The 72,089-nt window shown below is 36.9% G+C and overlaps 1 protein-coding gene across 1 annotated transcript; it reads left to right on the top strand.

Moving 5' to 3' along the window:
• The first annotated feature begins 24,273 nt into the window (after positions 1 to 24,273).
• On the top strand, positions 24,274 to 67,687 carry LOC131158928 (uncharacterized). Its single transcript, XM_058113851.1, has 4 exons — positions 24,274 to 24,364; positions 26,101 to 26,210; positions 27,898 to 28,177; positions 67,490 to 67,687. The coding sequence occupies exons 1-4, from the start codon at positions 24,274 to 24,276 to the stop codon at positions 67,513 to 67,515; spliced, it is 507 nt and encodes a 168-aa protein (XP_057969834.1). The 3' UTR covers positions 67,516 to 67,687.
• The last annotated feature ends 4,402 nt before the right edge of the window (positions 67,688 to 72,089 follow it).

Genomic DNA, 72,089 nt, shown 5'->3' with positions numbered 1-72,089 from the left:
ATGATAATCAAGTCTAGGAACCAAAGTTCAAACTTTGTTCCTCTCAAATTGGTTTAATTCTTCCTGCATAGATAGCATCCAAGATTCATCCTCAATGGGCTCATTTACATTTTTAGGCTCCTCTTGTAATAAGAATGCAAAGTGGCTAACCATATTTCTAAGTGATGATCGGGTAGCTATTTCGTGTGATGGTTCACCTATAATTTGATTTATGGGGTGATTTCTTACAAATTTCCATTCCCTAGGTAGTTCATATAATGACCCAGAGGAATTATATTACTTAAATAATAAAGAGGGAGAAAAGGAAATTAAAAAGGGGGCAAAGCAGGTCGCGTTCGTCGATAACGTGACATATTGGGCTCGTCGACAAGGGTGTGCTTCATCGATGAGAAAATACCGAGAGGGGGTTTTGGGTGATTCTAAATTTTGTTGATGAGGAGAGAGTTCATCGACAAACTGTCTTCTTGACCCCGTCGACGAGGTGACGTAGCTCGTCGACAAAGGTCTATGTATTAATAGGCCAAAATCTTCATTTTTGGCAGAAAACTCATGCACAACCTTCATTTTCTCTTTCCTTTTTGGTTTCCCATCCTTCTCTCTTAGTTTCTGGGTCTGTTCCGCTGGATCGACAATCCAAAGCCACCACGACACTCCTGGGAAAGTTCTCTGCATATCTGTTAGAGTGGATAGTCGGTGGGATGAGTTTGAAATTTATCCCAAATCTAGGGTAAGACTTTCTACTCAATTTTTGATTTTACGATAGTTGTAGAAAGCATAGTACGCGTAGAAATACTGAAGTTTAGTTATGGGAAATATCATTTTGAAAGTATTAAACGGGGAACCCTGCGGGTGTTGGACTGCTTATTTTAGGGACATTTCAGGAATCAGGTAAGGGGATAAACTAAGTTAGTTGTTCTCTGAAATTTATAAGTAAAATTGTATAGCATTTGATTTCAGGATATATATATATATATATATATGAGTATTATGTTGGGAAATATTGCTGAAAATGATGATATGTTCTAAATATACATAATACCCATCTTGTGTGGCATGAGTAGAATATATGATGAATTACTGTTTTCTAGGAATATGATAATGATATGAATTTTTTTTTTTAAATAATGAAAAATTGGCGTACAGACCGAGAGTTTTATATGTTTTGCCGGCGTACGGGCCGAGCTATGGATATGTTTTGCAGGCGTATGGGCCAAGCTATGAATATGATTTATCGGCGTACGGGCTGAGCTATGGTAAAATATGAAATGCCGGCGTACGGACCAATGATTTTCATGATGTATATATACACAAAATGATGTGATGATATTAACTTGGCAAATATTAGTATGAAATACCCATGTATCACAGTTTGATTATATGTTATATGTTATCAGAACCTGGTTGGCTAGGCCTAGGCTATCACTTGTACAATACCGCTGCTATGTGTTCATGTCCATGATGATATTATGTTAACGCTGCTGTACGGAGTAGCGTGAGGACGGATAGTCGATGTGGTTTTAAGAAGTGTGGACGCCCCTGGTGTACGGACCAGGTCTGGCAGACCCATCGGACTTACAGACTGTACTTTTGACTTAGCAATGGTCGGCCAACCATTGTTAGGTCCCGCCTTCGGGCCACACAACCCAGTCATGTGGGGGTAATACATGACAACAACCAGCTAACCTACTAGGATTGCTTTCATATTATTATTTTAAGATATGAATTATGCCTGTAGAAATCTAGTATGTTCTACTATACTATGATTATACATGTTTTTCCTAGAAATGATACATATAGTTTTACTGGTTATGTTTATGTATAAGATTATATGTATATCACAGAATTACTCATATTCCTACACACTAGTATTAGTTTATTTTCTTTACTGAGAAGTGTCTCACTCCGAATTATATGAACTTTTAAGGAGCCTCTGATAGGAGAGCGGATAAAGCTCCACTGAGATAGTATAATTGATCTGCCCTTTATGAAGGGTAAGTTTTGTAACGCCCCGGACCCGCCACGTGGGGCTTGGAGTGTTATAAGGATGACACGCGTCTTTGATACCATTCACGCAGAGGAAAATTAATAAAAATAACCTCAAACATAATATACCAAAGTTCTATACTTACACATTAACAAACTTGTATCATATAACCATGTTTACCATATTACAAAACCTGAAAGAAATATAAAGAACTATAAAAACTAATACATATTCGTTCCAGTTTCACTCACAAAACTACCCGCCCTGGAGTTATCTAAGCTTGATCTCCTAGATAACTTGAAAAGATTTAACATATGACGGGGTGAGACACCTCTTAGTAAGGAAGAAATAGTTTATAATAGTGTGTGGCTGAAGTGTTCAGTATACAATAAAAATATCCATCTAAAGTGTCCACACAGTTCACAAGAAGCCCGGATAACATGCCCATAACTATCAATATTTTACTGTTAGTTCCTGAGAATAGGGAAGTCTACCCGCCCATACAAATAGGTTCCCTGTGCTCTAGTGCTAACACCAGGGCACTCACCTTTCTTAATAAGCCATCGGGTTATATATCCAGGTAAAGTCACCGAGAATGAGGAAAATCACCCGCCCATACAAGTGGCTTCCCTCTACTCTAGTATCCACTATCACCAGAGTACTCGCCTTCCTTAGCAAGCTCTCGGGTGGAGTAATCTACTTTACCCAAAATACTTAGTTAATTTAAAATTTGTACACATCCAACACAATCACTTCACAGAATTTCACACATACACCCATTCCATATTCAATCCACACAGCATCAATGTCCACACAGGACTGGTCCACATAGGACTAATCAATCCACACAGTATCAATGTCCACATAGGACTAATCAAATCACGTAAATTACACGGTCCACACAGGACAAACCAAACCACATAGGTTACAAAACAACCACTCCGTTCATAGTAAATAGGTAAGCAACCTCCTCATACCACTACCAATGTTTACCTCCCAATATAAACGTCTATATAAGGACCTCCTCATACCACTGCCAACGTTATATGACGGTTATATCAGGTACGATATAACGACCTCCTCATACCACTGCCAACGTTATACCATAATTTACATGAACCACAACACAAGTTAGCCTCAAACCAATCATGCCACACATCCACAAATTTACCATAGTATACACAACATCAGTATCCGCAATCAATCAATATATTCAACCAGGAAGACTTCACAGCCAAACAATATTCGCAGCCTCAATAATTCCTCTTTTCACATTAATCAAAATCATTTAATTATCAAAAATGGTTTCAACCACACAATTTTTCCCAATATAATTTATCTACTTAAAAACATTATTTATAATACTGGCAAGGTTTAGAAAATTATACCTGTATGTATATAAAAATTCATACTTGAAACTAGCTTAAATTATGAAAAAGCCATTATAAAATATTTCCCCTTACCCACTCCTCGAAATTCGACCCAAAATCAACAATACAAGACCCTGAAATCCAAAAATTCCAAGTTCCTCAAATCTTAGTATAATACTCCTATAGTACTTCCTAAGCTCCAAAGGACAATATTTGTTAAAGAAATTCCAAAATAATTCACTTACCTTGGTTTTGGGATATTTCCCAAACTACTCAAATCAAAGACCCACTCCGCCTATATTGTAGAGAATCTTCCCAGGAGTCTCATGGTAGCCTCTAATCATCGAACAGAGCTAAATTCGACCCGGAATCAAAGAGAGAAGGTGGGAGGGCCGAAATTTCTAGAGAGAGAGAGGAGACATGCAGAAAATTGCGTTGAAATGAAAAGAATTCTACTTTTATACGTAGGGATTCGTTGACGAGATACGTGGATTCGTCGACGAGTCTTGTACATAGTTTGTCAAAGAGACAGCCAACTCGTCGATGAATTTCAGTCATGCAAAGAACCCTCTCGGTAATTCCTCGTCGACGAGATATGTACCCTCGTCGCCAAGCTAAGAAGAACATTCGTTGATGAGACCAATCTGTTCATCGATGAATTCTTGTTGCCACCCTTTTCGAATTTAATCCTTCTTTCCTTCTATCTTCCTTATATTTAAAATTTCTCGGGTTGTTACAAGTTTTGGTAGGGTCAGTTGGATTTTATGGGAAATGACCCTAGGACTCTTTTGGGTTATATATGTATAAATACAATGGATGTAGAACTCTGGTATTGAGATGGATGGTTTTGCATTTATGATATTATGATTTTATGTTTCCTGTTGCTTAGGCCTCCGTATGTGTTCTGTTATATCCCTAGTACCCATGGGTTCAGGTTGATCATGATCTGTTGGATTTATTATACTAATTTGTATTATTTAAGGATATATATATATATGGAGAATTAAGCAGGTCCAACAGTTTGGTATCAGAGCCTAGGTTGCTAGGTTCTGTAGACTTTAGAATATATGGAGAATTAAGCAGGTCCTAACAGTTTGGTATCAGAGCCTAGGTTGCTAGGTTCTGTAGACTTTAGAATGTAGCTGAAATGATACCAGAGTATAGGAAAATTATTTAAGGTTTTGTTCTATAGTCTAGAGGCAGGACTTCCATGGTGGTTTCTATGTTTTTCCTGGGGTGACGATTTCAGGAAAACCATAGTAAACTATTGTCGGGTTATGTTCTTAGAATGTAGGACTAGGGTTAGAAATAACCTGAGAGTATTAAGATAAGAGGCTAAGTTAAGGGGGTAAATTATAAGGATAGGATTATTGGGTTGCATTTGTTATTTTTTAGGATGGATTCAGGAGGAGGTAGTGCCTATGCGAGCGGCAGTGATAGGGCAGGGCCCTTAGGTGCAGGTGGGACTAACTCTGACGCAATATTACGTAGCATAACTCAGCAAGTTATGGCTGAGATAGCTAGGAGTTCCAGGGAGCGGGGAGGTTTATGAACAGGCCATAGGTGCACTATATAAAAGTTTACTAGGATGAATCCTCTAGCATTTTCAAGAGGGGTTGATCCTGTAGCTGCTGAGAATTGGATACAGGAGACTGAGAAAGTCTTGGCGATGCTACAGTGTACGGAGGAACAAAGAGTTCTTTTCGCCACCTATAAACTGGAAGGGGAGGCCGAGAGGTGGTGGACTGTTGTGAGACTTCTGGAGCAGCACAGGACTACATTGATAGCCATAACTTGGTATCGGTTTAAGGAATTGTTCTTAGATAGACATTTTCTAGCTACTGTCAGGGAGGGTAAAGTGGAAGAGTTCCTGAGTCTGAGGTTAGGACAGTGATTAGTCCAACAGTATACAGCGCATTTTATTAAGCTTTCTCGCTTTGTTTCGTATATTGTCCCTGATAAGGTGAAGAAAGTGAGGCAGTTTGAAAAAGGCTTGATACGAAGCATATTTAAGTAGGTGGTAGTGCTACGGATCCAAGATTTTGCTGAGCTAATCAATAGAGCAGCCTTGGCAGAGGTTGGTGAGCATTTGAATGTAGAGGAGCAGCAACAGAGAAAGAGATCTGCATCTTTGGGCTACCAGTTGGGTCCTAGACAGAATCAGTGGAGAAGAGGAAACCATGGCAGAGGGCGGAGGAAGGAGACTAGAGGTCGCGAGGTTCAGGCAGTGCAGGGTCCTCCAGTCTGTCAGACTTGTGGTAGGAGACACTGAGGAGAGTGTCGAGCAAGTGGAGTTGTTTGCTATCACTACGGTAGACCGAGGCACAAGGTGCGAGACCACCCTACATGACCAGATGCAGCTCCTGCTCCCTGACCATACCGGGGAGGTTATCAGGCGCCACATGGGGGCCAGCAGAGAAATATGGCTCCAGTTAGAGTGTTCTCTTTGACGCCGGGTGATGCTGAGACAGCCAGTGACGTGGTGATAGATATGGTTAGTATGCTTTCTTTTAAAGTTATCGTATTGTTTGATTCTGGAGCCACACACTCGTTTGTGTTCTTGGGGTGCACTAGACTATGTGGGGCAGAAACACAGTTGTTAGAGATACTAAATTGTTGGTATCTACACCGACTGAGTCAGTAGTAGGGTACTTCGGGGTTATTCATATGATATTCAGGGGAAAATCTTGTCTTTCGATTTAATAGTGCTGGATATGCATGAATTCGATGTAAAATTTGGAATGGATTGACTAGCAGCTAATTTTGTGATGACCCGAAAATATATATATGATTAAAGCACAATAATAATAAAATAATAAAAATGGTCATTGAGTTAATATCAATACAGAAGTGTTTTTTTATAGGATCCTTGATTCCATATTTGATGCCTAAGAAAGACTTTGTCTAAGCGAGTGCTCAAAGACCATTGTAGCTCAGTCGCTCCCTGGAGGTCAGCCTGGTCAAAATGGAATTTCATAGGATAAACAGAATAGACACTATTTGTACACATAAATAAGTACATAAAATAATGTTTTGACTAACATAATTTGTAGAAATATATGATAAAATAAAAATAATATAGGTATCCTATGCAGGGCCCACAAGACTATGTGGGGCCCACATGAGTCCCGAAGCCGTATGGAGGTTTACACGAGTTTCGAAACTATGTAGGGCTCATAAAATCGTATGAGGATTATTGGAGTTACGTACCATCCATTTGGGTCTCGAAGTTGTGTGGGGCCCACAAGACTACGTGGGGCCCACATGAGTTTTCAAAATTTAAATTTAATTCTTATTCAAAAATAAATAATAAAATAAATAAATACTAAAAGTAGTTTAAAATTTATAACAATGATAATAATAATGATAATAATGATTAGAAAAAATAATAATAAAATAATAAAATAATTAATTAAGTAATTGATTAATTAATTAGGTAAGTAATTAATTAAAAAATTATTTAGTGGGAATGGTGACAAGCACTCCCACATGGCCTCCATCCCTATGCCATACTCAACCCATACCTTGCCCATTCTTTAATTTTTAAAAAAATTATAATTTCACCCATCTCCCCACACTTTTATAAATTTCATTTCTTCTCCAAAATTTTCCTATAAATAGGGAGCTCTCAACCTTCATTTTTCACAATAATTTTCCAAGAAAGAGAAGAATTAGTGAGTGAAAGAAATTGTGATGGAGAGAGAATTTTTGAGTAAGTTCTCAATCACCCACTCTTTCCGATCTCATTTCTTAGAGATAGTTACAGTGTTCGTAAGGAATAAGGTAAGTAAATTTTGATTATGTTAGTTTTTTTTATTTAAAATTCATACCCGAGTTTACTTTATAAGTAAATTTCAATTATGTCAATTAGTTCCACAAAATTTTCATGAGTTTATTTTTACGCGTATTTAATTATACCAGTTCTATCTTTAATATACTTGCATCTATTTTTGGGTTAAGAAATGTTCTAATCCCCTCGGGTAAATTTTCAGCATTTATTTCTATTCAAAAAAATTATATATATTTTTAACACAAAAATTGTGTGGCATGAGTTTATTTCTATGTTACATTTTTTAATGAAAATATGAGTAAAGATGAGATTTTCACGATATTATTTTAAATTGCATAAATTATAATAAGATGATTTTAAAACCCCTTATGGCAACGAAAGTTCAAAGTTACAGATGTTCGGTACTGCAGCTTAAAGTTTATACGGATCAAAGTGCACCCACACTATTTACAGAGTGGTTATTTATGTTAGTGGATTTCTCCTGAGTGCACACCTGGTTCCGGACCAGGACTTAATAAGGAAAATCTCACTTAAAGTTTACGTACGTTGATTCAGTTTGGTTGGCCAGCCAGCTAAGTCCAGTTTTCGGACCGCACAACCCAGTCATGGGGGTAAACATGACTTACGGCAAACAGGCCTAAGGGTGGTTTTTACAATATATGTTTATACATATTTAATTACGTGTACAAAGTTACTGATGATTTGAAGGAAAAGTATAAGTTTACATGAAAATGATCATTTTAGTGCTTAAATGACGATCTAAAGAAAACGTATAAGGAAAAGTATATGTATATTTATCGTTAAATATTTATATAGTTTTAAAGTTAAAAATTTAATTTAACAGTTATAGTATATGATTATAAAATTTTACTGTTATAGATGATGGTAAAAGTTTTATGTAGAAATTTTTAAATTTATATTTATTCTAGAGACAGTTTTGAAGTTATAATGTTAAATATTGTTTTACGAAATTTTTAAAAAGCTCATTTTTGCCACACACTAATAATAATCTTATTTACTTACTGAGCGTCGTCTCACTCCAATCATATTTTTTATTTCAAATAACTCTGAAGAGCATGTTGGAAATCAGGCTTTGCAAGCATGCGGGTGGGGATAGAAAAATAAAGATTTATTAGAAATATTAGTATGATTTCAGATATTTATGTTTGTGTAATTTTCTTCTTCTGAAATAAGTGATTGTAATATGGATAATTAGCGCTCTGGTTTAATAAAAAAAAATAATTGAGTTTATTTTGCTTCCGCTGTAAATTAGTAGTAAAAAGTTAATATCCCAGGTCCCTCGGGGTCGGGGTGTTACAAATTTAGCCAACGTAGATTGCCATGCACAAGAAGTGACATTCAAACCTCCAGGAAGAGAGGAATTCAGGTTCGTAGGGTCACAAGTACAATCCCCGCCTCAGCTAGTTTCAGTTATTCAGGCGAAGAGACTACTACTGAGTGGTTGTCAAGGATTTGTGGCATTTGTGAAGGAGATGTCAGAGAATGAATTGAAACTTGTTAGTACACTTATAGTAAAGGAGTTTATAGATGTTTTCCCAGATGAGTTGTCAGGCTTGCCACCTAATCGGGAGGTAGATTTTCCTATTAATCTACTTCCAGGTATAGTACGATTTCTAAAGTACCTTACCGAATGGCGCCAGCGGAGTTGGAAAAATTGAAGAATCAGCTGCAAGATTTGTTGGATAATTGCTTTATATGACTTAGTGTATCTCCATGGGGAGCTTCAATACTATTTGTGAAGAATAAAGATGACTCTATGAGGATGTGTATAGATTATAGGGAGATTAATAAAGTGACAATCAAGAACAAATATCCTTTACCCCGTATAGATGATCTGTTTTACCAGCTCTAGGGTACACGGGTCTTCTCAAAGATTGACCTCAGATCTGGCTATAATCAGGTAAAATTGAAGGCAGAAGATGTCTTGAAGACGGCCTTCAGAACCATGTATGGGCATTACAAATTTCTTGTTATGTCGTTTGGTTTGACGAATGCTCTTGCGGTATTTATAGACTTGATGAATAGAGTTTTCCACTAATACGTAGACCAGTTCGTTGTTGTTTTTATTGATGATGTACTGGTCTATTCGAAGAGCTATGAGGAGCATAAGATGCACTTGAGGCAGGTTCTGTTGACACTATGGGAAAAGAAGTTGTACGCCAAGTTTAGTAAATGTGATTTCTGGCTTGAGAAGGTCGTGTTTTGGGGTATGTTATTTTCTAGAGATGGTATTTCCATGGATCCTTGTAAGATTGAGGCGGTAGTAAATTAGGCTAGACTGAGGAATGTCTAGGAGATCAGGAGTTTCTTAGGGCTAGCTGGGTATTATCGTTGTTTCATTGAGGGATTTTCAGCATTATCAGGACATCTGACACGACTGACTAGAAAGAATGTCAGATTTGAGTGGGACGACAGCTGTGAGCAGAGTTTCTAGGAATTGAAGCAGAGGTTAGTCACAGTACCAGTGTTGATCATCCCGTCAGGGGGTGAGGGTTATGTCATTTTCAGTGATGCGCCCTTGAAAGGACTTGGTTGTGTATTGATGCAGCATGGCAGGGTGGTGGCGTATGCTTCCAGACAGTTGAAAGAATATGAAAAGAATTACCCTACCCATGATCTTGAATTGGCTGCAGTAGTACACACATTGAAGATTTGGAGGCATTATCTGTATGGCGAGCGGTGTGAGATCTTTTCAGACCACAAGAGTTTAAAGTAATTTTTCACTCAAAGGGAACTAAATATGAGGCAAAGAAGGTGCTTGGAGCTTATTAAGGATTTTAACTGCACTATCAGTTACCACCTAGGGAAGACTAACATGGTAGCTGATGCGTTGAGCAAGAAATCTAGGGAATCAGTGTTGGCGGTTATGGAGATCCAGTATGCGATTATGATGGATTTGGAGAGACTCGACATCAAATTAGTTGAGGGTGTTTCTAGAATATGTATCGCACCCGGACCCCAAAGGAAATCGGAAGATATACCTATCTATACATACATGACAACTATGCAACGGAAATCATGATTTATTCAACCTTATATACAATATAAGAGTGTTACCATAACCAAAATACACAAATCCATCCCAAAAAGGACCATAAATACCCTAGGGTCATACCCTAAAAAATCCATCCTGATTTCAACCCAACTACTTACCCTTTAGTTAGGGTAGCACAATCAGCCTCCCCTACCTCGAAACTCCATCCCCTCGTCTATCGAGGTTTCCTAAAATTTTTGTATTGCTGGGGTGAAACACCTCTCAGTAAGGGAGACAAACTAATATCAGTGTGTGGCAACATGAGTATTATTGTGTTATATATATATACTGTACATGATAAACTGTATCTAATAAGTAAAGAAAATTTATACATAGTTTAACCGCAATTGACAAGTCAGGTAAAACTGTTCTGTATAAATAAATCGTAAATCAACATAACATACTGTATCATACTAAATTTCTATATGCACGTAAATCATTTGTTATATCTATATATTACTGAAATTATACCCTAGATGGATAACTGTATATCATGAATTAATTCCGCATGATTCGGGTTGTACAGCCAGTATGTTGGACTTAACTCTGGTCGGCCTACCAGGTTAAGTCAAACATGAAATAACTACGCAAGATTGCCCACCCAACCTGGTCCACCCATCCTACTCTCCGCAACACTTCTCGGGTCAGCACACAAGGTTACACTGTCTAATCTGGCTAACTAGCTACGGTAATGTGCTTTGAACAAACCTAGTTCATCAGGGATTATGGTATTATATAGTACATTTCATATAATATATAACTGAAACATATCTCATTTCATATTGCTGCATAAAATCTATCATATCATAATTTCTGAATAAACTATTATATATATATATATATAAATCTATTCACGACATCTGGGCCGATTGAATAATCACGGCATCTGGGTCGGCTGAATAATCATGGCATCTGGGTCGGCTAAATAATCACGACATCTACATTGGCTGGATAATCACAACATCCATGCCGATTGAATAATCACGGCATCTGAGCCGATTAAATAATCACAACATCTGTGTCGACTAAATTATCATGGCATCTGCGCTGGCTGAATATCATAATATACTAAAAATATAATTTCTGTACTGTTTATAATTTTTTTTTATAAAAACTGTAGTCAAATCATGCTTGTACTGTGAATTCATAAAATATTCTGACATACCATTATTTACAGTAAAATTTATACTTATACCACACACAAGTGAGTACTAGTTTGTAATAAATTATCTGCCCTGGGAAAACATATTTTGCTGAAAAAATAATATTAAATTTGTTTTCAAAGTTTTCTCAGTTCAACATCAGTATTCCCAAAATCTATACTAAATCATATATAAATTTATGAATCAAATATTGCATATTCAATAATAAATTTTCTGAAAATACCTGACTTAATCTATCCTCTTACTTGTTTCCTGAGAAGCTTGCTGAAAACCCTAAACCACGCTCGTGGCGTTCGAAGCTCAAAACCCTGAAATTACATTTTTCCCAAATTAATCAACTAAACCCCCCTGAATATTTGTCATTTAGCATTTCCTAGGCCCCATATACTCCAAACTAACAATTAAACCTTAAAACATCCTACTTAACCTGGTTTTGGAGTGGTGCCCTGGAATCCTAAATTGCGATTCTGCTCCGATTAAGTTGAAGGGAATCCTCCCTAAATCCTCATGGTGGTTCCTGATCGTCGAATCAAACTTAAACGGAGCCAAAATCGAAGAGAGAAGGGAGGGGGTTCTGCAGGAGAGAGAAGGATAGAGACAAATTTGGTTTTGATTTAACAAAAATGGCTCATTGGTTCTTCTTTAATTTCAGCACTACAGAGAAAATCATCGATGGTTTTCAGCACCCCTCACAAAACCATCGACAATTTGGATTTTTAACCTGCCCTTTTTATCGTTTTACCTGTAATCGGCCCGCAGTAAATAGAAAACCATCGACGGTTTTCTACACCTCTTACCAAACCGAATTTCCTCCTTTTCCTTATTTTTCTTATTATTTAAATTTTTTGGATCTTTACATTCTCCCCTCCTTATATAAATTTTGTCCTCAAAATTTTCTATTTATCTCATGTATCAATCTCTGAGGACAAACCCACTGTACTTTTATTAATTACGCTCACTTATGGTTGATGAATACTTTGGTTACATATACGGTTCTGGGAGATTACAATAACTAAACCAAAACTCTCCCAAAACACAAAACTATTACTGCAGTAATTCGAATAATTATAGGAATTAAATAATAAATAAAGAAGAGAGAAAAGGAAATTTCAAAAGAGACTCATGAGGGTCTCATCAACGAATACAAAGCGTTTGTCGAAAAATTGTCTTCTTGGGCTCGTCGACGTGGACACATGTCTCATCGACGAGAACCTACTGAGAGGGCGAATTTCAGAGCCTGAAACTCGTTGACAAGGGTTAGGTGTTCATCAAAGAACCCCCTTTTTGGACCCATCAATGAGGTGTTGTGGCTCGTCGACGAGGCCACGTGGCAAGCGATTTGTAAATAGCTGAAAACGACGTTTCAGTGTGAAAAATTCATTTTCTCTCAATTTTTCTCTCTCATGCTCGGTTTCTCCCCCCCCCCCCCCCTTATCCCTTGATTTTTTGCCTCGTTACTCCCCGGTTCGATGATCAGAAGCCACCACGTTGATCCCAGGGAATTTCTCTACAAGTCTGCTGGAATAGATTGTTGATTGGGGCAATTTTGGCACCATCCCAAAATCAGGGTAAGTAGATTATTTAGGTAATTTCTATTTTATCAAGCTTATTTAAGTTTAGATTTTGAGTTATATGGGAATATACTGGAGTTTTATGAGATAAAACTAGGGTGTTATATTTTTAGGGTTGGGGTGTTGTGGGACCTTGTAGTCATGGCTTGAGGACCCCAGCGAATATCTTTCCAGGAATCCAGGTATATTATAATTTAGGAAATTATGAATTGGCAGGTTCAGGAAATATGGGTATGATGATTTTTTGGGGAAATTCAGTGTTTTATTGGGGAATATGTTTATATGCATTATTGCAGGATTTTGGGAATGGTACATTATGAACGTGAGAATATATATGCCAGATAAATTAGAATTTTTACTAGTAAAGATAATATGAGATTATTGGTATTTTTAGAATAGATATTATTGAGATATGCAAATTATATTTAATGAGCTATTAATTGTTATGTGGCATAAGTAATATGAATACAATACTGAATTTATACAAATGTTACAGAATTATGAATGGGTATACAGTTTTATAGAATTAAGATATACAGGAGATACAGTTATTTACAAAGCAGATTATAAAGTATTTATTCTAAAGCTATGACTATCTAGTATTTTACAGAATTATGTATTTAATACAGTTCAATAGAAAGTATAGCATACAATTTTACAGTGAGCATGTTATATACAGTTTACAGAAATCAGTTATATAGTTTTTAGAATACCATGATATACAGATCTAAGAGCCATAACAAACAGATATAAAGTTATACAGATAAGTTATTATAGTATATATTCAGAACAGACAGTACAACTTATATAGAATAATTATTTCAGTGTTATGGCTATTACAGCAAAAACAGAACCATAGTAAATAGTAAAATACATGTATATACTAGAGTATTATATACATAGTATCAGACTCCGATGGACCATTACAGATCAGATACAGAGCATGGTACCGTAGCTATACAGTGGAGAGAGTGCAACCACACATCTTAGATAGAGTGTGGTATTTTATGGTCGATTGTGTCATTGGAGAGATTGCAGACTCCTTCGTAATCTGATCCAAGTGGAGGGGAGCGATTGCAATGCTCCTTGGATAGACCCAAGTTGAGAGGCCAATCGTACCTCAGTGGAGTTTCTGTTGACTTATTCTGGAGGGCCAACCAGGACCAAGTCCCGCCTACGAGTCGCATAACCATGTCATAGGCGGATTTGAATCATGAGATATAGTTATCCATCCATGGAAGCTTCACAGCTATTAAATATGTATAGAAATCAACAAAAATATTTATAGTTATTAAAAGTATGTTCAAATAGCAAAGTTTAGTAACAAATGTATTTTAAGAAACACAGATGTGAGTTATATTGTATATCCTTGTTACATACTATTTTAGATTCAGTTGTTTACAGTATATGTATACTTTGCAGAAACTCTTATGCCACACACTAGTAATAGCATGTTTCGTCTTACTGAGCGTTGTCTCATCCTAGTGTTTTAATATTTTTTCAGGTGATCCTGCTAGACAAGCAGAACAAGCTCGTAGATAGAGGAGTTATTAGTATTGCCCAGTCTATAGGGTAAGTTATTTTGGGAGATATGTATGTTGTATAGATCTTAAAGGATTTGGTATCTAAAACTAGAGTGATGTGTATAAGTACTGAGAAATTCTGGTATTGTGTTTTTGGTTGTACACTTTATGTTTTTCTACTGCTTAGGAATATAAATACGTTGCAGGGTATCAGACGACAGGTTTCTTACCAGTCAGCATTATTATTAAGGAAAAAAAGGCATGAAAAATGAGGTCATTACAATTTGGTATTAGAGCCAAGGTTGCTAGGTCCTGTAGACTTTAGAATGCAACAGAAACAATACCAGAGTATAGGAAAAAGTATTTGAGGTTTTATTCTATAGTCTTGGTATAGAATTTCCGTGGTGGTTTTTATGTCTTTCCTAAGGTGACGATTTCTGGAAAGTCATAGTAAACTATTGTCAGGTTGTGTGTTTAGGTTGTAGGATTGAATCTTGAATTAAGATCAGAGCAGGCAAGTTAATTGGAAATATGGGATTTCAATTAGATTTCATATATTAGATATGTATGGGGATAGGATCCCTAAGTTATGTTTATTGTCTTCTTATAATGGACCCTGGAGGAAGTAGCACCCACGCTAGTGGAGATGATGGAGTAGGGCCTTCGGGCACAGGAGGCGGGGATTCAGATGCTGTATTACGCAATGTAGCTCAACAGGTCATGGCTGAGATTTCTCGGAGCTCCAGGGAGTAGGGTGGTCCATTTACGGTGCAGGGCTATACGATAGAAAAATTTAAGAAGATGAACTCTCTAGCATTTTCAGGGGCACCTGATCCTGTAGTTGCTGAGAACTGGATACAGGCGATAGAGAAAATAGTGACGGTGCTCCAGTGCACCGATGAGCTGAGGGTCTTTTATGCCTCGTATAAGCTAACAAACGAGGCTAAGAGATAGTGGGTAGCTACGAAGTTGGAGGAACAGAGGCCTACGCTCGTGGATATGACTTGGAGTACATTCAGGGAGATATTCTTTGATAGATATTTTCTTGTCACTATTAGAGAGGCACAGGTACAGGAATTTCTGAGCTTGTCCCAGGGATCGATGACAATCCAGCAGTACGCAACGAAATTCATTGAGTTGCCACGCTTTTGCCCTTATATTATCCCGGATGAAGCTAAGAAGGTCGGGATGTTCGAGGGGAATTTGAGGCGGGACATTTATAAACAGGTGACAGTTCTTAAGGTGCAGGACTTCTCAGAGTTAGTGAATAGGGCCACAATAGTTGAGGAAAGCAATTAGGGAGATGCAGGAACATAAAGCCAGAAGAAGAGGTCTGTTCCCTTAGGTTTTCAGACTGGGTCTAGTCGGGGCCCATGGAGAGGAGGCAGATTCAATGGGGGATAGAGGCAGATGATAGGACATAGTGGATTTCAAGGTGGGCAGACTTATCCCACCTGCCCTAAGTGTGGTCGGAGGCATCCGAGTGAGTGTCGGCTGGGTGAGAATGTTTGCTACCGATGTGGTAGACCCGACCACATGGCTCGATCATGTCAAGGACTGCCGACTTATGCATAAGCTCCTAGACTGTATCATAGTGGATATCAAGTGCCCCATAGAGACTAGTAGAGGAACACGGCGCCGGTGAGGGTCTATGCATTGACATCGGGAGACTCCGAGACGGTTGGAGACATTGTCATAGGTACACTTACTATATTATCATATAAAGTTATTGTTTTATTTGACACAGGTGCCACCTATTCTTTTGTATCGTTGGGGTATGTTAAAGTAGCTGGGGTAGAGGCATAGTTGTTAGATGTTGAGTTATCTGTAGTCACGTCGACTAGATCTATTATGTGGTGTAGGAAGGTACTTAGGAATTTTCCAGTGGGCATTCAGGCGAAAGTACTACCAGCTAATCTCGTGATATTAGATATGCAAGGGTTTGATGTAATATTAGGTATGGATTGGCTAGCAGCAAATCATGCCAGCATAGATTGTCATTAGAGAGAAGTGATTTTTAGAACCCCCCTAGGTGAGCAAGAATACAGATTTGTGGGGTCACATGTGCGTGCCTCGCCATGGCTAGTTTCAACTATTCAGGCAAGGAAACTGATTCAGGGTGGATGTCAGGGATATGTAGCTTACATAAAAGAGTTACCAAAGGAAGAATTGAAATAGGATGATATTTTAGTGGTCAGAGAATTTCCAGATATTTTTATAAAGGAATTACTTGGTTTACCACCAGATCGAGAGATCGAATTCATAGTGGATCTGTTACTAGGGTCGGTACTAATATCTAAAGCGTCATACAAGATGGCTCCTAGAGAACTAAAGGAATTGAAAGATCAGTTGCAGGAGTTGTTGGGTAAAGGGTTTATCAGGCCCAGTGTGTCACCTTGGGGAGCCCCAATTCTGTTTGTGAAAAACAAAGATGGGACCATGAGGATGTGCATAGATTATAGAGAAATAAATAAACTAACAGCAAAGAATAAATATCCTCTTCCTAGAATTGACGATTTATTTGATCAACTCTAGGGGACCCAGGTCTACTCCAAAATTGACCTTTGGTTAGGTTGTCACTAGGTAAAAGTTAAGGCAGAGGACGTATCAAAGGCATCATTCTGAACCAGATACGGGCACTACGAGTTCCTGGTAATGCCACTCAGATTGATAAACACACCAGCGATGTTCATGGATTTAATGAATTGGGTATTCCATCGATACCTAGACCAGTTTGTTGTAGTATTCATTGATGATATACTGGTTTACTCGAAGAGTCTTAAGGAGCACGAGGGTCATTTCAGACTGGTTCTACTGGTGTTGAGAGAAAAGAAATTGTATGATAAATTCAAGAAATGTGAATTCTAGTTGAAGCAGGTAACTTTCCTTGGCCATGTGATCTCTAGGGACGGTATATCAGTTGATCTGAGTAAAATAGAGGCAGTAGTGAGTTGGAGGAAACCAGTGAATGTTCAGGAGGTCAAAAGCTTCCTAGGTATGGCAAGGTACTACCGACGTTTCGTAGATGGCTTCTCCAGATTATCAGGTCCACTGACATGAATCATGATAAAGAACGTGAAATTTGATTGGACGGATGAGTGTGAGCAGAGCTTCTAGGAGTTGAAGTGGCAGCTAGTCACTGCATCGGTATTGTCTATCCCATCAAGGGAAGATGGGTTTATGATATATAGTGACGTGTCCCAGAAGGGACTTGGGTGCATGTTGATATAGCATGGGAGGGTCATCGTGTAACGACTCGAAAAATTTTAACTATTTAAAATAATAAGAAACATAATAAAAGGAAAATGGGAAAAAGAAGAAAGGGAAAAGAAATTTTAAAAACGGTGATGAGTAGGCACTCGTCAACGAACTGGATTTTCTCGTCGAAGAGCAATCTTCTGAGCCTCGTTGCTGAGTATGCAAGTCTCGTCGATGAGGATTTACCGAGAGGGGTTCTCATATATCTAAATTTCATCGACGAACTCCCAATTTCGTCCACGAGCTTGGGCTCGTTGACAAGTTCAGATGTCTCGTCGATGAGGTCACGTGGCAAGTTGCATATAAATAGGAAAAAATCATATTTTCAGCGGAGGATTTTATTTTTATTCAGCTTCCCTCTTTAAAAATGGCCCACTGCCTTCTCTTTTCAAATCCAGCCTGGGCCTAACCTGATTCAACGATTGGAAGCTACCATGAGACTCTTGGGAAGATTCTCTGCAACATAGGTGGACTAGAATTTCGATTTGAGAGGTTTGGGAAACATCCCAAAATCAAGGTAAGTGAGTTATTTTGTAATTTTCTTAATAAATATAGTTATTTGGAATTTATGAAGTATTAAATGGGTATTTTTCTAAGATTTGAGAAAATTGGGATTTTTGGAATACAGGGTCTCGTTTTGTTCTTTTTAGGCAGGTTTCCCGAGGAACAAGTAAGGGGAAATACTTAAAAAAAAATTTTACTAATTTTTAACTAGATAATTTTTGGGTATCCAATTTTATATATTTAGGTAAATTATACTGAATGATGCAGGAAATGAAAATATGGTTTTGATTATATATTATATTAGGAAAAACCGTGTGGCATGAAACCAACTTTGCTAATTAAATGGTTGTGAGTACTGTGGAATGAAAATTCATTGTGATTGCGAATATTGTTGGGTTGCGAATTCTGGTTGGTTGAAAATACTAGTTGTTTGTGTATACGGTGGTTATTGTGTGGATGTGTTTGAATGGTCGAATTTGTTATTGATTTGTGTTGTGGTTCATGTAAATTGTGATATAATGTTGGTAGTGGTATGAGGAGGTCCTTATATCATACCTAGTATAATTGTCATATAACGTTGGCAGTGGTATGAGAAGGTCGTTATATGGGCATTTATATTGGGGGGTAAACATTGGCAGTGGTGTGAGGAGTTTGTTTACCTATTTACCATGAACAAGATGGTTTGTGCTGTAATCTATGTGTTGGTTTGTCCTATGTGGACTAGTCTTGTGTGGACATGTTTGTTATATGTTTGACAGTCCTGTGTGGACTAGTCTTGTGTGGACATGTATGCTATATGTTTGATAGTCCTGTGTGGACATTAAATCTTGTGTGGACATTAAATCCTGTGTGGATTGATTGTGTTGGGTATGTACATGTGGAACTTTGTGAAATGATTATTATTGGTTGCGTGTGACTTTAATTACTTAAGTATTTATGGTAAAGTAGGATACTCCGCCCGTGAGCTTGTTGAGGAAGGCGACTACTGTAATAATTATTTGTGGATACTAGAGTAGAGGGAAGCCGCTTGTATGGGCGAGTGGCCTTCCCTATTCTCGGAGACTTTACCTGAATACATAACCCGAGGGCTTACTAAGAAAGGGGAGTACCCTAACGTTAGCACTAGAGTAGAGGGAATCTACTTGTATGGGCGAGTATACTTCCCTATTCTCAAGAATTATCAGTATAAAAAAATAATTATGTATGTGGGCATGTGATTGGGTGACAGAAAAGTTGACCATGGTGTGATATGAACGCATTATCTTGGCTGCTATTGGTGGTGAAATGCGATTGTATGGATATTTGAATTATATATTAAAAACACTTCAGCCACACACTATTGTAAATTATTTCTTCCTTACTGAGAGGTGTTTCACCTCGTTGATTTATCAATCTTTTCAGGTCTTCCAGGTGATCGAGCTTAGATAGCTTCAGGGCGGGGTTAGTTTTTGTGAGTTGGATATCAAAATGGTTATGTATTTAGTTTTATGGTTAGTATATTTTATTCTGGTTTTGTACTATGAAGAATGAGATTGTATTTTATGGATCTGCATGTGTAAATTTAGAACTCTGGTATTATGTTTGAGGTTATTTAAATTATTTCCATTCCATGAATGGTATCAAAGATGTGTGTTGGTCGCATAACACTCCAGGCCCCACGTGGTAGGTCCAGGGCATTATAGTTGGTATCAGAGCATAACGGTCTTGCGAACTTTAATAGCATTAATACCTGAGTATAGGTTAGAGTTGGATAATGGTAGGAATGGGTAGATTAAAGTATTGACGGGAGTTCAAGTTTGTTTCATAGCCTGGAGGTAGAAATCCTTTGACGAAACTTTTGTTATTTCCTAAATTAGTTGATAGTTTTAGAAAACCATGGTAAATCCATCAACGGTGATGTTTCCAAGCGAAGAAACTGAAATTTGGAATTCAAATTTGAATGTTAAGATGATTACGGATGATTGGATATCGGATGTTTAATTAAGGATTTGGATATTAAATTGGTTTCATGTTTTATGATTGTGTCAGATATGTTAAGATATGGAGATTCTAAATTGCCTCTATTGTATATTTCTATTCAGGGATGGATCCTAGAGGCAAAGGCATGGATGAAGGAGGAGGAAGCGAATTGGGAGCTTCCAGCGGGGATGAGGTTGACACCTCTCATTTGTTACGAGGAATAACTCGTTAGGTTAGGGAAGAGATGAGACGAGATGAGACTTCGGGGATCAAGCTACCCACCAGTGCACCAGGGTTGCAAAATTGATCAATTCACCCATCTAAGACCCTCATCTTTTGAGGGTGGCACTAACCCGATTAAGGTTGAGATGTGGATGCAAAAGATGGAAAAGATACTTGTAGTGTTGAACTGTACCGAGGAGCAGAAGGTTCTTTTCGCCACCTTCAAACTGGCCGGAGAAGCTAAACAGTGGTGGCATGCGATGAAGCTATTGGAGGAACAACAAGCGATACCTATAGCGTTGACCTGGGGTCATTTCAAGCAGGTCTTCTATGACCGATACTTTCCCGCCACCACTAGAAATGCCAAGGCGGAGGAATTTTTCAGCTTGACTCAAGGGCGCCTCACTGTTCAACAGTATGCTGCTAAATTTATGGAACTTTCTCGCTTCGCACCTTCCATGGTTCCAGATGAGTACCAAAAGGCGAGGTGGTATGAAAGGGGCCTGAATTAGAGGATTCACGAGCATATGACATGTTTGCAGATTCAGGATTACGTAAAATTGGTGGAGAAAGCTACTGTTGCAGAGTCGAGTCTGTAGAGAAATACAGAGACATCAGAATAAAGGAAAAGGCTTGCGTCTCGTCATTCCCAAGCAAATGTCAGATAAGGGTTGTGGAGTGGAGATAGAGATGCTACAAGTCATGGGTCGAAAAGGAATGATTGGGGACGACAGGGCGATTCGTCACGCCCCCACTACCCTAGATGTAACCAGCGACATTTGGGAGAATGCCGGAGTAGGGGTGTCGTATGTTATAGATGCGGGAAATATGGTCACATAGCCCGGTAATGTCGAGAACCGTCGATCAATGCACCAGCTCTGAATCAAAACTAAAGGAACAACCCGGTGCCTTGTGGCGACGGTGCCCTGGCACGTGTCTATATGTTACACCTGAGGGAGGGCAACACTAAAGGCCCAGGTAATATGTTTATGTTAGCATGTGTATAAATTTTGTTTGATTTTGCATGTTTCGGTGTTGCATATGTTTGATTTAATTGAAATGTATTAATGTGTTTAGTTAGCTTTTTGGTTGTGAAAATAGGTGATTAACGAATGTCAAGGACGAAACTCTTTTAAGGAGGGGAGAATGTAACAACCCGGAAAAAGTTAACTATTTAAAATAATAAGAAACATAATAAAAGGAAAAGAGGAAAAATAAGAAAGGGAAAATAAATTTTAAAAAGGTGATAAGCAGGCACTCATTGACGAATTGGATTTTCTCATCGATGAGCAATCTTCTTAGCCTCGTTGCCTAGTATGCAAGTCTCATTGACGAGGGTTTACCGAGAGAGGTTCTGATATATCTGAATTTCGTCGATGAGCTCCCGGTTTTGTCCACGAGCGGTGTTCTTAGGCTCGTCAACGAGTTCAGATGTCTCGTCGATGAGGCCATGTGGCAAGTTGCTTATAAATAGGCAAACATTAGATTTTCAATGGAGGATTTCATTTTTCTTCATTTTCTCTCTCTAAAAACGACCCTTCTGCCTTCTCTCTTCGAATCCGACCTGAATTTAGCCCGATTCGATGATTAGAAGCTACCACGAGATTCCTGAGAAGATTTTCTACAACATAGGCGGAGCAGAATTTCGATTTGAGAGGTTTGAGAAACATCCCAAAATCAGGGTAAGCTAGTTATTTTGGAATTTTCTTAATAAATATAGTTATTTGGAGCTTAAGAATTATTAAATGGGTATTTTTTTGAGATTTGAGAAAGTTGAGATTTTTGGAATACAAGGTCTCGTTTTGTTCATTTTAGGCAGGAATCCTAAGGAACAGGTAAGGAGAAATATTTTATAACAAATTTTTACTAATTTTTAACTAGATACTTTTTGGGTATAAAATTTTATATATTTAGGTAAATTATACTAAATGATGTAGGAAATGAAAATATGGTTTTAATTATATATTATATTGGGAAAAATCGTGTGGCATGAAACCAACTTTGCTTATTAAATATTTGTGAGTACTGTGGAATGATGAATCATTATGATTGTGAATATTGTTGGGTTGCGAATTCTGGTTGGTTGAAAATACTGGTTGTTTGTGCATACTGTGGTAATTGTGTGGATGTGTTTGAATGGTCAAATTTGTTATTGATTTGTGTTGTGGTTCATGTAAATTGCGATATACCGTTGGTAGTGGTATGAGGAGGTCGTTATATTGTACCCGGTATAACCATTATATAACGTTGGCAGTGGTATAAGGAGGTCGTTATATGAGCATTTATATTGGGGGTAAACATTGGCAGTGGTATAAGGAGTTTGTTTACCTATTTACCATGAACAGGGTGGTTTGTGTTGTAATCTGTGTGTTAGTTTGTCTTGTGTGGACATGTTTGCTAAATGTTTGATAGTCCTGTGTGGATGTAAGACTTGAACCGTGATATATGGATTAATTATGTAAAAGAAGGGTAAATTAGTATTTGAGCAGAGTTTGTAGACGAAGCCAGAGTTAATCAATGAAGTCCCTTCTGTACCCGGTGACGAAGTTTAGGTGCTCATTGATGAAGAGAAGCCGAGAGGTTTCGGGAAAACGGGAATCCCAGGCTCATCGACGAGGTCACCGTCTCGTTGAGGATGTGTCTTCACTGACTCGTCAACGAGGACGACATTTCGTCGACGAGGATGGTCAAGTCAAGAGCTATAAATATCAATTTCCATTACTTCCAAGTTAAGTAATCTCAAAATTCCTCTCTCTCTTTCTCTCTCTCATTCTCTCTAGAACTTGAAGATTGTTCTCTCTTGTTTCGAGCAGTTTTGGGTTTTGGTCCAAAATCGAGGTAAGGCTCGGTTTCCATTTTTGTTTCAAAATATGTGTAGAGTATGAATTGTAAGGAAGTATTGTTCTGCGTTGTTTAGTTTTTGGTGTCTCGATTCGTAGTTTTGGGAGTCATAGTGTAATGCCCCAACCTGGATCTACCAGGGAGCACTGCGTCTCTCCTCCTCTACTTGGACTAGACAACGGGGGGGGGGGGGGGCAGGCCTTATCGGACTAATGACTGACCCCACAGATCAACACGTGTCCTTTTTAGTGTATTTTGTCCTCACTCACACACTTCTTAAGAAAACTTCCCCGAAGGTCACCCATCCCAATATTGCTCCAAGCCAAGCACGCTTAATCGTGGAGTTCTTATGGGAAAGCTCCCAGAAAGAAAGGTGTACCTTGTTGATATGGGTAGTAACATCTAATCTTTTTAAGCCTTTCATCCATGGGGTATCACACGTAGAGTTCATAGTTCGATTTCGAGTTAAGGTAAGAGGATTTTGTTTATATCAGTTTATTTTTGAAATCGAGATCAGTAAACCTATAGGTTACGATCGTATGTATGCTTTAACTACTTATTTGGGAGAATCTATCAAGTAAAAATGCGGGATTTTCGGGTTATAGTTTTCGAGAAAAACGAGATTTTCGGGTATCACCTCTACTTTGTTTGGAAATTGTATGTTGTGTAAACTGTATTATTGAGGTGATTGTATATTTGTATAAAATTGTAAGCTTGAATTGGAAAACGATATGATTTACGGTATATCAAATAAGTGTGGAATGTATGGTTGTATGTAATTGTTCCAGGTATTTTGTAAACAGCTAGTGGCGGCTAATTACCATACGCTAATGAGTATAGAAACATGAGTTCCAAAATGATTCTAGGTTTTGTGAAATCAACTAGTGGCGACTAAAACCCGTATGCTGAAACAGCTATGTGGCAATTAATTACCGTACGCTGTGCCATGTACCAGTTCAATACCGTGGGCGAGAATGTCCGGCTCTATATCCGAGGGTGTAAAATATCACCAGTGTGTTCCAATTGGTCACCGATGGGTGTGAGCTACATCGTATTGGTGACGTACCACTGTGAGGCTTTGGTTATCACAGGGTATCGGTTGCTTGAGGGTGACGACACTAACCGTATGTTTGGTTATCCTATGTACTAGAATGGATTTGAAAAAATACTGGAACTGTATGGAAATGTTTTGAAACTGTATCGTATTGTATGGTGTTATGTTTTACGTAAAATAACACTAGTATGCCACACATTGATATAACCTGCTTTCTTCCTTACTGAGAGTTGTCTCACCCCAAATGTATATACATATGTTTTTAGGTCCTTCGGGTAGCCGAAACTAACATCCTAGCATCCGGAAGCCGGGGTGTCGTTTAGCTACAGTTAGTGCCTGACTAGGTACGAGCTTTATAACCAAGTTGTCGTGATGGTTTTTTTGTAGACACCCAAAATATGTTTTGTAATTATGGGAACGTATATCCTAGTGTTGGATAGGCTCTGGTATGGTATGTTATGTGGATAGAATGAACATTTTCCGCTGCGTATCTTATGAGTATGGATGTGTATGTGTATGTTTTCTTTTAGGGCTTCCGTATACCCCACGGGGTCGTACCCTCTTTCAGTATTGTATCAAGTATGTTTAATTGATACAAAGACAGGTTAGGTTACTATTTTCACACCTGAGACCCATCTGCAGGTTCGAGGCGTGACAGTGGACCAGTCCTATGTGGATATGTATGCTATATGTTTGATAGTCCTGTGTGGACCAGTCCTATGTGGACGTTAAATCCTATGTGGATTGATTATGTTAGGTATGTACATGTGGAACTTTGTGAAATGACTGTTATTGGTTGTGTGTGACTTTAATTACTTAAGTATTTATGGTAAAGTAGGATACTCTGCCCGAGAGCTTGTTGAGGAAGGTGAGTACTCTAGAAATTATTTGTGGTTACCAGGGTAGAGGGAAGCCACTTGTATGGGCGGGTGACCTTCCTTATTCTCGGAGACTTCACCTTAATAGATAACCCGAGGGATTACTAAGAAAGGTGAGTGCCCTGGTATTAGCACTAGAGCAGAGGGAATCTACTTGTATGGGTAGGTAGACTTCCCTATTCTCAAGAATTATTAGTATAAAAAAATAATTTTGTATGTGGGCCTGTGATTGGGTGATAGATGTGATATGAAAGCGTTATCTTGGCTGCAATTGGTGGTGAAATGCGATTGTATGGCTCCAGGGTGGGGTTAGTTTTTGTAAGTTAAATATCAGAACGGTTATGTATTTAGTTTTATGTTTAATATATTATATTTTGGTTTTGTACTATGAAGAATGAGATTGTATTTTATGGATCTACATGTGTAAATTTAGAACTCTAGTACTATGTTTGTGGTTGTTTAAATTATTTCTGTTGCGTGAATGGTATCAGAGATGCGTGTTAGTCGCATAACACTCCGGGCCCCATGTGGCAGTATCAGAGCATAACAGTCTTGCGGACTTTAGGAGGATTAATACCAGAGTATAGGTTAGAGTTGGATAAGGGTAAGAATGGATAGATTAAAGTACTGACAGGAGTTTGTGTTTGTTTCATAGCCTGGAGGCAGAAATCCTTTGACGGACTTCTGTTATTTTCTGAATCAGTCGACAGTTTCAGAAAACCATGGTAAATCCATTGACGGTGATGTTTCCAAGCGAAGAAACTGAAATTTGGAATTCAAATTTGAATGTTAAGATGATTACGGATGATTGGATATCGAATGTTTAATTGAGAATTTGGATATTAAATTGGTTTCATGTTTTATGATTATGTCAGATATATTAAGATGTGGAGATTCTAAATTGCATCTGTTGTATATTTATATTCAGGGATGGATGCTAAAGGCAAAGGCGTGGATGAAGGAGGAGAAAGCGAATTGGGAGCTTCCAGTGGGGATAAGATTGACACCTCTCGTTTGTTACAAGGAATAGCTCGTCAGGTTAGGGAAGAGATGAGACTTTGGGGGATTAAGCTACCCACCAGTGCACTAGGGTTGCAAAATTGATCAATTTACCTGTCTGAGACCCTCATCTTTTGAGGGTGGTACTAACCCGATTAAAGCTAAGATGTGGATGCAAGAGAATGAAAAATTTTGTGTCTATCCTTCCTCTGATAAATCCATTGTTTAGTAGAAAGCCGCTTAATCTCTCATACCAAGCTTTAGGAGCTTGCTTTAAACTGTACAAGGCTTTTGTTAGTCTATAAACGTGATATGAATTCTTATGGTTTTCAAAGCCTGGGGGTTGTTCTACATATACCTTTTCACTTATGTAGCCATTTAAAAACACGCTTTTGACATCCATTTGATATAACTTGAAATCTTTAAAAGTAGCATAGGCTAAAAGCATTCGAATGACTTCCATTCTAGCTACAGGTGTAAAGGTTGCTTCAAAATCTATTTCTACTTCTTGGTTATATCCCTGAGCTACTAGTCTTGCCTTATTTCTAACAACTATCCCATGTTCATCTTTCTTGTTCTTATATATCCATTTTGTTCCAATAATTGTCTTATCCTCAAGTCTAGGAACTAATGTCCATACTTTGTTTCTCTCAAACTATTTTAACTCTTTTTGCATGGACAACACCCATGATTCATCCTCAATTGCTTCACTCACATTCCTAAGTTCTTCTTGAGATAGAAAGACAAAATGACTAATCATATTCCTAAGTGAGGATCGTGTGGCTACTCCATGTAATGGTTCACCTATTATTTGATTAATGAGATGATTCTTTATGTACTTCCATTCTCTAGATGGTTCATTAACCTCATTTTCAATTTGATTAGTTTCAGTGGATGGTCTCTTAACTTTATTTTTCTTTCCTGAATCATCTTTACTGGATAGTTTTTCAAATTCCTTATTTATCTCAATTTCATCTTCATCAGTCCTCTTAGAGAAGGGATTTGATTCATGGAATACTACATGAATGGATTCTATAACGGTTAATGTTCGTTTGTTATATACTATGTAGGCTTTACTATCTAAGGCATACCCTAGGAAGATACTTGCATCTGATTTCACATCAAACTTTCTTAAATGTTCATTGTATCTAAGTACAAAATATTTACAGAAAAAAGACATGAAAATATGATATGTTTGGTTTATGACCATTTCATAATTCGTACGAAATCTTATTAAGAGAAGGTCTAATCAAAACTCTATTTAGAACATAACAGACGATATTTACTGCCTTAGTCCAGAAGTACTTAGGTAGTTTATATTCGTTAAGCATAATTCTGACCAATTCTTTTATAGACCTATTCTTCTAGTCACAATTGCTTATTTGTTAATTTAGTTGATTTGTAGTTTCTAGAATTCCCATTTCACTACAAGGAACAATTTCTTGGGACAAAAAGTTTAGTGACAATGTGAATTGCGTCACCAAAAGCTACCTTTGGCAATGAAATTTAACGCCATCGTCCAAAATTGGAAACTGATATCTTTGGCGACGAATTCTTCACTGTTGTCGCTAAACGTTGGGCGGGAAAGCAATTCTATCTCCGCGGGCTTAGGGCAATTGTTGGCGACGAGTATTATAGTTCTAACGACGAAGGATATGTAAAGAAAGATTCCTAACGTGATGACGTTAAAACGACGTCGATTTGTCTAATTGAAACGAAAGTTGAGAGCATATTCCCTCCCAAATTCCCTGTGCACTGTTCGTTCGTCTTCTATTCTTCTCGCCCCTCCCCAACCGGGGTCTGCGCGACTCCCCTCTCAATAATCCCCACTGTGGCTCCTGAAATCCCTAACCGCCGCCTGCGACAGCCTCCAGTGCAAGCGCCGCCCCATGCGACCGCTGCTCGTGCCTTAGCCACCTGTAGCACCGCCCGGCAACCTCTGCTCGTGCAAGCGCTGCCTGCAATCGCTGCCTGTCCAAGCCCCACCTGGAACCACTGCACCTCCGGTAGCATTTTCACTCCAACAAAATTAAAATTTCACAACTCTTCACTCTTAATTTTAAGAGTAAGATAAGGTCTAAATTCAAAAAATGTTTAGGGGTTTGAGGTGATGATTTTCAACATTATAGCTACATGTCTTTTGGCCTATTTAATTTTCTTTTGCAAGTTTTTTAAGTTGGCACAAGAATTTTTGTCGGCAAGTTTTTATGTTGGCACAAATGTGTTTTTTCTCCAAATGGCTTCATAGATTAGTGATAATTGGCAACTATTTGGTGTGTTTATTGAGATTAGTGCTATTCCTCCACACAGTTGCTTTATGTACTCAAAAGCTAACAGCCTATGGATGCTTGTTTATCAACCACCTGATTTCCTAAAATTCAGTAGAAAGGGAACTCCTATAGGTAGCACTTGAAGTGCAACAATGTACAGACAAAGGGATACCTCGTCCTCAAACCATTCTCAAATCCCGTAAGCATCACTGTCAACCGGTTCATGGTTTTTGATCCTGCATTGATTTGCAGTTTAGAATATATGGATTGGGAATTTCTCAATCGATTCTACCAAACTAGATCAACAGTGAGCTCCATTAGCCTGCTAAGTAGCTAAAAGATAAACTCACAGTGGTAATGATTGGCATTAACTTACTGCTACTTTTACTTAAATTCAAAAAAAGAAAAGAAAAAGAAAGACATAAAACATGATAAAATTTTTTCATGATTCCATGTGTGTGGGGCAAGATGCCATACACGTCTGTGCTTGGCCAGAGTACACTCTCTACTCACCAATAAAAGATAGAAAATAGGGAGTGTATATAAATTAAACAAACTTCTCAATCTAGTTTCTCCTACGCAGGATAATGTAGAACCATAAAACTCTATAGTTGAAGCCAATTTCGATTACACTTAAGTTATATCAAAACCAACAATAATGACTTGTAGTGGTTGGTACACTTTGTTTAGTGGTCAGTTTTTTCATATATCATTTGCAATAACATAAAACATGAATAGCAACAAGAGTAAGAATATTTTATGCTATGTTTGGAAGCACCGAGTTCTACTCTTGAATTTAAAATTGTGTGGATTTGGATATATGCAATATGTATTTTATTTAGTTTTTTTGAATTCTACATAATTCCAAATTTAAAACTTGAACTCTATGCATTGAAATGTAGTGTTACATGGGATTGAAATTTGCGTGTTTTTTTTCTTTGCGAATGAAGGGATTTTTTTTTTTTTTTCCCTTTTGCACTTATCTATATCATTGGTGTGCATTCAAAATGGGACCATGTGGAAGATGGAGTGATTTCTACATGGTAAGGAGACCAAACAGAATGGCCAAATAACATGATTAATTAGACACCCAATTAAGAGATAACCAAGGACTAGACTAATTTAACCTTGCATGAAGGGTATGTTTTGATCAACCAAGGTATAATCATTATCCAAGGTTCGATCATCATCCATTTGACACATCATCAAAACTAGTGAAGTTAGTTTAGAAATAGCTGCAAGTGCATCCTAGGAGTGACAAAGTGTAGTGAAGTGTTTTAATTTAAATTCAAATGAACTAGGGGGTTTGAATTTTGGAAAGAAAGAACAGTTACACACTTTTATTTAACTTCAAAAGAATCATGAAATATAAATCATAGGATAGGCATTGAATTGTTGAGAGAATCTTTGCCCATGACTTTAGAAGCGGAAGTGAGTTTAGGAAGCCTATAAATAGCCTTGTAACAATGAGAAAGAGGCACATACACTATTATCAATACTAATACAATTATCCTGACCTAATGTCATCCTTCCATCTCTTTTTATTCCCTTTTTATCTCTTTCTCTATCTTGATCTATCTCTGCATCTATCTCTATCTTTACCTTTTATCTCTTTCCTTCTCTCTCTCTCTCCCTCCCTCTCCTAATCTATCTCTTTTCACCTTTCACTGCTCACCTTTCTCCTTCAAATCTCTAACTTTCTTTTGATTTTTTTTTTCAAAGGTTTTAACGTATTCTATGATTAATATCATCCTTTCTTGTAAGGTTTAGCTTACTGATAAGATACCTACCCTTTTGAAGTGGGTGGCTTGATAATTTCTGTAGAACTTTTCATTTTCATTGTTCCCAATTTAAAAGGATTTATTTTTTGGTATCTAGGTCCATTGGAGGCTTACTGAGCCTACGCCAAACAACAAGAACAGCCCATCTCCCATCTCATAGCCTTTCTTACCCTTCCTAAGATTCGAACTCGAGACCTCCAAGATGGAAATCCAAGCTGCAACCGTTGGGATAATGTCCCCTGCAGGACTTTGCACTTGTTGAATTATATGCTTTATCTGTACTAAAAAACACTACCATTCTCTGTTTTAGAAAATCTATCCATCCTAAAAAAAGAAGAAAAAATAAATAAAGAAGAACTCAATTTATAAAGAATTATAATTATTTCATGATTTAGAATGAAGAACGAAATTTTCTACTGTCTAAAAATTATTGTTTATGCATTAGCTTTTGGACTTTCATTCCCTCTTCAATATAATCCAATCAATCAATATAAAAATGTAAATAATTAAAGTGAAACAAACAATGTAACCAAAGAAGAAGAATAAGAAGAAGATGATGACGAAGAAAGTGAAATTCCAGTGTATGGACTGCTATATGTACAAATATTTTTGGTTTATTCGTGAAGCATATCCGCATGAACCATTCTCACATTTAACCCCTGAATTGCATGCTTTGTTGCACTTGTCACAGTGAAAAGCATTGAAACGGACATTTGTGCATTTACCCCCACAGCAAAGTTGTCAAAAACCACACTTGTGCCTGCACCTCCCGCAATTGTTCTTGTCTTAAAGGACATTCCGGCAATGGTTCTTATAGATGACTAGTACCATTTTTTCGCCGAAATCCTATTGCATATGTTGCTACTAACATCACAATGTGTATCTTTTTTTATTATACTTGCCAGAAACTGACACCTCAAGGATCTAGTGTTGAAAAATGGAGTATCGATTATGTACTCTTCATAGTCTTCTGCATCATTGGTGATCAAAGAGGCCATGGGTGAGGGTGAGGCTAGTACTATTAGAGATAGGGCGAGGGTGAGAAGGATGGCTTTGAGCTGGATGAGAATCATAGCAATCATTGATGATATATTGATCTCTCAGTTCAGAAAGGGAAGAGCTGTCCAATGCTTGAGTTGAATCCAAGGGAATAGAGTATGTATTTATAGTTTGAAGTTTAGTAATAACTTGAGTATTGTGGGGATAATTAGAAAGGGTCAGAAAGTTCAAGTTCTACTTCCGCCAGTTTGTCAGTAACTGTGGGCGAAGTCGCATGTTTATTTTAAGTTTTTCAATAACTGCAGGCAAGTTGCATGCTGATTTTGGATAGGCCAAGTTGTAAAATAGTTTCTTCCCCAGGTTTCAATTGCTTGCAGGCCAATGGCCAAGTTTTGTTGGGGGTTAGAGAAGAAATCAGATGGGGTTTAGTGGAGGACCAGACTCTGCGAGTCTGATAACACAACTTGGCCTGTAAAACCAGGTGGGTCTAGTTCAATTAAAATCTTAATTTAGTGGTCTTTGAAATACGATGACTTTGGTCTAATTCAATAAGAATCTCTTTAAAATGATAAGATTGAATAAAAGGAATGCTCATGCGCCATGGGTAGCTAGCTAGTACCACTAAAAGTGCAACTAGACCAAGTAGTATGGAAAAGTAGGCCTTGCAGGCAAACTGGACTTTAAAATATTCAAGTTTACATACATTGGTTGAAATGGCAGGCTGCCCAATGCTCTCACATTCATTCAACAATATCATTACACACACATGGTGATGTGAGATTGTGAGGTAAGAATTCAAGCTGCTGGAGATGCTCTCTTTTGGCCAAATTGCAAGGATCAAAGGAATACTGCAAATTGGTCATTCTAAGGGAATATTTTTTTAATTAAACATATTGTGGAATATTTACTCACATGAATTTATCTATAAATAAAGCATGCCAGATATTGCTGCAATATCCTCTTTAATGTTTGTGTGTATAGGTGATCATAGAAAGGAATAAAAGTGACGTACATGTGTAGGTCATAGACCAATCCATGCCAATCTATGCAATGTGGAGATATACCTACTTCACCTCAATTTCCTCGTGATTTTCCATTCAAAATACAACAAAAAAGGAAGAATTTTTTTTTTTAAAAAAAAACAGAAGCTAGTAAGGTTCACAGAACTGCTGAAGCTCCCCCACCAAAAGAAAGCTAAATTTTTTTTCATTTCCAAATTGATCAAGACTATAGCTCTGCCAATCCCCATTCAGTATTCTTGACTAATCCAATGAACACTTGGCCTTAGGGATTGGGACTTGTGGAATTACGACCTCCCAAGAGGGATTAATTTTTTATCACAAAATCTCATGCTTTGTATGCCCCCGCACCATTTCCATTTTCTTTCACCCACCAACTGGCCATTTTTCACTTCCATTGCCTCAGCCTCACTACAACTCAGAACTTTCAGTAGTGAATATGGCTGCCACTCTCATCAAACTCACGACCATCCTTCTCATCCTTACCCTCCCTCTAACATTACTAGCCTCCCCCTCTCCACTGGCCTTTTTGATTACCACCGATATGGAAGAATATGAAGAGTATGTCATTGACACTATATTTCTCAAAACTGGGTCACTTCGGGGTTGATTTTTAGCAAGTATTGTAAAAAGAGGTGCACATTGTGATGTTAGTAGCAACATATGCAATGGGATTTCAGCCAATAACGGTGCGAGCCATCTTTTTTGCTGCAAGAATCATTGCCAGAATGTCTTTCGAGACAAGAACAACTGTGGGAGATGCGGGCATAAATGTGGTTTTGGACAGCTTTGTTGTGCTGGTAAATGCACCAATGTTAGATTTGATGCATTTCATTGCGGCAAGTGCAACAAAGTGTGTGATTCAGGGGTTAAATGCGAGAATGGTTCTTGTGAATATGCTTCCGGAATGAACCAAAAGGATTCTATGTACATACAAAAGAGGCTGTGCATAGTTATAAAAATGATTTTTTGGTAATTGTATTCGGTATTGTATTTGTTTCACTTTAATTGGTTACTTGAATATGTTGATCAATTGGATTATGTTGATTGCATATACTGATGGAAGATATTTCCATTGTTTGAAATAATAAAATGGTCATCGTGGTGTGTAATTTGTGTTCGTCATTCCTTTAGTTTTTTTTTGTTTTTCCTGTCCTAAATAGAATTTATAAATTGAGATTGATGGTGAATCTCATATAATTAGATGTATGTGACTTAATATTTCGCTACCTTGCTTAAATAAGAGGAAATTTAATTTTATTTTGAGTGCTGAACACATATTTAAAGGAAAGAGAATCTATTGGAAACAGCAAAAATACCTCTTTATATTTTGATAATTGGAGTCCCTTAAAAGGCATCCCAATAGTTAGAATCTCACACTTTCATGCTTGTTGGAGGTTCTTTAAAGAAAGTTGAAAAAGGTCTGGGATAAGAGATGGGCAATTTTGTGTTGTGTAACTTGCACCTAGTGATCGACAAAAAGCCTCCAATCTGACCAAAAAATTTGTGTGTATAATTTACATCCAAATTTTCTGCTATTACTCCACTATGACTCAGCTCTAGCTATTGATATTGGTTATCCATTACGTGAAACCGAATCCGAAGATTGTAATCTCTTGTGAAACTAATGAAAGAAAGAAGGCTGTAATTTTAACAAGTAGCAGCACCAACTTTGGCCTAGTGACAAGTAGCATGAATAAGGCTACTTGATGACACAATTAAGCCAAAAATTATCCTTGTCTTATCCTCTTTGGGAGCTAAGAATAAAACTTCTAAACATCATAAAAACCATTTTGCTCTCTCAATTAATTCTAATTCTTTGGGCCTCTCTCTCTCTCTCTCTCTCTGGGCTACTGAAGAGTAAGTTGAGGATACTCTTTTTGCGCACCAAGGAACAAGACACCAATCTCATTTTCGACAACTATTCTTATGCGACAACTATGATTGTGTTAATGGCTAATGTAACAACCATTGATGTTAGGATAATAGAGATGGAGCGAAGAATCACGAAAATCACTAAAATCATTGAAGAAAAAAATATTTAACTTGCAAACCTCATGAATAAGATCTAACATTATAATATGGAGATTTGAGTGAAGTTCCATCTCACTTGCCAAGTTTTACTTCACCTGGAGTAGCTCACTCGAAACACATTTAGTTGAATGTCAACCTAATATCTATTGCCTCTTTACATATCTAGCAACCATTGAACATGATAACGAATGCCACTAGAGCACAATATTGGTGTCCCTCACAATATTGGTGTTCCTCACAATATTGGTGTTGCTAGAGATCATGGAGGTCATTTGAAGGGAGTCATTGGTGGGATAGATGGTGACTGCTACTATTAGTCGTTGAAGTAGAGGGAGGGTGAGAGTGCTTTCAATGGAGGGGTTTTCAATCTTTGTGCATTTTATGTGCTAATTGTTCTATAAAAATTTGAAGAAAACACAATTATGAAAGGTGTATGTGTCACGTGTGAAAGGATAAAAGGTGTACGCCTTAATAATAGGCAAAATCCACAAACGACAAAGCGTATGCATCTTTTAAAAGAATGCCTTAAATGAGTTTTTGTGTCGCCTTGCCTTGAGGCATACCTTGCAAGCGACTTTTAAAACATAGAATCATATTAAAGTCAAGAAGAATCTCTTGATAGTGTTTGGTACACTTTGTTTTGTGCCTACATTTGGAAATATTGAGTCTGATTCTTGGATTCAATTTTTGTTGACTTGGTCATATACATGCAATACAAATTTTTTACTTAATTTTTTCAAATTCCAAGTAATTCCAAATTTAAAGCCCGAATAACTCCGTGCATCACATAGGGTTATTAGAGGTTGAAATTTAAAAGTTCATTTTTTTTTTTGACTAGATCCTTTTCTATTGAGGACCAAAGTTTAATGATCTTATGATTTGAAAGTTTCTATCAAGAGCGTTTTTGACCACTTTTGTAATCGAATTTTTAAAATGTAAGGTTACTGTTGGTTCTTGGAATGTTTATTCCTAAGAATAGAACGGTTATAATCGAGGAATTGGATGGTTTACCCAAAAGATGATAGGCTGCAATGCCATGTTCACGGAGGATGATAATCCCGAAGGTTCCTACAGTTTTTGAGAAAGTTTGAAGATTAACTTAGAGTGTTTGATATATGCTCAAGAATGGAGGGCTCTATTTTCTTTTTCGTAGAATCCAAGACGTTTGAATTCTCAGCTGAGGAGGGTGGTTCTTATTTCATGTTACGCATTTTTGAGCGAAATTGATACTCTCTCCGATCAGTTTGCATGGGCAAAGAGAGTGCAAAACGTTTGCTAGCTATTGTGGAGGAGCTAATGTCCAATGTAATTCTTGGTAATTTTGCACAAACATTTAGAGTTGGTGAGAAAGTATTTATTTTGTAGTTGGTATCCAATGCACATGGTTGTTTTTTAATGATCTTGGAACTTATACATGGCCGTCGGAAAGGATGTCTGGTGGTGCCAGAAGGAAAATTGGGCAGTGGATGGAGAGGGTTTGGATTTCATCTACAGAAAGCCATTGCTCCTGAGATGTTAGCCAGCAAACAGACATCCCAATCTGCACTTAAACTCACAAGGGAGAATTCCAAAACTTTTCTGTTGGCAGCGGTGGAGGGGGGTCGGAGAGATGGTGGTGGTAGCAAGAATGGAAAGCAATTAATGCCATATTCTCAAAATTCAAAATTGAGAAATCTTAGCCACGATGTACGTGATTTGGGTACTGGGAAGGAACAAGCAAAATCAAAGGCTAATGTTTCAGTAGAAATTACTGAGAACGTTAGTGGTAACACAAACTCTTATGTATCTCTGAATATAAGACTTAGATTGCATAGTGGGTCGGATGGAGAATGGGAGGTAATATGGTCCAAAGTTACTCAAGCTCAGGAAGTGGGTTGTACAGAGAGGATCAAGGAAAACAATAAAAGTTTTAAGCCCAAAGCTCCCTTCAAGCCAAAGCCCATACCTAATCCCAAGCCCATCTCAGTCTGGCGGCCCAAACCAACACAAGCCCTTCAAAACAATAAGACCCAGAATCCAAAATCGTCATCTTCAGCCTTGGGGAGTTTAGTGAGAAGGGGCGATGTTGTGGTTCTCAATTTGAAGCAATCTGAAGTTGATCACCAAAGCGCGTCGATGCTAACCTAGTCGATGAAATCTTCCGATGACACCGGGATTGACAGTATCGGCATCGATGAGACCGATACTGAGCTCTTAGGTTTTGGACGAGATCAATACGGAGCAATTAGGCTGTGATGAGGCCGATAAAGAGTGCCTCAACACTAGTGAGTCAGCAAGCACATCCGATGGTGAGGAAAACTGCAGCAAGACATCCAATTGATTCTTCAAGAACATTCCGACAATATTTTCAAGAAGTGAGGAAATTATGAGCAATGGGTGCTTGAGCCGCGAGATGGAAGAAGAGTTGCGGTTCCAATTCAAATTTCTTTGCCACCTGGTGAAGTCACGGATGGTTTGGAAGAGCAAAACAAATTGTCCTTGGTCCCGTTGAAGCCTGTAGATATTTTGGAGGTGTTACCAGCTCAGTTTGGTGGGAATGATGTATTTGTGGACAATTGGGCCTCGGACAACGATACAGAGGTTGCTGAGCTACCTAATGAGAGGGGTTTGTCACCTTTAGCAGTGGAATCACTAGCCTATTCTTTACCCTTGACTTTGGAAGGACAGGAAGTTGTGGATGTGGAGAGTCCAGTGAGGGAAGTACCTTATTCCTAGTGGTTCCAAAGAAGATTTAAAGGGTTTGACAAATTTCTGGTCATGTCCTTACAAGGTTTGGAAAATCAAGTAACCACTTTTTTGCTGACTGTTGAGGTTGAATTACAACGTAGGGCTACTTTGGAAAAAAATGCACGTGACTTGAAGAGAACTGGTGCGAAAGGTTTAAGAGAACTGAAAGGTTTATTTAGTTCAATTAATTATGGTTCTACTTCATCTAGGCGCAGTGGTATTAATAGGGAGCAGGCTCTCTTTGTTTCTAAATGAATCTGAAGATACTTTCATGGAATGTCAGAGGATTGAATGAGGTTGAGAAGAGGCTTCATATTCGTAATTTGTTGCGTACATGGAAACTTGATATTGTATGTTTGCAAGAGACTAAACTTGAATAGATTACTAGAGGAATTGTTCGAAGTATATGGAGTTTTCCATATGTAGACTGGTTGTACTTGGGTTTAGAAGGTGCTTCTAGAGGTATTGTCTTGATGTGGGATTGAAGGCTAGTGGAAAAGGTGGAGGAAGCAGTGGGGTATTTTTTTGTTTCACGCAAATTTAAAAATGTTGGTGATCAATTTGAGTGGGCTTTCACAGGTGTTTATGGGCCAAATTTGAACAAGAGGCGTAGGTAAATGTGGGAGGAGCTGACAGGGCTGATTAGTTGGTGGGATTCGCCATGGTGCCTAGGAGGTGATTTTAATATAATCCGCTTCCCATTAGAAAGACTTGGGGCTGTAAGTTTTACTTGGGCTATGCATGAATTTTTGGATTTTATCTCTTTTCATGGGCTGATGGCTATATCTATGGAAGGAGGCCTTTACACCTGGTCTAACTCTTCCTCTGCTTCTAGAATAGATCGGTTTCTTTTTTCTCCATTCTTGGCGGATCACTTCACTCAATTTTCACAGAGAAGGTTGTCCAAAATACTTTCTGATCACTACCCAATTCTGTTGGAGGGGGGGAGTCATCGGAGAGGTAGAACTCCTTTTCGCTTTGAAAATATGTGGTTGAGGGTGGAGAACTTTGTTGATAAAGTGAAGGAGTGGTGGGCATCCTATTCGTTCCAAGGAAATCCTAGTTTCATACTAGCTAAGAAATTGGCAGCATTGAAGTTGGATTTAAAAAAGTGGAACGAGCCGGAATTTGGGAATGTCACTGTTAAGATGCCGTAACTTTGGAACAAATTGAATGACTTGGATGTTAGAGAGGAAACTCATCCTTTAACAGCTGAGGAAAAGTTAGAACAAGCTACTCTCCGCATCAATATTGAAAAGCTCACTCTTTTAGAAGAGATTAGTTGGAGGTAGAAGTCTATGGTGCTACATTGAAGGAGGGGGATGCAAATACCAAAATTTTCCATAGAATGGCTAATTCTAATAGAAGAAATAATGGTATTGAGAGCCTTGTGGTTGATGGTGCCTTGTCTTCTGATCAAGGTATGATTGCTGATTACATCACTCAATTTTTCATGAATTTATACTTTGAGCAACAAGTTAGTCGATCATTCCCAGAAGTCTTAGTATTTCCAAGAATATCTGGTGATAATGCAGATTGGCTAGATAGACCATTTGAGGAGGCGGAAATTTTTGATGTCATACAAAATTTTAATGGTGATAAATCGCCTGGACCAGGTGGATTTATAATGGCTTTCTTCCAAGCTTGCTGGGGGATTTTCAGACCTGAACTTATGGGTGTGTTCCATAATTTTTTTTTGCTATAAGAAAAGATCCATTTCGGACTCGAAGCTATTTATCTTTACAACTTTGATGGATTGGTTGGCTGCTTTGCGAAACCAATCATTTTCTTTTGTTTTTGATTTACTAGATTCTTGTACTTTCTGTTTTTGATTTGTTTACCCCGTGTACACTCCTTGTGTACTTGGTGTTCATTTTTGATATCAATAAACTTATTACTTATAAAAAAAAGAAAAGGTTTCTATCAGGAAATCTTGTGTGCTTGTTAAATCACACCAATTATATATGCAGTGATAAAGTCACTCTAATCTCAATTTCATAAATTCTATCTTTCTGAAAAAATAAAAAAAAGGAAGATGATGAAAGAAGAACTCAATTTATTCTCAATCAATTATGATTATTTAGAATTAATAATGAAAACATGTTCTATCTAGCAACTAATATTCATGTATAAACATTTGGTCTTATTTTCGTTATGAATACAATCCAAAAAATCAATATATTCATGTTAGCAATTAAAGTGAAACAAAAGCTGTACCCAAAAGGAATTACTAAAGAAAAAACACAGTGCAATCTCTGTTAGTGGGCTTCTTGTCCTTCGAAATCCTTTTCGTGTATTCAGGAAGCATATCCGCATGAACTGTTCTCACATTTAACTCCTGAATTGCATGCTTCGTTGCACTTGCCACAGTGAAGATCATTGAAACCAGCATTAGTGCATTTACCTTCACAGCAAAGTTGTCCAAAACAACACTTATGCCCACGCCTCCCGCAATTGTTCCTGTCTTGAAGGACATTCGACAATGGTTCTTACAGCAAAAAAGATAGCTAGCACCATTGTTCGCAGAAATCCCATTACATATGTTGCTACTAACATCACAATGTGTACCTTTCTTTATAATACTCGCCAGAAACCACCCCCTTAATGATCTGGTGTTGAGGAATGGATTGTCGATTACGTACTCTTCGCAATCTTCAGTGTCGTTGGTGATCAGAGTGGTAGTGGAGGTGGTAAGGCTAGTAAAGTTAAGGGAAGGGTAAGGGTGAGATTGTGAGAAGGATGGTTGTGAGCTGGAAGAGAGTTGCAGCCATAGTCAGTACTGAATTTTTGAGTGCTTGTGAGGCTGACAAGGTGAAGGAGAATGGCTGTCCAGTTGGTGGGTGTAAGTGAATAGAAATGGCTGGGGTATTTAAAGCTTGAGACTTGGTGGTAAAATATTACCTCTTGGGAGGGAAAAGTTGCACTACCATGAATTTCCAATCCTGGGAACAGGTGTTGGTTGGATTAGTCAAAACATACTGAGTGGGGTTTGGCAGAGCTGCAGGAGTCTTGGTCAACTTCAAAAATAAAAAACTTGGACATCAAGTGTTGGCAGCGTAGCTTCTTGTGTTAGCAACACAAGCAGCCTTATGTGCCGGCACCTTGCAATTTGAATATGGTCCATTTTGTTCATTCAAAGTACTGATCAGTGAGGTTTGGCAGAGCTCTAATAGTATACTGCTTAGTTGCTGTCATTCAGAATCCAACATAGCTGACCATTTCCACCCTCTTTCTTCTCTTTTTTTTATCAACTTTCTACATATTTATGTGTGTATTATTTGTACTGTTCTTAATCGGTTTCTTGCTATTGGATTAGCCTTATTGATGTTTTTGTTTGCGGATTAGCCTTGCTAATGCTAATGACCATTTCTTACTTTCTTGAATCAGTTTCTTCCCAAAAAGTGTTGCTCAACATTTTGGGAAGATTAATTGGCTTCAATCATGTGGCACATGTAGGCCAAGTGGGGTAAAAATTATAGTGTAATATTTAGAGTATATAATCTAGGAATTATGGATGATTCATGATTTAGCAAATCCAAGTTGAGTCGAGATGGATTATGCCTAACAATCCTTGGTTTGATATAATTAAAGAGTGTTTAATTTGTTGCCATTGGATCAATGTTATTTTTTAATTGAATACATATTGATGTGTAATTGGTTTTCACTATTGCAGTTATTCTATTATTCTATGGTAGGTAGACTTCTAATTTGGTTCCAACTTTAAAATTTAGAGTTTACATCGTTTGTGCATGTATCTTCTGTTCTTTAGACAGAAAAAAGGGTGTATTAGGCAGACATTAAAAGGGTTAGTGAGGCCTGGAGGGTCTTAATTAGTTAAAAAAATTATTTAATATAGGTACTCTACTTGTAAAATAATATAAAATATGTATTTTTTTTGATCTAGACAGTGCTACATTTTAAACAAATTTTTGGCGTGACCCAAACATTGGTTGGGTTTGTTCAAGTCAAGCCTTCCAGTTCATTATTGTTTTCTTGGTCTCCTAATCATCGGACTAGGGATACTTTGGGTTCATGGCCGCCTAATGCAGGCTCAAGTATCTAATTAGAGTTTCAAAGGAGAATATTCATGCGTTTATGAGAAATTTATGTATTTATAAGATAATTTATCTACTACATGGCCTTTTATTCATTTAGTTTTACTAGTAAGCCTTAAGTTTAATTTTTATTGCACTGGAAAACTATTATTTTTTGTAATTTAAAAAATTTAATATTCTTGTATAACCAATCATTTTACATTCCTTTTAATTTGTTCATAATTTTTAAATTATAATTGCAATTTTTATGTGCACCTTGCCAAAAAAAAGAAAGAAAGAATATGATTGGTATAAATTTAAGGATTAGCGAACATCACTTGCTTATCAAATTGACAGGAATATATTGAAATGAAAGTCCTAAAATGAATATGTAAAAATCAGGTAACAAGTCTGATTCGATTTATTTCATTCGGTTACTAATTGCAAATATGCATTGAGGACCTATAAAATTCATGTTTTATCAAACACAAGTTAATTACTGTTATTTTATGTGATTTTAAAAAATTTAATATTCTTGTATTGCCCAAATATCTTGCATGCCTTTTAATTTGTTCATAACTTTTAAATTATAATTGCAATTTTTACACATTGCAAAAGAAAAAAAAAAGAAGAAAAAGAAAGAGAAAAAGAATATGATTGGTATAAATTGTAAGAATTAGCTAGCATCACTTGCTTATAGAATTGATAGGAATATAACTAAATAAAACTGTAAGAAAAATATGTAAAAATCAGATAACAAATTTGATTCCCTTATATTTTATTCCATTCCATTCTTACATTTCAAATATGCACTGAGACATATAAATTCACATTTTCCTCAAACCCAAGTTAATTAGTTGAATGATGATCCTTCATGTTTGTACCAACGATCCATGTTTTGGTCTAGTAGAAAAAAAAAATTCATGGTTTAGCATAATACTCAATGCTTAGTTTATTATTTTTATTGCAAATTGTTTAGCAGTTGGATTTGTAAGTGATGTTCGTTTTTAGTGCCGTATGCCAAATAGTAGTTCAATGATAGATAGACACTTAAATTGGTTATAGATTCTGGCTTTTATGTCATTACTCAGCTTCTCCTCTCTTTAGACATTATTAGGGTTGATGAGGCCTGCAATTAGGCTCTTAATTAGTTTGAGATTAATGATTGTGGGTATTTAATTTACTTGTACAATAATATAAAATTTTTTTTGGGTCTAGCAGGGTTGCATTTTTAATCAAACTCATGCCTGAGCCTAGATTAATCCTGGTTACCTGAAAAGTTAGCTAATCTATGTTTGTAGTAATTTACTTAAAATATGTTCTTGTGAGAAATTTGCTCATTTGTTGATTGGTTGACTTTTTGTTTCTAGATTTCCATTTTGAAGATCATAGCAGCATCAACATGTCTTTAGGTTTGTTTGAGTTAGCAAGCGTAATAGCAGCCTAGATTAGTGAACAGTAGTTAGATACGCTTGTTGATTTTAATTCTGATTAGTGAACGGTAGTTATTTGATACGCTTGTTGATTTTAATGCTATTTTCAGGAAAAAGGAAAGAGTCATTAATTGGTTTAATGATAATTTTGTCATGTAGGTTGAAACCCTTTAAAAATACTTAACACAATAAAGTCACAAATTCTATCGAGTTGAAATTTTTTTTAAGAAAAAAGGAACTCAATTTATAAATGTTTATGATTATTTCATTGTTCAGAATTAATGATGAAAGTGTCTTCCATCTAACAACTAATGTTGGTGTATATGTTTTTGGTTACAAATTAATATGTTCATGCCAATAATTTAAAAGTGAAACAAATGCTGTCCTCTAAAAACAAATTAGGAAAGAAAAAACATAGTGAAATCTTTATGCACGGAGTACTCTTCCTACATAAAAAATACTTTTGATTTATTGAAGAAAGATATCTACACAAATCATTCTCGTATTTAACCCCAGAAGTACATGCTTAATTTGTTGCACTTGTTAGAATGAAAGGGAATGAAACCAACATTGGTGTATATACCCCCACACCAGAACCGCCGAAACTGTACTTGCAGTTCTTATTTTAAAGGACATTTCGACAATACTTCTATTAATAAAAAACGGCTCGGGCAGCCGCGCCGTTGTTTTTGGAAATTCCAAACATATGTTGTTACGCTGACTAAGTTTGGCTGTGCTATGCTTGCATGTCATGTATTATAAGCCTTTGGGTCCATTTGTTATATTCAAAAAAATGAATGGGGTTTGGCAAAGTTCTATGACAATTAATTAATATGTTTCTTGTAGCTGTCATGCATTCAAAATCCAACTTACCCGACCATTTCCCTACCTTAATTTCTTCCTGTTTTGGGCTGGAGCAAAGGCTACAATATGCTGCACTTTCTTCTCTTCATGAGGGTAGTATCATGCATGCTTGTTGCCCAATTCTTTTTGCCAAGATAGGCTTCTATTCTTCTGGCATATATATATATATACCTAGCCAAACAAAAAAAATGTGGAATTTGTAGGGTAGAAATTGTAAGACTGAGGACCTATTGATTCACATTTTATCAATGTTGATATTGTATTTTGTCCGGATCAAGTTTGCTAAATCATGGATTTTTCTTTCTTATATTCTTGATTAGCTAGGGCCTGGGGCTGATCTTAATTTCTAGGTTTGTTGGTTATTATTTTGTTTTCCTTAAAGGGCAACTAATCTCCAACTTCCCTTCCTTTTCTTATTCTTCTTCATCTTACTTTTTCTTCCCTTTCTAATAAGATTCATCATTATCATTCAAAAAAATATGCATGAAGAAAACAAGACCTTTAGCCACAACTAGAGGAAGAACAAGTAAAATAGGCACTTTCCATTTAGTAGTGCTATGATTAGAGAGTTTTTGTCAATCTTGTGTGCTTGTTAGATCACTCCAATCACATTTGTCTTAAAAGTCACCACTATTCTAAATTTTAGAAGTCATATCTAGCTATAAAAATAAAAAGGAAAGAGAAGAGAAAATAATTCATTGTACAAATAATTATGATTATTTCATGAAAAAATTAAAACTGATAATGAAATCTTTGATCTTGCAAATAATACTGTTTATGCATAATCAATTGGTATTATTTCCCTGATCAATACAATGCAAGTAACTAATACATTCATGTAAGCAATTAATTAAAGTGAAATAATCACAAACTGTACCCAATAAATATACATAAAAAAATGAAATATCTATGCATGGACTAGTTAGTTGTAGGGTAGAAGTCCTTTTGATTTGTTTAAGAAGCATATCCACAAGAACCATTCTCGCATTTAACCCCTGAAGCACATGCTTTGTTGCACTTGCCACAATGAAAGTCATTGGATCCAATGTTGGTGCATTTATCTCCACAGCAAAGTTGTCCAAACTTACACTTATGTCCGCATATCCCGCAATTGTTCTTGTCTCGAAGGACATTCCGGCAATGGCTCTTGCAGCAAAAAAGACGGCTTGCACCGTTGTTTGCTGAAATTCCATTGCATATGTTGCTGCTAACTACGCAGTGTGCACCTTTCTTTATAATACTCGCCAAAAACCTACCTCTTAAGGATCCAGTATTGAGAAATGGAGTGTCAATTACGTACTCTTCATAGTCTTCAGCATCATCGGAGAACAAAGAGGCAATTGGGGATTGGGAGGCTAGTAAAGTTAGGGGAAGGGAAAGAGTGAGAAGGATGGTTGTGAGCCGGATGAGAGTGGCAGCTTCCATATTGAGAATTTAAGTTTTGAAGGATTGTGAGGCTGCCTGAGGAGGAGAGGTGAAATGGTTGTGAACGTCTGAGTTGGTGGGTGAAAGACAATGGGAATGGTTGGGGGGTATATAAAGTATGAGGTTTGGTGATAAAATATTTCCTCTTGGTAGGCAATGGGAAGTTGTAATATCAAGTCCCACAGCATGCAATTGTTCCAATTCCTGAGGCCAAGTATTGTTTGTTGGATTAGTCAAAACGGACCAGTGGGGTTCGGCAGAGCTATAAGTGAGTTGGTCTTTAATCAATATCTTGCAAAATCTATTTTATGGTCTTTAAATTAAATCCAGAAAAATCAACTTTGGTCGAGAATCCAATAAAATCTACTTAACACCACTAGATCCTGCCTGCTTGTGTAATGCTTTTGGTTCTTCAACTTTTTCTTTCATAATACCAATTGGGGTTTGGCAATGCTGTAATATTATATTACTAGTTGCTGTCAGTTTCACAACTTTCACTATTGCCCATTTCTCCCCTTCTCTGTTTTGGGCTGGAGGGAGATTAGCAAATGAAACCGAAAAAAAAAAAAGGAAGGCAAACTGTGGATGTTAACAAAATTATTTTAGTGACGTCAAATACATGAAATAGTGAAAGGTAAGACATTTGTTTTTTTGGAAATAGTAGTTTTCTTGCAAGTCTGCATATTGGGAGTGTCCTGACCACATAGAGAGCCAGTTGTGAAGTCCACACTCGGCCTAGCAGTGACACTATGAAGATATCAATTTCCAAAAAAAAAAACTTGCAAAAAGATATTACACTTACCTTCTACATATTACACTTCACTTAAATGTAGCTTACTTGTCAAAAAACTTAGCAAACAATTAAATTTTATTAACCAAGTAGTAAAGAAGATCAACAGTCCCAAAAACTTTAGAAAAATCAATTCCTTTCTAGAAAATTCATAAATTTTTGAAAAATAAAATTAAGCCATAAATTATGAAATAAAATTACTCATAAATCTCATAAAATTCTAACTTTGTTTCTATAAGAAATGAAATTACTCATAAATGGAAAAATTCAATAAGTAACAAAAGAAAATGTCATTGAACTATTGAAATTGATGAATTTGGTGCTCAAGATGGACCCAAATCTATTTCAAGACTTTTGATGCATATCTTGTCGAGCATATAACTCTACAAATCAAAAGTTATGACTATCTTTAAAATATTACTTTCTACTTGCATAAGACTTCTTACAATCTTTCTGACCTAGGAACACTAATGTGATTTATTTCACATCAGCTCCACTCTACATGAATAAAACTTGAGGATCTGTCTTCTTTCTAACATCTAAAGGAGTGTTGTTCTTTCGTCTCTAATAAAAAGAGGAACAAATTTCCCATTTAAAAAAAGAGGAACAAATTCCAAGAGTTTGAGAGTAAGCTCGATTTCAATCATCGCTTAGATTGAAAATTTTTCCTCTTCATAACCTTTTTGCTCAAAGAATGTAACTGATCTCAAGATCAAATCCATAGCTCTTGGATGACATCTATTTTGGGGATTGGATGGATTTTTTTTTTTTAAATTTCTATCTATGATAAAATTAATCATAGAGAATTATATGCTCTATTTAAATGATCAATATATAATTTTAAATTTTGGCACGCTAGGTAGAACATCGATCTATGTTTCTCATTTTTTCCTCCTATAATGCCAAATCTCATATTTACTCTCTCTAATATTCAATGGCTTCAAAGACAATTGAAATTTCACGTTAGGCAATGAAAGCAAGAAGACAATTATTTCAACAAGTAACAAACACTAACTTTGGCATCGTGACAAGTAGCATGAATATGGCCATCAACATCTAGACTACAAGGGTCCCATGCAAATGCTCCATCATCCAAAACTACAACAACATCCCCTAAGCCAGTGAATGTATTACTACCCTCTCTGAGGGCAAAGAATAACACTTTTAGATCTAGTGTTTGAGTTAATTGTTACAAGTGTACAACACATTCCGTTGGCAACTGCTTGTGTTGGCACAAATGTGTGTTTATTTTCTATCAAATGCTTTTTGGATTAGTGATGTAGCTATTTTGTGTGTTATTGATATTAGTGCTATTCCTTCCTTCACAAAGTTGCTTCATGTTCTCCAAATCATATACAAAGCAAACTGACAGTCTATGGATACTTGTTTATCAACCACCTTGTTGACATCGTATTTTTGCTCAAGGGAAATCCTAATCCTTGGCGTAGTTGGTGCAAAATCAATCTCCAAATATTGTCTTTCTTGACCAATCTCTATAGCCGTTTGCCTAACAAAGATTTGAGTATGAATCTTCTTTATCCCTAAAGCTTACTTCTGGAATACTAAAAGATTGTCCCATTTAACCAAAGGGTACTTAAAAGAGTTTGAATTGCCCTCCATAGAAAGTTCCTTTGAAGCCTTTCCATGCTAGCAACCACCAAAAGTGGGGTTGGAAGAATTGAGTGTAATGGATAGGGGTATTTGTGAGAGTACTTACAATAAGGGTAAGTCTACCTGTCGCTGATAGATATATGATCTCTAGGAAGTCAGTTTCTTTTCTAACCTCTCAATGATCGGGTCCCATATTTTCTTTTTCTTTTAATTGGATCCCATATAAGTAGCAGGAAATTTACCAAGCTTGCAGCAGAGAAGGTTAGCCATTGATTCTCATTGATCCAGGTCTACAGTGGGGAATAAAAAACTTTGAACAGATTGACTTTAATTGCAGAGAAATCTTCAAAACAAAGGAGGATTGCTCTTAGTGAAAAGAAAGGTGGAGAAGGGATCTCCCTGGGGAAGACCTCTGAAGCTATAGGGAAGAAGTCTGTTCTCGTTCCATTGACCAGGACCAAGGAGGCAGATGAAACCCATGCCCTTATCCAATTCCTCCATTTGCAACAATAGCCCATCTTTGCCAATTGATCCGATAAACATTCCCAACCAATAAGCCCTCAGTTTTAATTTTAAATAATTTAATATTAGCTAAGCCATCTTAGTAATAGTAAATCAATATTAAGGATATGAACACAAATTATAACTAACCTTGTAGAAGTATAATTCTTTTTTAAAAAACATTAAGCAAGTACCTTTTTATGAAAACTTGCTAGGGAGGTTTATGTAATTTACCCAATTCATTAAATTTGCTATATTGATCTTGTTGCCCTATAATTGATTTTGATGATATTGAAATTAATAGTGAGGACTAATATGAATTGCGGAGCATGCACGTCTTATTGGGAGAAATCTTAATTGATTTTTGTAAAAGATTAAAATTTTAATTATAGTTTGACAACATGAAACATGCCATGACTAGTCTCTTTAGTTTTATCTTCACCATTCAATGGGATGCCAATTAAAGTCAAAATGAATGATGAAGCCCCTGAACTTATTCATGCTTCTGGTAATTTTGCTAGTTCATGTTCCCTCATGGGGAAATCTGACTACGTTAAAGTCTCTGCAAATACACCAGGGCAGAGAATGAGGACTTTTTGATTTTGTCAATTCTTCCCAAATGGCTTATTTTTTCATTGACTTCTAAATCTATTCCCAACTAGTTGTCTTAGACTACAAGTGCTAGGGTGGTTGAGTAGGATCCTCTGTTAATTCCTTTCTGCAGAAAAAAGATTGGATTTCCACATAATGATCATCCCTCCTGCTGTGCTCACTGATTCTAGGCCTGCCCATTCCAATGATCTCTTTTTCCACAGGATGTTAATAGTGTTCTGACAAAGCTCAGGGGTTTTGGACTCTTGAATACCGATGATGTCTGTTTTCCAAAGGTCCAAAGAATTACTAGTCTGATTTCTTTTCGTGGCCATTTAGGCCCCTAACATTCCAAGACATTATTCTTGGGTTCATTATGGTCTTCTTGAATCAAAAGGAGTAGTAACATGCTTTGAATTATTATAGCCATATTTTTTCGAAAGGAGTAGTAACATGCTTGCAATTATTTGCAAATTCGAGCAATATGCCCACTTTTGCCACAAACATAACAAACATTGTTATTTTGCTTGTTTTAATTGTAAGGGGGTTCTTGGTTCAAATTCTTTTGTGATTAGAGTTGCCCCTATTCATTTTGTGAGGTCTACTATTATTTTCATATTTCTTCTCTTAGGCTTTAATTGAAGGTTTTTAGGAAAAAGACCTTTGGGTAAAGTAATATGTTCAGAAGCAATTAAATTTACCTTTGTGGTATTACCGTTGTCGGTATTATCATTTTCTTGCAGAATTGCATCTTGCCCTCTTGCCTCCTTGATATCATACTTATTATGCAAAACCTTTCAGATTTTCTTTGCGGATGAGTAAGTAGTATCATAATAATCATAAAAATGATTGGCTAGACAATTTAAAATGTAATACCCACATTTATACTCATATTTTTCATATTTTTTCAATTTTTCGTGGTGATTGACCAACTCATCTTCATTCATTTTTACGGTATTAATTTTTTTTTTTTGGATCCTTCTCTGTGAGAATATAAGCAACTTTGTGGAGACAAGGTAGAAGAGTACCTTGCCTTTCTATCTCTTGAAGTGGGCTCCTTTAAATTGAAAATATTTGTTGAGATATTCAACATTTTCATCCGGTTTCTGAACCATAGGCTCCATATTTTGATCTCCTTAAAATTGTTAGGAATAAAATAAAATAAAAACAATAAAATTTAAACACAAATAAGAATACGAATATAAACACGATTTACAAATAGGCTGGGACATGGATATCTTGTTCTCCTTAAGGAGATTCAAGCCCTCTACGGTTTTTGGCTTAGCCCACGAACCGGTGCAGCAGAACTCCTCAAGAGTTGTCTCTCTCAAGATACAGCACCCTGATTTAAATCGTATGACTTTCTTCAATTCTGCACAAATGGAGTAGTCCAAAGCTCCATAAAAAATGATTTTCTTTGCTTGTCAAACTCTCTAGACTTGAAAGAAGGATGACATGATGAAAATGATGTGACAAAATTGGTGTGTAGTGCTAATGCCTTAAGGGTCTATTTATAGGCACAAAATGACCTTTCATTCTCCATACTTAATAAATAAGATGTATATGTATTAAATAGGTGCACACTTAATTTTAAAATGCACTCACATAATTAATCTTATGAATTTATGAGATATATAAATGAATGACCAAATTAAATATAGATACTTAACCCATTCGAAGATACATGCTCTTTTCCAAGATAATAAATAAAATAATAATATTAAAATACACTAACATTTTTTCATAACTAATAACATTTGGGCTCAAAATGAGCTGAGTAATCTCCAAGAGTGAAGTTACATTCTATTAATTTCAGTTGTTAATTCATAGTCATTAAATTAGAATAGATAATAATTTTAATTGAATAAAATTAATTAGTACAAGTCCTTAAATGTACAAAATAAAAGTATAGGGACTATAATAAAATTGAAGTAAAAGTGTAAGGACTAACTTATCATTTTCATCAAAATTAAAATATATATTTTCATGTCTTTTGCATATCAAATTTTATCTCATCCATTCATTATTGTGTTCAGTCCACTAATGAAGGCTCATTAATTAAGTTTGAGCAAATACAATATGTCTAAGTCATCTATTATCTCATAACTCTTTTTTTAGCCTTTCTAAGATTAGAAATCACAATCCTTGAAGCAGAAGTATGAAATTTTAATTATTGATAAGTTTCCATTTGGATTATTTCAAGAAAATGCTAGCAGAACTCACTCTTCTTATGATTAATTGTTGCAGACCATTCTTAATTATGTGCAGTGCTAAATTTAAATGATCAATGCTTTAATTAACTTTATGAATTGGAAAAGAAGCTGAATTAAACACGACGCATAATGGACGTACCAAAACAAAAATGGAACAAAATCAACATTTCCATGCGAAACGTAGGTAGGTCTTAGCTCTGCTGCCAAAGATTTTGACCATAGGGCACTGCCAAACCCCACTCAATATACACTTTGACCAATGCAGAGACAACTTGGCCTCGGGACTTGGAACTTCGTGGGATTACAACTTCCCATTACTTCCCAAGAGGAATTTTTTATTCCCAACCAAAAGCTTTAAATACCCATCACTTCCCTTGGCTTGTACCCACCAACCGGACCTACACAAACATTCCATCTCCTCCATTTCCTCAGCTTCACAACAACTCAAAAACTTTCAGTAGTGAATATGGCTGCCACTCTCGTCCAACTGACAACCATCCTTTTTACCCTTATCCTCCCTCTAACATTACTTGCCTCCCCCACTCCAATGACCTCTTTCATCACCGAGGATGCAGAAGACTATGAAGAGTATGTAATTGACACCCCGTTCCTCAACACTGGATCCTTGAGGGGTCGATTTTTGGCGAGTGTTGTAAAGAAAGGCACACATTGTGAGGTTAGTAGCAACATATGCAATGGGGTTTCTGCGAACAATGGTGCTAGCCGTCTCTTTTGCTGTAAGAGTCATTGCCGGAATGTCCTGCGAGATAGAAATAACTGTGGGATGTGCGGGCACAAGTGTCGTTTTGGTCAACTTTGTTGTGGTGGTAAATGCATCAATGTTGGTTTCAATGATCTTCATTGTGGCAAGTGCAACAAAGCATGTGACTCGGGAGTTAAATGTGAGAATGGTTCATGCGGATATGCATCTTGAATCAACCAAAAGAATTACTTCATGCTAGGAGTCCATGCATACAGATTTAAATTCATTGTCTTATTTTTTAATTTATTTTTTCCTTTTGTAATTTTAACGGGATGATGTTTGTCACGACTCACACCCTAATTACTTCAGTGAATATATTGATTAGTTGAATTGTTGTATTGATTAGGGAAATAAGAGAAATGTATATGGATGAAGATTTATAATTATTTTAAATAATAAAATAATCATAAACATTTATAAATTTTAAAGTTCTTCCATCCTTGGTTCCCTTTTTTATTTATTTTTATCTTGAAAATAGAGTTCCTAAATTTAGCTTGGTAGTGATTTTCTTAATATGATTGATGTGTTTAATATTATAAGGAGAGTATGTACAAAGCTATTTTACTTTAGAAAATAAAAAAAAAAGAAAAAGAATTATTAGGTATACTATTTGTTTCAACTTGCTTAAATAAGTGGAATTTTTATGAAGCTGTCGGCATTTGGATAATTGAAGTAGCTGATAATTGATTAGTTTGTTCTTATATGGTAGGATCAACACCCAAGCAACGAAAGGAGAAAACTAGGTCATTATGCAATGAATAACCATTTCTTTTAAAAGACTAAGAAACTTATTATTTAGAAAAACCAAACAATTGAAGAACATAGACATAGGAGCAAATGCTAAAAATCTTTTATTGAGAAGGAGCAATAAATTTAGCCGGTAAAAGAGAATTGAAAAAATGTTACTTTAATTTGAGCCTAGAGAGGTACAATTGTTGCTTCCATTTTTTTGATTTCAAAGATTCTGTTGTTTGTTTCCTTTCATATTTCCTGAACAGTAGATGTTGGGTAAGGTGCATGTTGTAAAGTAGTTTCTTAATTTTTCCTTAGGTTTCACTTTTCATGGCTCCTCAGTGGCAAAGTTGTTTTGTTGGATTTGTTAAGAAATCCAAGTGGGATTGGGCTGAGCAATAGACTCTATATCTATCTATGTTTGCCTGTATGCAATTCTACTGCAAGGGTCTAGCTAGTGGGCTTTGAAATAGGGGGACTTTTGGTCTAGCTCAATTAAACCTAGCTTTGTCTCCTCACTTCACGCAATCATTTTGACTCGAAGGACATTTCGGCAATGATTCTTGCAACAGAAAAAATGGCTCACACCATTTTTCGCCAAAATCCCATTATATGTGTTATCTTGGGCAACACAGCTTGCACTTTTTTAGGTACTTGTTTGAAACCAACATCTTAACGATACTGTGTTGAGAAATTAATGGGTGCCGATTATGTGGTCTTCATAGTCTTCAGCAAAGTTAGTAGGAGTGTAAAGGGAGAGAGGAACGGCAGTGAGGTTGAGGAGTACATTGAGGAGATAGAACCATTATTGATGATATATTAATCTCTCAGTTTCAGAAGGGGAAGTATTGTCCAGTGCATGAGTTGAAAGTTAACACAAAAGGGAGTTGGGTACGTTAATATTTTAACTGAAGGTTTGAAGTTAGGTGATAAACAATCAAATAGTTTCCTACTTTCTTCCTCAGGTTTTATTGGGTTGGTTAAGAAATCCAAGTGGGATTGGGCTGACCAATAGACCCTATATCTATCTATGTATGTCTGTCTGCAATTCCACTGCAAGGGTCAAGCTAGTGGGCTTTGAAATAGGGGGACTTTTGGTCTAGCTCAATTAAAACCTAGCTTTGTGTACGTTCAGTTAAAATAAGAGCCGAAGGACCACTTCTCAAGTTGACTTAATATTCTTTTCCACATTTGCTTTGTTAGGAGTAGTCCCCACTACTCCACAGAATCACTCACCAATCATTACACAGTATCAAGGTAACATGCAAATGCTCAAGTCTCAACCTTGAGTTAAAAAAACTTTGAGTTCTAGTTACTTTAACTTATTCAACCACTGACTCCAACATAAATTAGAAAATTACATTCCAATTCAATATTTTCATGGCATGGGAGGATGTAATTTGGGTTGTGTGTGACAGCATGGTGTTTGAGTCTTAAACTTGAATTTATGCGAAACTTGATACATTTTTATGCTGTATTTTGTTTAAATTTACACACATTCAAATTTATGATCAAGATTCCATGCTATTAAATACTGGGTTAATGTTCATTAGTGATACGCTAACTATTCACAAGTTAGATGCTTCCTATTCATTTTATTTTATGCTCTTTGCACCATATATTGCTCAGTGTTGCTCATTGCACAATGAGATTTCTTCTTTACTAAGTTTCACATTCGCTAGCAATTGCAGTTGCATCTTGAATGTCGAAACAAGGTTATTCTAGCTACAATCTTATGGGAATTTGGAAGAAATAGAACTATAAAACTTCTCAAAATTTATACAAAGAACTGACTACATTAATATTTTTTTCTTCTCCATGTAATAATTTTGTTTAAAGGTGCTAGGGTTCCACGGTTTTACGTCCTGGTTTAATTTTCCTTCCCTCTTGTTTGGTGAAGGGGTTGCTCATATTTGATTTGGGGTTATTTTTTCAATTGGGTCTTTGTTCCTCCTTTCTTTAAGGATAACTATTCTCCAACTTCCCTCCTTTGTCTTTTTCCTTTTTTCATTTTTCATTGCAGCTCTCTCTTCTAATGAATTTTCCCTTGTCATTAAGGGCTAGTTTGGATTAAGAATTTTTTTTTTGGGAAAAGGAAAGGAAAATAATATGGAAAAACTTTTCACTATATTTTCTTTCTGTATCAAATATTACTAAAAATGAAAAAATTCTTCTAATATGGTTAAAAATTAACAAAAAGCAAATAGTAAGGACGTGGAAAACTAAATATTTCATTTTCATTAATTTGATGTATTTTTATTTTCTTTCTCACTTTATTTGATAACCAAACATGAAATAATGAAATCCTTATTATTTTCCTTTCCTTTCTCAATATTTCCCCAGTTCCAAAAAGACTAGAAAATAAGGGGTTTTTTGGTTCATTAGATTGAGCTGGTACCTTGATGTTCCTAATTCAACCCTTATCTAACTCATCATTTTGATTTATCTAATGTTCACCCTTGAATTGAAGTCATTCTTGATCACTTTATGTTATGCAGCCTACTAGAAGTCATCACTCAATCACAGGAAAGGGAGGGAAACCATGTAAGTCAGCTCATTTATAGTATCAGCATCCTTAGGATCTTACGCTCCTCTTTCGCAAGACGTCCATTCGTAACATGAACACTTAAACCCAATTCGAAGTGTCGACTTTTATACCACTTGTTAGGGTCGGAGGAGTCTTCACATGGGCTTGATGTATATGGGTGAACACCAACTTTGACTCAAAAGTTTAAGCCATTAGGTGATAGACTCAACCATGTATATGGACACCCATCCTCCATTTTATTTTTCAAATGTGGAACAAATGTACAAGTGAAATTTTCAACAATTGATTGATGACATTACATTTTGACAAATAAGCCCTCAATTGTTATTTTTAATAATTTAATATTACTTAAGCCATATGAATAATAGTAAATAAAATAAAGGATATGAACACAAATTATAATGAATCTTGTAGAAGTATACTTGTGGGCATAGTATTATGTTCAAATGCAATTAAATTTACCTTTGTAGTATTACTGTTGTTGGTATTACCATTTTCTTGCAGAATTGCATCTTGCTCTCTTGCCTCCTCGATATTATACTTATTTTGGAAAGCCTTTTAGATTTTCTTTGCGGATGAGTAAGTAGTATCATAGTAATCATAAAATTGATCGGCTAGACAATTTAAAATGTAATACCCACATTTATACTTATGTTTTTCATATTGTTCCAATTTTTCGTGGTGATCGACCAACTCATCTTCATTCATTTTTTTGGTATCGATTTTTTTTTTGGATCCTTCTCGATGAGAACACAAGCAACTTTGAGGAGACGAAGGTAGAAAAGTACATTACCTTTCCATCTCTTGAAGTGGGCTCCTTTAAACCGAAAAAGCTTGTTGAGATCTTCAACATTTTCATTCGGTTTCTCAACCGTACGCTACATATTTTGATCCCCTTAAAATTGTTCGGAAATTTAATAAAATAAAAACAATAAAACTTAAACACAAATAAAAATACAAATATAAACACGATTCGCAAATAGGCCGAGATACAGATATCTCGCTCTCTTTAAGGAGATTTAAGCCCTCTGCGGTTTTTGGCTTAGGCCACGAACCGTTGCAGCAGAACTTCTCAAGACTTGTCTCTCTTAGGATGCAACAATCTGATTTAAATTGTATGACTCTCTTAAATTCTCTACAAATGGAGCAATCCAAAGCTCCACATTTGGAGCAAACCAAAGCTCCACAAAAAGCACTTTCTTTGCTTGTCAAACTCTTCAAACTTGAAAGAAGGATGATATGATGAGAATGATGTGAAAAGATTGGTGTGTAGTGCTAATGCTTTAAGGGTCTATTTATAACCACAAAATGATCTTTCATTCTCTATGTACTTAATAAATAAGATGTATATATATTAAATAGGTATACACCTAATTTTAAGATACACTCGCATAATTAGTCTTATGAATTCATGAGATACATGAATGAATGACCTAATTAAATATAGATACATAAGCCATTCCAAGATGCATGCTCTTTTCCAAGAAAATAAATAATATAAGAATATTAAAATACACTAACATTTTTTCATAACTAATAATATTTGGGCTCCAAATGAGCTGATAATCTCCAAGAGTGAAGGGACATTCTATTAATTTCAGCTCTTAATTCATAATCATTAAATTAGAATAGATGATAATTTTAATTCAGTAAAATTAATAAATACAAGTCCTTAAATGTACAAAACAAAAGTATAGGGACTATGTATATTTAACTAAAAGTGTAAGGACTAACTTATCATTTTCCTTAAAATTAAAAGATATATCTTCATGTCTTTTGCATATATAATTTTATCTCATCCACTCATTATTGTGTTCAGTCCACTAATGAAGGCTCATTAATTAAGTTTGAGCAAATACAATATGTCATCTTATAACTCTTTTTTTAGCCTTTCTAAGATTAGAAATCACAATCCTTGAAGCAAACGTATCAAATTTTAATTATTGAGAAGTTTCCATTTGAATTATTTCAAGAAAATGCTAGCAGAACTCACTTTTCTTATGATTAACTGTTGCAGACCATTCTTAATTATGTGCAGTACTAAAATTAAATTATCAATGCTTTAATTAACTTTATGAATTGGAAAAGAAGCTAAATTAAACACAATGCCTAATGCTAGCATTTGAATTATTGAGAAGTTTCCATTTGAATTATTTCAAGAAAATGCTAGCAGAACTCACTTTTCTTATGATTAATTGTTGCAGACCATTCTTAATTATGTGCAGTACTAAAATTAAATTATCAATGCTTTAATTAACTTTATGAATTGGAAAAGAAGCTAAATTAAACACGATGCCTAATGTACGTATCAAAAAAAAAAAAAAAGGACCAAAATCAACATTTACATGCCAAACGTACTTAGGTCTTAGCTCTGCTGCCAAAGATTTTTAGCATATGGCGCTGCCAAACCCCACTCAGTATATACTTTGACCAATGCAAAGACAACTTGGCCTTAGGATTTGGAACTTTGTGGGATTACAACTTCCCATTCCTTCCCAAGAGGAATTTTTTATTCCCAACCTAAAGCTTTAAATACCCATCACTTCCCTTGGCTAGTACCCACTAACCAGACCTACACAAACATTCCATCTCCTCCATTTCCTCAGCCTCCCAACAACTCAAAAACTTTCAGTAGTGAATATGGCTGCCACTCTCATCCAATTGACAACCATCCTTTTTACCCTTACCCTCCCTCTAACATTACTAGCCTCCCCCTCTTCAATGGCCTCTTTCATCACCGAGGACGCAGAAGACTATGAAGAGTACATAATCGATACCCCATTCCTCAACACTGGATCCTTGAGGGGTCGATTTTTAGCGAGTGTTGTAAAGAAAGATACACATTGTGAGGTTAGTAGCAACATATGCAATGGGGTTTCTGCGAACAATGGTGCTAGCCGTCTCTTTTGCTGTAAGAGTCATTGCCGGAATGTCCTGCGAGATAGAAACAACTGTGGGATGTGCGGGCACAAGTGTCGTTTTGGTCAGCTTTGTTGTGGTGGTAAATGTGTCAATGTTGGTTTCAATGATCTTCATTGTGGCAAGTGCAATAAAGCATGTGACTCAGGGGTTAAATGTGAGAACGGTTCATGCGGATATGCATCTTGAATCAACCAAAAGAATTACTATGTAGGAACTAGGAGTCCATGCATAGAGATTTAATTTTACTGTCTTATTTTTTAAATTATTTTTTTCTTTTGTAATTTTAATGGGTATGATGTTTGTCACACCCTAATTACTTCAGTGAACATATTGATTTGTTGAATTGTTGTATTGATTTTGGAAAGAAGAGAAATGTATATGCATGAAGATTTATAATTATTTTAAATAATAAAATAATCATAAGCATTTTTAAATTTCTAAGTTCTTCTATCTTGGTTCTCTTATTTATTTATTTATTTTTACCTTGAAAATAGAGTTCCTAAATTTAGTTTGGTGGTGATTTTCTTTTATGATGCTTAATATTATAAGGAGAGTGTATGTACAAAGCTCTTTTACTTTAGAAAATAATAATAAAAAAAAATTATTAGGTATACTGTTTGTTTCATCTTGCTTAAATAAGTGGAATTTTTATGAAGCTGTCCGCATTTTGGATAACTGAAGTAGCTGATAATTGATTAGTATGTTCTTATATTACGGATCAACACCCAAACAACGAAATAAAAAAAACTAGGTCATTATGCGATGAATAACCATTTCTTTTGAAAGGCTAAGAAGCTTATTATTTACAAAAACTAAACAAAGGAAGAATATAGACATAGGAGCAAATCCTAAAGATCCAATAAATTTAGCCGGTAAAAGAGAAATAAAAAAATATTACTTTAATTTAATCCTAGAGAGATACAATTGTTGCTTTCAATTCTTTGATTTCAAAGAATCTGTTGTTTGTTTCCTTTCATATTTCCTGAACAGTAGATGTTGGGTAAGGTGCATGTTGTAAAATAGTTTCTTACTTTCTTCCTTGGGTTTCAATTTTCATGGCTCCTCAGTGGCCAAGTTGTTTTGTTGGATTTCTTAAGAAATCCAAGTGGGATTGGGCTGAGCAATAGACTCTATATCCATCTATGTTTGTTTGTCTGCAATTCTACTGCAAGGGTCAAGCTAGTGGGCTTTGAAATAGGGGGACTTTTGGCCTAGCTCAATTAAAACCTAGCTTTGTTTGCTCCGACTCAAAGAACATTTCGGCAATGATTCTTGCAACAGAAAAAATGGCTTACACCATTGTTCGTCAAAATCCCATTATATGTGTTATCATGGGCAACACAACTTGCACTTTTTTTATGGTACTTGTTGGAAATTGACATCTTAATGATACTGTGTAGAGAAATTAATGGGTGCTGATTATGTGCTCTTCATAGTCTTCAGCAAAGTTAGTAGGATTGTAAATGGAGAGAGGAACGACAGTGAGGCTGAGGAGTACATTGAGGAGAGAGAACCATAATTGATGATATATTAACTTCTCAGCTTCAGAAGGGGAAGTATTGTCTAGTGCATTAGTTGAAAGTTGAAACAAAAGGGAGCTGGGTATGTGGGTATTTTAACTGAAGGTTTTAAGTTGGGTGATAAACAATCAAATAGTTTCTTACTTTCTTCCTTAGGTTTGAGTTATCAGGCGCCCCCCCCCCCCCCCAAAAGTTGTTTTATAGGATTGGTGAAGAAATCCAAGTGGGATTGAGCTGAGCAATAGGCTTTATATCTTTCTTTGTCGGCCTTTTTGCAATTCCATTGCAAGGGTCAAGGTCGGGCCTTGAAATAGGGGGACTTTTGGTCTAGCTCAATTAAAGCCTAGTGTCATGGACCCCCAAAATGGGACTCAAGTAAGACTCGTGTGGCACTCGTTGAGAGCTCTCTCTCGATAAGTCAGCCAAGTCTCACACGTTCAAGCCTGCAAGCACGAGCACCAGGTGAGTCTCAATACTCAAGGAAAACAAGGAACAATAGGATATCACACGAGCAATATATTCTCATACACTGAATAAGACTATAACAATCAGGGATATCACAATCCAAGGAATCAAAACACCATAATGAAAATGACTACTTGTATTATTCCAATCCAAGAGAATAACCATACAAACGTTAGCACAAATAATTATATGTTCATTCTAAATCCTTGGAGAACACAATTATAGCAGTATCTCTTTCCCCCTTTTCCCCATTACATTGTCACTCCCTAACACCTAGCTTTGTGTACGTTCAATTAAAATAAGAGCAAAAGGACCACTTCTCAACTTGACTTCTAATATTTAACTCCACATTTGCTTTGTTTGGAGTCGTCCCCACTACTCCACAGAATCACTCACCAATCATTACACAATATCACAAGTTATAATAAACAAGGTAAAATGCAAATGCTCAAGTCTCAACCTTGAGTTAAAAACTTTAAGTTCTAGTTAGTTCTAGTTACTTTAACTTATTCAACCACCGACTCGTCATAAATTAGAAAATTACATTCCAATTCAATATTTGTCTTAAACTTGAATTTGTGCGAAAATTAATACAATTTTATGCTGCATTTTGTTTAAATTTATTTTAATTTACACATTCAAATTTAAGATCAAGATCCCATGCTCCTAAATATTGGGTTAATGTTCATTAGTGATACGCTAACTATTCACAAGTTAGATGTTTCTTATTCATTTTATTTTATACTCCTTGCACCATATATTGTTAGGTGTTGGTCATTGCACAATGAGATTTCTTCTTAGCTTCACATTTGCTAGCAATTGCAGTTGCATCTTGAATGTTGAAACAATGTTATTCTAGCTACAATCTTATGGGAATTTGGAAGAAATAGAACTATAAAACTTCTCAAAATTTTTACAAAGAATTGATTGTTGAATATTAAACTTGATGGCTGGCAGCCACCTGTGCCAACCCCAATCAATTTTGTTGAATTTTCTAAGCCACAGGCAGCCACCTCCACCAACCAACCCACCTTTGTTCAAATTGATCTTCACCTACCATCCCATCCATTGCTATATATATGGAGATGTGTGTGTGTGTGCGTATGTGTGTGTGTGTAAAATTTGTGGTGTGGGAGAGTAACCTGTGAGAGAAGAATTGTATTTCGAGAATCGTTTGTATTTTTCAAATTATTATTGAAATCAAAGAGTGTTTGTGTGCAATTGAGTGTTTTCCTCACCGAGTTCAATTACAACCAGTGATTGAGTGAATCCCCTCCACCCATCAGTGGTATCAAAGCGCTACGATTTGCCAGAATTCGCCAAACAGAGGTAAACATAGAGGAATTCGAATTTTTTTCTAGATTTGAAGTTGCTTTAAATCAATTTTAGAGCATACCATCACGTAGATTGCATCGAGACGAGTTCATAGGTGAAAACCAAGTCTCAAACGGAGTCTGGGTGCCTTCACATGTGCTCACACGCGCCACTTGCTAATACAACATCGTCGAGACGCGCTGGACGCGTCGACGCTAGTGTTGATCAGAGACGTCATGCGCCTACATGCTCCTTCTTCACTCGATTGACGCGACGTGGCCCATAAACTTGCAACCCAATTTGCGACTCGGCCTAAAAACCTAGCAACTCGGGCTGAAAATCCGCGAGCATGACCTGACCCGGAAACCAACCTGCATCTAGATCCGCACATCATCATGGCACGCGGCTCGCCCATAAGACACCACGTGGCCTAACGGCGCTAACTGGTGCCGTTAATCTCTGTTAGAAAAGAAAAAATCGGTCCAGATCTTTTTTAGCCGGTTCAGTGTTATTTATACTGGTTTTTTGCATCCCAAAACTTGTTTCTAAAGGTTTTTTGACCTTTTGAACACCCTAGTCGCATTAGATTTGCTAAAATCCATCCCCATCATTCTATTTTGATATATATCAAACCCGATGATGAATGGTATTGCACAAGCAGTCATTCTAAAGCTGACAAAGGACAACTACGACAATTGGTGCATTCAAATGAGAGTCCTACTACGTGCTCAGGATGTCATGAACATCGTTGAAGATGAGTACCTAGAAGCCCCATCAAAAGAAGCCAAAGCATCTACATTTGATGCTCAACGAACGACCCTCCGTGCCAATCGGAAAAGGGATTGCAAAGCTTAGTCTATAATCTACTAGGGCCTCGATGAGGTCACCTTCGAAATCATTGCTTCCACCAAGACGTCCCAAGAAGTCTGGAATACTCTCCATCGGACCTACAAAAGGGCCGACAAAGTGAAGAGGATTCGCCTCCAAACTTTACGAGGTGAATTTGAATCCTTGTAAATGAAGTCGTCTAAGTCCATTATCAAGTACTATACTCGGGTAATGGTTATCTTGAACTAGTTGAGGAGAAATGGAGAGAATCTCATAGACATGAGGATATGTGAGAAAATTTTGCGATCTTTGGATCCAAAATTTGACTACATAGCCATTATGCTAGAAGAAACGAAAGATTTGGAGACTATGTCTATAGATGGGCTCGTAGGATCTTTGCAAGCTCATGAGTAGAAGGTGAACAAAAGAAGTGACGGTAAGTCACTAGAACAAGTCTTATAGTCAAAATTATCCTTAATTGATAGGAGACACGAGCAAGGGGGAGTCGCACCGAGGACGAAAGTGAGGTCGAAGATCTCGCGAAAGAGGATCTGGATATACTGAATTCAGAGGAGGAGGCTGAGGCGGACAAGGAGGACGTCGACAATAGAACAATGTCCCATGAGGAAGAGGATGTGGAAGAAGAGGCGATGGTTACAACAACCGTCAGAACATTGATAAAAGAAACATTGAGTGCTATAACTGCCATAAGTTTGGTTACTATAGTAACGAGTGTTGGGGGCAAAAACAAGAAAAAGTTAGCAAGGAGGCTAACCTTGTCGAAACTAAAGATGTAGTTGGAGAGACGTTGATGCTAATGGCGCATAGCTCAACCCACGACCAAAGTTTTTGGTACCTCGACTATGGAGCCAGCAACCATATGACTGGTAGAAAGAACCTATTCATTGAACTTGATGAGAAAGTTCAGGGGGAGATCTCTTTTGGAGATCTCTCTAAAGTCTCAGTTCAAGGGAGAGGAGATGTTCTGATCAAGCGGAAGACTAGAGATCATGCTTTCATCTCCAACATCTATTATGTGCTAGACATGAAGACTAACATCTTGAGTCTCAGATAGCTTGTGGAGAAACGCTAACAAATTAGCCTTAGAGATAAGCAGATGGTGATATTAGACGCTCGAGGCAAGCTTGTCACTCGAGTCACTATGGCGAATAATCGGATGTTTTCTCTCGCCATCTATCATGACACGCCAATATGTCTAAGCACCATCATCAACAACAAAGATTGGTTGTGGCATCTGAGGTTTGGACACCTCAACTTTGAAAGCTTGAAGCAGTTGGGAAGCAAGAAGATGATGAATGACTTACCCAACATCCAACATCCAACATCCAACATCCAAATGATATATGTAAAAGCTGTTTTCTAAGCAAGCAACATAGAAACAACTTTGGAAAACAAGTCGACTGGAGATCTACCACGCTGCTCCAACTAGTACACACAAATGTGTGTGGTCTTTTGAACCTGGTTTCAGATGGACAGAACTGATATTTCCTCACCTTCATTGACGATTACAACAGGAAGACTTGGGTCTACTTCCTAAAAAGGAAGTCATAAGCGTTCAACAAATTTAAAGAGTTCAAAACTCTCGTGGAGAAGCAAAGTAGCTATCGCATCAAGTCACTCCAACAAGACCAAGGCGGAGAGTATAAGGATGAGGCTTTTTAGGAATTCCTTAGGTAATTTTCACATTTTTAGTATTCACATTATAGTAGTCGCATTATAGAATTCTCATTACAATTTTCACATTTCTTGTATTCACATTGTAGAATTCTCATTGCAATTTTCACATTTCCAGTATTCACATTTCAACTTTCACATTACAAAATTCACATTTTCATATTCACATTCCAATATTTACATTTCAACATTCACATTCCAATATTCACATTTTCAGTATTGATATCTCATCTCATAATGGTATATATTATAGTTCATGTATTTTAACATTTCTTAATAAAACAATTATGTATTCCACTTTTCAACATTTTCCATGTTTCCAGTCTCATATTATCCTAGTTCAGTATATAAAACGTAATTGGTTTCCATTATTTTCATTTTTGCATAAAGCCTTTCAATAAATATATATCATAGGCTTATTATTCTTAGTGTAAAAAACACACTCAATTTCAAACACATTTTCAGAACAAATCATATGCCACACAATTTTATCTGATATTCATATCATAATAATTTCAGGCAAAATACTATACTCACATTTTAACGTATTAATTCAACCAATAATTCTCAAAATAACTGTTATAATTTATTACCCTTACCTGACTTACTTAGAGGTCCACTAACACCCTAGATTTTACGCTCCATGGCGTTCACAACTCAAAAAGCCTAAAAATTACGTTTCCCCAAATTAGTCAACTCAACTCTCAAAACAATTCTCATTTAACACTTCCTAGGTTTCAAATACTCCAAATAGCCCATAAAACCCTAAAATAACTTACTCTGATTTTGGAATGGTGTCCCGGAACTTCAAATTGAAAATCTACTCCGGTTAAGTTGTAGAGAATCTTCTCACGAACCTCATGGTGGTTCCTGATCGTTAATTTGGGCAGAGAGAGAGAGAGAGAGAGAGAGAGAGAGAGAGAGAGAGAGAGAGAGAGACGCTGAAAAATGAGGGTTTACATATTTATAGGCCGAAGTTCGTCAACGAGTTCAAGTGATTCGTTGACGAACCCATGAAGGCACTTCGTCAACGAGGAGGCTAGTTTGTCGACGAGTTCTATAGGAACATTTGTCGACGAAGACCCTGAGTTCGTTGACGAAGCCCTACTGATCCCCCTTTTCCCTCCTCTTTCATTTCTCTTCTTTATTACTTTCATTAGTTTAATTTTCTAGGTCTCTACACTCTCTCATGCGAAGTTGCCAAAATCATTTTGAGGTGAAGCAATGAGGACAACTGTGGACTTGATTAATTTGTCTCCTTCAACTCCTCTACTTGGTGAAGTTCTTGAAAAAATTTGGAAAGGTAACGATGTCACTTATGATCACTTGAAAGTGTTTGATTGTCGTGTATTTGTTCACATTTGAAAAGATGAAAGATCCAAACTTGATGATAAGACAATATAATGTATTTTTGTTAGCTATAGGTATGATGAATTTGAATATAGATTGTGGGATCCGATTGACAAGAAAGTTGTTAGAAGTCGAGATGTTGTGTAACGCCCCCAAAAATAAAACCACTATTATAAATATAAATAAAATTATGCTCTGACACCAATTAAATCTGTGATACCCCGAACCCAGTGGGGCCCGGAGTGCTATACTCCATACTTGATCTCCTATATAAGATACACTATAGTATCTTGATACCCAAGGTGGGGCACTAGAAACACCTGTTCATAACTCGTATAATACAACATAGCGGAAAACATATACACTCCCAAAACAATACTAGAGTACTATTGTCTCCAAAATACATACATAAATCCCTAAAACATAATACATCCATAATCCATTCCCAAAAAAACATAAAGTTTGTCCATATACAATACTGTGCCTCACTAGAACTCATCCTGGGCAATACAATCTAGTCCTGCCTTGGAATGCTCTAAGCTTGATTCCTTGGATGTCTTGAAATGTTAATGATTAAAGGAGTGAGACACCTCTCAGTAAGAAGGAATAAATTATTACCAGTGTGTGACAACATGAGTTTTAGTGTTTCAAATATACATCTATTATTTACCTTTTTCTTTCACTGTGAAATCATGAAAAACTGTACACACGCATACATAAATATATATTTCAAAATACTTACTTCCCTTTTAAAACATACTCCGGCATATAAATATCTCTGTAGAAGTAAATACGCATATATGCATAGAAGAACTGCCCTGGATGGATAAACAACCAACGTCATGAGTTTACCTCGTATTATCCGGGTTGTGCGGCTCGAAGGCGGGACTTAGACATGGCTGACCTAACCAGACTAAGTCAGCTGTATCTGTATCTGTATCTATATTTGTATCTGTATTTGTAAGTCTGATTTGTCCACCCAGCTGGTCGGGACTCCAGGAGGTAACTCTACACAACAATGGCTAAATTTACTGTATACCGCCAACACGCTCATAGTAGTGTGGCTGCACTAGTATGTGTGAAGCTACGGTATCGTGCTTAATTAAGGTCCATTAGGGTCTTAAATCATATAATGCAATTTCTAAAACAATAAAATTACATGATTTCATATTCACAATACAGTATGAAACTATAAGTGTAATGACCTAAAGAATAATGGTATTTAAATAATAAAGAGGGATGAAAATGGAAATGGAAACAGAAGAAGGCAGCAAGCTTTGTTGACGAATGCTTCGCGTTCGTCAATGACGTTGCACTTTGGGAGTAATAACTCAGGAATTTAATCAAGGACTCGTCGGCGAATACAGGGGATTTGTCGACGAGAATAACATAGGGTCTCGTCGACGAGGGTATGTTTTGTCGACGAGAAGATACCGAGAGGCTGTTTTCTAAACTCTGAAACTCGTAGATGAGGAGATGGTGTTCGTCGATGAACCTTCTTCGTGACCTTGTCGATGAGATGACGTGGCTTGTTGATGAAGGCTGTAGTATAAATAGTGTTAAATTCAGATTTTACGCAGATATTTTAAGCAGAAAAACCCTCTCTCTCCTCTATGGTTCTTCCCTCTTCTCTATTTGATTTCGGCCATTTCAGACGCCGGATCAACGATCTGAGGCCACCACGACACTCTTGGGGAAGTTCTCTCCAAGTCTGCTAGAGCGGATCGTCGGTGGGACGAAGTTGGATTTCATCCCAGATTGAGGGTAAGGTTTTTTTGTCAAAATTTGACTTTCCAGTAGTTGTAGGAAATGCAGTAGATGTAGAAATAATGAAATTTTGTTCACAAATATATTGTTTTTAGGGTGTTGAGTGGGAAGTCTTGTGGGTGTGGGACCCGTCACAGTAGGAGATTTTAGCAGGAATCGAGTAAGGGAAAATATGCTATGCTAGACAATTCTAGTATGTTTTCAGTATAAATTATACGTTTTTACCAGATTATCATCACAGTAGAAATTTATACAGTTTATCAATTTTGTTTAATATGTTTTAAATTACTGTGTGGCTTGAGAATATAGTTATAATACAGAAACATGTTTTACAGTAATTTTCATGATTATGTTTACAGAATATACAGACAGGAAATATGTTTTACAACAATTTTAGAATACCATGATTATATAGTATACAGTACCATGACATACAGATTTACAGTTAATTTTAAAAATACAGTTGTTATAGAACAGTTCATTTCAGCGTCATGGTTAATACAACTATTACAGAATCATAGTAAAACAGATAGTTATATACAGAACTGTACTATATAGTATCAAATCCTAATAGACTATTACAGATACAGTTTACAAAGCACGGTACCATAGCTATATACAGTTCAGAGTGCAACCACCTATTTAGATAATACGTGGTAGATAAGTCGATCGTGCCTATGTTGTGGACAGACTCCCTATCAGATATGGGTTAAGGAGGGCCGATCTGACTAACAGAGTATAGTGGTTTATCCTGGTAGAACAGCCAGCGATAAATCCCGCCTACGGGCCGCACAACCCTATCATTAGGGGTTAAATCATGACATACAATTATCCATCTAGGGAGGGTTTGAGTTATTATTATGCATGTACAGTTTCACAGAAACAGGGAATATACTTATGTACATTAGAAGTATTATGAATAGAAACTTAAAATACAGATATGTTAAGCAACATGGTTAAAGGTGGTGGTTTATATTACTTGTATTGTATTTATAGATTTAGTTATACATGATTATATAGGATCATATTTTCATGGTATTGTAACTCATTTTCCATACACTAGTAATATCATATTTCATCTTACTGAGCGTCGTTTCATCTCATCAAATTAATATTTTTCAGGTGTTCCAGTTAGACGAGCAGATTAGGCTCGCAGGTAGAGGGGCTTTGGTATCGTCCTATCAGAAGAGTGAGTATTTGGGGTGGAGAGTATTTTTGTATAGCCTTATTCAGTTATATACTTGAGAACATGGAATGAGCTAGAACTCTGGTATTGTATTGTATATATATGGTTATGGTTATATAATTTCATCTTCTCACTGCTTAGGTTGATGGTTTGACTTAATCGAGTAGGTATCAGAGCATCATAAATTTCATAGTATAAAAACAAAATTGGGAAATAAATAGTAGGTTGTTACAATAAGACTGTAATTCTATATATAAATCTATGTAATACTATAATTCTGTATAAAATGCTAACATACTGTAGTTCTATATAGAATGCTGTCATTTTGTAATACTGTATAAAATGATGTCATTCTGTAGTTTTATATATAACGTTGTAACTCTGTATAAAAATACTGTCATAACATTATCTTGTATTAATCCATATCTCTGCATATATATATATATATATATATATATATATATATTTCCATAAAAACTAACAGATTTAATTTTGCATAATATTCAACTCATGCTGTAAGAACTCGAACCGTGAAATATGGGTTTAATTAATCAAGAGATGGGCAAATTGGGAATTAAGTAGGCTTCGTCGACGAGGAGAAATCGAGGGGTTTTGGGAAACCAATAATAGCAGATTTGTCGACAAGGTCCTTGTCTCGTTGATGAGCTATCTATAAGGTCTCATCGGTGAGAACACAATTTGTCGAAGAGAACTACTGAGTCAAGGGTACTATAAATGTCCATTTTCATTACTTCTCAACTAAGAAATCTCATTTTCTTTCTCTATCTCTCTAGAAATTCAACCTGCTCTCCATCTCTCTAGATTTCTTCGTCGCAGGAAGTGAGAATCGTAAATCCAAAGTTACCACGAGGATCGTGGAAGAATTCTCTACAAGTTCTACGAATCGGATTTTCGGTTCGACCATTTTGGGGTTTTGACGTCAAATTGAGGTAAGGCTCGGTTTTCAATTCTGATCCGGTAGTTTTGTAGAGAGTAGTGTTGTGAGTATATTCTGTACTGTACGTTGTAGGTTTTAGAACTCGATTCGCTGTTTAGGGGTTTTGGAGTTTGGGATTTGCCATTCAGGGAAAGGTAAGAGAATACAGTTTATATTAGTTATTTTTAAAATCGGATTCAGTAGAATTGTGGTTCATGGTTCTGTGTGTGTTTTGGTTACTTATTTGCGGGGGATTTGAAGGGTAAAATTATGGGTTTTTCATGTTACAGTTTTGGGAAAAAGGGGGTATTAGGTTGCATCCCTGGTTTTGTTGAAAACCGTTTGTATATTGTGATTTATACTGTGTAATAGGGATGATTGTGCCTTGACTTTGCGTTAAACTGTATATGATTGGAAAACATGATTTTCGGATTACCAAATGGGTGTGGATTGTTTGGTTATATGAGCATGTATGGTTGTGTTTTGTTGAAATGCAATAGGAACCGGGTTCTGAATTGTTCCAAGTATGAAAGAGTGTCCGGCTCTATATCCAAAGGCGTGTGTTTATCGCCTGCCACGTAGGAAAGAGTCTCCAGCTCTATATCTGAGGGCGTGAGCCTATGCCGGTTGATCACCGAAGGGTGTGGATCCACCAGTTGTGTCGGTATGATGCCATGGGAGCCTAGGGCTACGCCATGTGCTGGTGGCGTCATGTGTCCCGAGTTGGCTACGGGTCAATGCCGGATATCGCGGACCAGCTATGGGCCGAGGGGTGTGACGACACTAGGTAGATCATGGGCGTGCGTATCCATGTGTGCGCGTGTATGCACTGTACTGGAACTGCATTGTGAAAATACTGGAAATGCTTTTAACCGTGTATATTGTGTATCATGATAACACTCGAATGCCACACACCGATATAACCTGTATTCTTCCTTACTGAGAGGTATCTCACCCCTGCTGTATATACATATTTTCAGGTCTTTCGGGTAACTGGAATTAGTTTCTTGGTGTAGGAGTGTAGTGGTCGGTGTACCGTGGGTAGTGCTTGGGTAAGTGCTAGGATTGTGGTTTTCAAGTTATCATTTTGGGGTATGGTTGATATTTCGGTTATGTTTTGTGCTATGGAGCTTGGACTCTTGTGTATAGACTCTGGTATGGTACATATTATGTATAGAATAATCTTTTTCCGCTGCGTATATTCTGTTGTGTATGGATGTGTATAAGGTGCTTGAGAACCTTACGAGGTTGGACCCTCATTCATTGTACTGTATCTTTGGATGATTTGTATGATTCAGGAAAATATTAGATTATTAATTCACCCTTAGGTCCCAATACCGGGTTCAGGGCGTGACAGCTTGGTATCAGAGCTAACCAAGTTGTTAGGTCTTGTAGACTTGGTTAGGCTTAACTGTGAGTACATATAAGAGTATAAGATGTTGGATGTGGGTAGAGTTGGTTAAGGGTTGTTCCGTTGCTAGACCGGGACTTGTCGGCAGTATTCCGTATTTTTTCTAGAATGACGATTTTAGTAAAAATAGGGCAATCCATTGATGACTTTTGTGTCAGTGTGACAGGACAAACCTGAACCTGGTAGGGAGTAGTTAACATGATTAGTGCTAGATAATTGTGTTAACTGTATGTGTTATAGGAGTCTTGATAGAACTTTACTGTATTTTCAGCATGGAGCCTAAAGATAACGACCTGGGAAGTGGCTTCGAGGAGACTGCGAGTGATGAGTCTCCTACTGTTCCTCAAGGACTGATGAGGCAGGTTTTGCGAGAGATTGGGCGAAGTGTCAGGAGACGCGAACACTCTCCTAGTGCTGCGAGGTGCACCATTGAGAGGTTTACACGCATGCATCCTCTGACGTTCTCTTGGGGACATAACCCAACTATAGCAGATGACTGGGCGGAGAAGACTGAGAGGATCTTGGAGGTCCTGCATTGCACGGATAGGCAGCGAGTCCTCTATGCTACCTTCCAGTTATCTGGGGAGGTGGGTCGATGGTGGACTTCGGTGAGTCTGCTAGAGAAGTAGAGAGTCGGTCCAGTGGAGATGACATGGAGCTGTTTTAAGGAAGTGTTCTTCGACAGATACTTCCCGACTTTTGTACGTGATGCTAAGGCAGATGAGTTTTCCGCTCTAACTTAGGGGAGTATGATGGTGCAGGGGTATGCGGCTCGGTATATAAAGCTATACAGGTTCGCGCTGTGTTTGATCTCGAGCGAGTATGAGAAGACTCGGAGATTCGAGAAGGGCTTGAGGAAGGATATCCACAGATTAGTGGGTATGCTTCAGATCCGTGAGTTCTCGGTTTTGGTGGATAAAATTACTGTGATTAAGACTGGTATCCGAGAGGACGAGGTGGATCAGGAGCTGAAGAAGAAGCCAGTACCTTCTGGTTCTCAGTTTGGATCTTGTCAGGGATTGTGGAAGAAGAGGAATAGGGGCTCGGGTTATTGCCAAAGTACCGAGCATCAGGGTTCTCAGATGAGCCAAACGGGTGATCGTTGTGTCAGGTGCCACAAATGGCATAGTGGTGAGTGTCAGCCGTTTGGGGGTAACTGCTACAACTGTGGCCAGTTGGGTCACATGGCTCGGGATTGTCACGCGCCAAAGAAGGGTATGTTTTCTTCGAGTCAGAATCGAGGAAGTAATCAGGTATCCAGAGGACATATTAGGTGAACATAGCTCCGGCACGAGTGTATTCGCTTACTCCAGCGGATGCCGAGCATGTGGGGAATGTGGTGACAGGTACTTTGATGTTACTTTTAAATAGAGCTGTAGTTTTATTTGATTCGGGTGCAACCCACTCCTTTACATCTGTAAATTTTGTGAAATTGTTTGGAATGGAGACCCAAGTCACAGATGAAGAGTTTTCTGTAGCCACACCATTTGGGAGGTATCATTCTGTAGTAGGATGTTGGAAGACTATCCAGTGGTAATTTAGGGGAAGCTTCTCTCGGCGAACTTAGTGGTATACGACATGTTGGGGTTCGATGTTATTCTAGGGATGAATTGATTATTCTCCAGTTATGCTGTGATTGACTGTCGTAAAAAGGTGGTATTGTTCATACCTCTTGAGAGCAGGAGTACGAGTTTATAGGATCGTGTGTGCGTTCGACGCCACAGATTTTATCGGCACTATAGGTGAGGAGACTACTTTTGGACGGATGTCAAGGGTACCTAGCTTGCGTGAAGGAATTTCCGCAGGATGAGTTGAGACTCGAGGATATTCGGGTGGTCAGCGAGTTCCCGGACGTGTTTCTAGATGATTTACTCGGTTTACCTTCGGATCGTGAGGTGGAGTTCGCGATAGAATTGCTGTCTAGTAAAACACTTCGGGAGTTGAAGGAACAGTTGCAAGAATTACTAGACAAGGGTTTCATTCGACCTAGTGTTTCACCCTGGGGAGCTCCAGTAATGTTTGTGAAGAAGAAATACGGGTCGATGCGTATGTGCATTGATTATTGTAAGTTTAATAAGGTGACTGTGAAGAATCGCTACCATTTGCCTCGTATAGATGATATCTTTGACCAGTTGCAGGGTACGCAGGTCTTTTCGAAGATCGACCTATGGTTAGGGTACCATCGGGT

Source organism: Malania oleifera, chromosome 1 (assembly GCF_029873635.1).
Source record: "Malania oleifera isolate guangnan ecotype guangnan chromosome 1, ASM2987363v1, whole genome shotgun sequence".
NCBI classification, from domain to species: domain Eukaryota; kingdom Viridiplantae; phylum Streptophyta; class Magnoliopsida; order Santalales; family Ximeniaceae; genus Malania; species Malania oleifera.
Note: the sequence above shows the minus strand (reverse complement) of the source record. Positions and strands in the feature narration are given on the sequence as shown.

Coding starts and splice junctions, on each gene's coding strand:
- LOC131158928 (XM_058113851.1), top strand. CDS start 24,274: ATGGGTGTGAGCTACATCGTATTGGTGACGTACCACTGTGAGGCTTTG. Junction 24,365..26,100: donor TGAGGGTGACGACACTAACC/GTATGTTTGGTT, acceptor ATTTATATTCAG/GGATGGATGCTAAAGGCAAA. Junction 26,211..27,897: donor TACAAGGAATAGCTCGTCAG/GTTAGGGAAGAG, acceptor ACGAAAGTTGAG/AGCATATTCCCTCCCAAATT.